Here is a 72,089-nt window from a genome sequence, read left to right as displayed (position 1 = left end):
ACTTCATCCCTGGCCACAGAAATCAGCCAGGTAACTGGGGGACCGTAATGGCCCAGGGTTATGGAGAAAGGCCAAGGGAGCTTCAACCGTGGATCCCTCAAACATGAGACAGGAGTTGGCCACCTCCTCCCTCCCGACCTGGCACCATAAAGCTGCCTCCCCCACCATCAACCCTTGCAGGAATGTATCACCCTGACAGTTATCAGGCTTCACTCCTTGTTTGACCTGATAAGGGTTTCTCCCCAAGACCCTACAGTCCCTGAGCATGGAGATGAGGCATTGTCCAACACCCTGCTCTGGCCAATGGTATCCAGCCACATAAACCTGGTCCCAGAGACCCTGGCCACCTCCCGATGGGCATAAATACCCCTTTCTCCCCACCAAGAAATGAGCCAGTTCTCCAAAGCTGTTCCTGGGTTTGTTAATTGACCTCTCACTGCCTACCAAGACTCTGCACCGCCCTCTTAAAACATATGCAGACCAGGCTGGCCTTCTGCCTCCTGAGTGCTGTGGGGTTATAGGTGAAGAACACCATGCAGAACTTAAAAAGAATCTTTATGGAAAACACCATACAGCAAAATCTGTTTTTCCTTCCTGCATACAAGCCTATGCATTTCACTCACACACACACACACACACACACACACACACACACACAGAGAGAGAGAGAGAGAGAGAGAGAGAGAGAGAGAGAGAGAGAGAGCACAAATACAGTCAGTGGGGATACATGTGTGTACAGAATATGTGTGGAGACCAGAGGATGATTCTGTGGAGTCAGTTCCAGGAATGGCACTCCAGTCAACGGCTGGTGCAGCGATCACTTTGGCCACTGAGCCGTCTAATTGACTCCCCCAGCACTGAGCCTTGACATGGAGCACTGCTTCATCATGGATGGTTAGTGTCTCAGCACCAGTGATGTCTACTGTGGAGATGCCTTCAGAGCAAGAAGGAGTGACTCCAGCCTGCAGTCCTAGGACCTTGGCTACATGTGGCGCTCTAGACCAGACCGGTCTACAAGGGATAAGGAAACATCTCTTCCCCCCCTAATAACTGTCAATTCATGCACCACCACCACCCCAAATTATCTTTTTTCTGACTCTTCTTGGAGAAATTTTTTTCATCACATGTAAATGTATGTGTGTGTGTGTGTGTGTGTGAGTGAATGTGTATTTGCATGTGAGAGTATATGTGTGAGTGTGTGTGGGTATGTGAGCATATGTGTGTAAAAGAGGTTGTGCTTGTGAGAGTAGTGTGTGTTTACACGTGTCTACATGGTACATATGTATGTGTATGGTGTATGTGGTGCATGTGTGGTGCGAATGTTTGTGGTGTGTGGGGGGGCATATACAGTACACATGTATGTGCATGGCACCTGCGTGTGTGGCTGCATGTGTGTGTGTGTGTGGTATGTGTGTATAGCTGGTCTTTGCTACTTTGTGGGTTCTTCTTTTTCGAACCCTTTATCCCCTTGGTTTTAGCCCCTACCACTAGATAGGAGAGAAAGAAAGATAGAGGAGGGAGAGAGAGAGATCTGAATCTAATTTCCTTCTTCTTGTTTCATCTTTGAGCATAACTACTAACAAACTGCAAAGAACTGCCCTGAATGACCACCAACCACCAACCCTGCCTACCAGGGCTCTAGTATTTATATACCCTCTGAAATTTCCCAGAATTCCAAACATCACACAGCCGCAGAAACTGTCTACAGCTGGCAAAACCATGCCTCTGCTAGAGCGCGAGGCAAATTGTAGTCAGCTGCTGTGGACAGTTCAAAGAACCCCACATCCGCACACTTGGAATGAAAAACATATTCTTATTTCTGTATTTTTAAAGAAACTGAAATTCTAAAATTGTCACTGGATTTCCCCCTCCTGTTTCAAGCCATTAATTGTGATGTATGTAGCAAGAAATTATAAACAGGGATGGAGAGATGGCTCAGCAGTTAAGAGAAGGTCCTTCCGAAGGTCCTGAGTTCAAATCCCAGCAACCACATGTTGGCTTACAACCATCCATAATGACATCTGACTCCCTCTCCTGGTGTGTCTGAAGACAGCAACAGTGTACTTACATATAAAATAAATAATAAATAAAATCTTTTTTTTTTAAAAAAAGGCCCATTGGACATGCAAACTTTAAAAAAAAAGAAATTATAAACAAAGACATTTTCAGTGAACTAAGTGCTTTTCAGGTCAGTGACCAAGGTTTTCAGGAGACCTCCCCTGTTCAGTTCTAATCTTTATAAGCTTTCATTCCTGTGGAAATATAAATAGATCCACAGCTGCAACACATTCCCATATTAACACATCCTTATACTATATAGGTTGATTTAATTCTATAGTTTTTTTCTATAATTTGGTGTCTCTTGGTTTCAGTCCCTTGACTGAAATGGTTCATAATTTTTGCTGTGGGGCACAAGAGGTGTTTCCCAATGATAACCTTGAATATGTTTTCTTTGGACCTACACCCATTGGTCCAATGGCAACCGTATCGCCTGCAAACCCCTGGAAGCCTAGGCCTTCTTTCTGGTTTATATTTAGAGAAACCATTGCCCTTAAAGATGCTTGTTCAATTTTGTTGCAAATAGCCATATTTCCCTCAATTAAGCACCGGGCATTTTGAAACCTGAGACCTTTAGTGTCTGGGTCACAGTCCCTTTGCAAATGATTATTTCCTGCAGTTGAAGCACCAGGCACTTTGACACTGGAGGCCTCTATTTATAGCTTGGGCTATGGTATTAGCATGTCTCTATCAACACCTGCCTTGAGTAGGGTCTGATATGGCTTTGTTCACAGCTGAGACTAATCTTTGTAAAAAGAAAAAAAAGGAAGAAAGAAAGAAAGAAAGAAGGAGAAAGAAAGAAAGAAAAAGTAAGAAAGGAGAAAAGAAAAAAAGAAAAAATCAGCCGGGCAGTGATGTTTTACGCCTTTAATCCCAGCACTTGGGAGGCAGAGGCAGGTGGATTTCTGAGTTTGAGGCCAGCCTGGTCTACAGAGTGAGTTCCAGGACAGCCAAGGCTATACAGAGACCAGTCGGCAGTTGCAGTGGTATGTGGAGTGAGGAAGTTGCCATCACCAATCCCTTCCTGTCTGGGGAATAACTATATTTTAGTAGCCCAGTTATTAAGCATTTGTTTCAGACAAGGCTAATGTATCCCATATGAAATCATGGCCTCTTTAAAACTCCTTAGATCTATCATTGCTATAGGACACCATCCTCTCTAGTTCCACGCCATTAGCAGGCGGCATATGCTGTAAAACTAGTGGGAAAGCCGATGGTGATGTCATAGCCCCTCGCTGCCCATCCTCCCACTCTGGTCCTGCAATTAGTTCGAGATTAATCCCTCCTTTTGAATAGGGCTGTTTTGTCAAATTGTCCTCCCACCCTTTCAGTTTTTCTCTAACCCAACAGCCCTCCTGCGCAGTTCCTTTCCCTCTTCCCTCCTGTGGGGAACTCCCGCAGTCTTGTTTAGTCACCCGGACTGAGCGTTTTTTTTTTTTTTTTTTTTAATTTTTTTGTTCTCTTCCTTTCTAGAGCTCCTCAAGTCCCCTGAGCTTCCACCCCTGCCACAGCTTCTGCAGTTACACAGCCCCGCGCTGTATCCTTTCATACAAGAGAGCAGAGTGTCCCCTGCTGTTTTCTCATTCCAGCCTTCTCTATTTCTTTATTTATTTATTGTTTCTCGGATCCCTCCAATTCCACCTGCACGTTTTTTCAACTGTTCAGCCATTCTTCCAACCTTTTTAGAAACAGAATAGGAAGAAGAAAAAAAAGAAGAAGAAAAAGAAAAAGAAAAAGCAGAAAAATCTCCTCTGGGACCAAAGCCAGGGATATATCAACAGTAGTAGCTACAATAAACTATTTTAACTTATTGCTACTTTGTGGGTTCTTCTTTTTCCCACATTTAGTTCCCCTGGTTTTAGCCCCATTATTAGATAAGAGAGAAAGAAGGAGAGAGGGAGAAAAAGGAGAGAGGGAGAAAAAGGAAAGAGAGAGAGGGAGATCTCTAAATCTAGTTTCTTTCTTCTCGTTTCTTCTTTGAGCACAACTACTAACAAACTGTAACCAATCCCCCCTGAACAACAAACAACCACCAATCTCACCTATTAGGACTGTAACATTTATGTAGCCTCTGGAAATTCCCAGAATTCCAAACGTCACACAGTCATACAAACGATCTGCAGCTGGTGAAACCACGCCTCTGCTAGAGCACAAGACAAATCACAGTCAGCTGCTGTGGACGGTCCAAAGCAGCTCCATATCCCACACCTGGGACTAAAATGAAAATATATTCTCATAATATTTTTGTGTTTTTAAAGAAACCAAAAGTTCCAAAATTGTCATTACCAGTGTGTATGTATAGCGTGTGTGTGTGTGTGTGTGTGTGTGTGTGTGTGTGTGTGTGTGTGTGTGTGTGTGTGTGATGTGTGTGGTGCATGTATGTTTGTGGTGTTTGTGTGTGGAGTACATATGGGGGTGTTTGTGTGTGTATTGTGTGTGGTGTAGGTGTATGATTGGTGTGTTCGGTGTGTGTGTGTTTATGAAGTGCATGTATGTATGCTGCCACCTCCAGCTGTTTTTAGGATTTAGATAGTTTTCTTTTGTCTTTGAGGATGGCTCTGAGGCAAGAAATACCTTAACCCTTAGAATTTTAAGAGTTCTGAACAGAGTGTGGTGCCACAACCTGTAATTCCAGCACTTGAGAAGGGCAGACAGTAGGATCAAAAGGAGTTTACATAGAAAGTCATCTACAGCTACAGAATGAGTTTAAGGCCAGCCTGGGCTTATAGAAGACCCTGTCTCGAAACAGCAAAAAGACCTCTAAAGCTTTCAGTGTAGCCTAATGGTCTTAGAGTCTCCCTGGTCCTAAACACCCAGGAGAAGTCTCCTTCCCAGCTGGCCCTCAATTGGCTCATACTCCCTTGTCCCTTAGGCTCCATTGACAGGGTGATTCTTAGCCTCTAGGAAGCCCTTTCTGAGCAAATAGAACAGATGTGGGGCCTTCCCCCAAAATACACACCATCCTTTGGCATCTGTCTTCCCACACATGTCCTGACACATGCTCCTGAGACTAGAAGACTCAGTAAGTAGTCACAAAGGGGAACCCACAGTCAGAGGTAATTTTCTTTACGTCATGGCTGAGGTTATCCCAACCAGCCTTCCGGGATGAACAGGGTCTCCCACCAGGCCCCTTGTAGACATGGTGTGGAATGGCACCAAGATGAAAGTCTGCGTCTCAGCCTACAAGATGAGACTATAGAAGGTAGAAGGGCTGACTAGAACTCCAGAGTCACCCAGAGGTCATAAGCACTGTGGTACTTATTTCTAAAGTGGCAATGTCAAGGCGCTGGAGAACAGGGGACCCTAACTGGGACAGGAAGTGGTCACTGTGATTCAACTATGGAACCGTTCCTGCAGTGTCACTAGTGAGAGTGACTCAGTCTTTGGGGAAAGTCACTGTGTGGACACTGGAGAGCAGAGGGAAGACCGGGGGGGCGGGGGGGGCACTTACCAACAAATTTAGGAAGGAGTGCAGCCTCCTGCTGTGTGGCCATCTCCAAGACCATGAGGCCAGCCTAGGTCAGCCATAGTCATGGAAAACAGTCCCTATAAGGCAGACTCTCACTGCTTTCCTGAACTGGGGCACACCTTACAGACAGAGAGCTGCTGCTGGAACACGTCACTCGGCTTCTCCAGGCTTCTATTTTCAGCATGAGGAATACCAAGTCTGTAGCTACTAATAGGGTTGTCGTGAAAATCAAATAACACACATAGTCATGCACGCACGCGCACCCCAAAATAAAGATCTGGGGGTAGGCGGAAGTAGTACACTGTGGCAGTCACTACGTTACAATCAGGCGAGGAGACCTCAGTCTACATCACCTGCTTTCAGATGAAACACAATCTGAAGTATTAAAAGGTTCACAATGTCCCCCAGATGTTGTAGAAATTTTTAATCCCAATCCGGGGTTTCTACCCCATCTTTGACCATTTGGTTCCTAGATGAAAGACACACAACTTTTAGGCACAAGAGCTGGGCAGATATCTACCCTATATGCTACTAGAATCTACTTTCCTATCAATGACCCGGAGTTATTCCCTACGGTGTTTCATCTGGGCTGCTCTAAACTCCAATTGGCCAGCCTTTTCGGGGCCATGTTTTCTTGACTTCTAACCCATGGCATCTCTCTCTTCCTCCTTCACCTTCTTCTCCCCCTCGTGGTTCTCCTCCGACTCCCAAGCCCAGGAATTCTAAACCCTGCCTATGTCTCTTCTGCCCAGCTATTGGATGTCAACATTTTTATTCACCAATCAGAAATAACTTGGGGGCAGGGTCACAAAGTATCACTTGGGTCTACATGGGGCAACCAAGTCTTGGGGGCCTGCACTTAGCATTGAAATACATAGCAAAGATGAAACCTTAACAGACAGGTGTAGGGAAACAGAGGCACAGTTGTACCCAGTGAAGCTCTGGCCCTTCCTGTCTTTTCCTTCCTGTATTGTGGAAGGCGTCCACCACCCAGATGCCATGTCTGCTCAGCCCCTTGGCACAGTCTTTCCTAGCAAGCTCAATGGTCAGCAACCAATAAACACTTGAGGAAGAGGATGATATCTTTCTACTCATAATCCCATGAGGATCTTTCAAATCATAACCCTCTCAAAAATTATAAAAAGGAATTTAACTTTAAGCTGCCATGTTTTCCTCTATGGTTTATGCTTTCCACGAAACATCTTTAAATCACATTCTCAGCAAGCAAGGAGATTTCTCCTCAGCTCTAATCCCCCCTGGATTTTTTTCCCCTGACTTCAAGTTGATCAGCCAAGGCACCTGCAGCTTGGGACAGGATCCCAGGCATAGGTGAAGTAAGGGTCTGAACGCAGCAACACCACGGAAGAGCCAAAATCTCAAACAGAGTCATTGGGGCTTTAAGCATATTTTTAGGGAAGGATCTGCTGCCTGATTCATATGTGCATCCTGCAGTTTCAGGGTCAGCCCGTGAGCAGTCAGCCCCGTCACCTCCACAGTACATCTTGAGAGGCCTGTTGCTAAGTCAGCATAGCCTTCCACTAGCGTCATCAGCACCAATCACTTCCTCTGTTGGCTCCTGACTCCAGCCACCTCCTCTCTCCTAGCTGCCCTCTGAACTGGCTGTCACATGATTAAGCTTCTGGGCAGCTCTTCTGTTCGCCTGCACCCCTGCCTGCCCAGATTAAAGCTCTTACAGCAGGGGATGAGATTCTGTTCTCAGTGGTCATGAGGATTGACCCAGGGCCTTGCTCCATCTCTGCCCTGTACCACCATGTTGTGCCCCAGCTAGCTTTTCTTTGTTTGGAGGCAGGTTCTCACGATGTAGCCCTGCTCGTCCTGGAATTTGATATATAAGACCAGACTGGCTGCAAAATCAGAGAGATCTGTCTCTGCCTCCCCAGTACTAGGAGTTAAGGTATATCAACACACACAGCTCTTTACTTTTTCTTTTCCTTTTTAAAAGTAATTTAGTTAATTTTATTTTATGTGCATTGGTGTGAGTTCCCTGGAATTGGAGTTACAGACAGTTGTGCTCTGTGGGTGCTGGGAATTGAACCCTGGTCTTCAGGAAGGGCAGCCAGTCCATCTCTCAAGCCCTGCTCTTTTTTACTGTTTCTTAGTCTCCTTAAATTGCCCAGGTTGACTTTGAACTAACTCTTAGTCCAGACAGGCTTTGAACGTCAGCTCTTTGATAGCTGGGACTACAGGCCTGTGCCACCAAACTTTTTGTTCCTTCTGAGATTTTTGTTGTTGTTACTGTTTTGCTTTTCTGTCTTTGTTTTTTTTGTTGTTTTTGTTTTTTAAAGACAGTGTTTCTCTGTGTAACAAGCTCTGGCTGTCCTGGACTTGCTTTATAGACCAAGCTGACCTTGAACTCACAGAGATCCACCAGTCTCTGCAGGGATTAAAGCCATGCATCACCACAGCCAGGTAAGATTCATTTTTATGTGTATAAATGTTTTGCTTGCATGTATGTGCAATGCATGTGTGCCTAGTGCTCACAAAGGCCAGAAGAGGGCATTGGGTCCCTTGGAACTGGAGTTACAGGCAATTGCTAGCAACCATTCGGTGCTAGGAACCAAACTGGGGTCCTCTGCAAGAGCAGCAAGTGCTCTTGGCTAATGAGTCATCTCTCCACACTCAGAATTTCAGAATTTAGTTTTTAAAAACAGCAACAAAGCAAAGCAAAGCAAAACAAACCCAAAACCAAAAAAAACCTTGGACCAATTTGTACTTTATGTGTATAGGTATTTTGCCTACATGTATGCCTATGCATGCAGTCCCCACAGAAGCCCCTGGGACTGAAGTGACAGATGGTGGTGAACCACCTTGTGGGTGTTAGGAACTGAAACCTGGTCCTCTGGAAGAGCAACTAGTGCTCTTAAATGCTGAGCGACCTCCCCAGTTTGGTCTCCATCCAACTTTATGCAGGGAGCTGGGGAGCTGGCTAAGTTAACACCGTGCTTGAACACCGACAGGCATGAAGACCTGGGCTTCATTCCTGACACCTGTAGTGGTACCTGCACCTCACACTGGAGAAGCTGGGGAAGGAAGAATCCTTGTGGGCTTCCTGGGCAGCCGCTCTTGCAGAATCAGTGAGCTTCAGGTTCAGTAAGAGACTGTATCAAAAGATAGTTCAGAAACCAATCGAAGAAGACACCTGATTGTGTTGCTTTGGCCTCCATGTGAATACACATAAACACGCAATCACATGTGCCTACATACAAGTACCTACCTACACACACACACACGACTTTATTTCGAAGCTAGGCATGATAATGCATACCTGCTATTTTAGCATTGGAGAAGTGGAGGATGAGAAGTTCAAAGTTATCTTCCGCTGCATAGGAAATACAAGGCCAGCCTGGGCTACATGAGACCACCTATCCTGGTTTGCTTTCTAATGCTACGATAAACACCAAAAGCAACTCAGAGAGGAGAGGGTTTATGTCATCATACAGGTTACAGTCCAGCATGAAGGGAAGTCAGGGAAGGAGCTGAAGTAGGGCACCCAGAGGCAGGAACTAGAGAGACCACGGCGGGATGCTGCTTACTGTCCATGGCTTGCTCAGCCTGCTTTCTATATGAAGGTGTGACACCAGCCACAGTGAGCTAGGCCCTTCCATATCAATCATTAGTCCAAAAAAAAAAAATGTGCAACAGACTGACCCATAGGTCAATCTGATGATCTTCTTAACCCTCTCTGATATCTCTAGTTTCTGTTAAGCTGACAAAAAAAAAAAAAAAAAAAAAACCCCCCAAAAAAAAAAACAGCCAACAAAACAAAACAAAACAACAACAATTAAAAAAAAAACTGGGCTGAAGAGGAGGCTCAAAAGTTTAGAGAATAGATTGCTCTTCCAGAGTGCCAGGGTTTGATTCCTAACACCCACAGGATGGCTCATAATCATCTATAAAAATAGTTCCAGGGGTTCAGATCCCATGTTTTGGACTTCACAGGCAGTGTATAGATATACTTATAGGTAAAAAACACTATACACACAAGAAATGTTTAAAAAAAAACAACCAATATAACTTTATTAAAACACAAACAGAACCAAAACAGGCTACCAGCTAGTTAGGTGCCACAGCATGCCTATAATCCCAAAACCTAGGAGACTGAGTTACAGTGGCCAGTGCTGCCTCTCTAGTCGGCTGGGGGTGTGAACCTGGGAGAGGAGAGTCGGTGTTGTGGTGGCGTGACAGCCAGGCAATAGCCAACTTTATTCAGAGCATCAGACACCTTACATTCTGAGGGTATTCTGAGGGTTACACAAGGTCACGAGCAAAGGTCACATGACTTTGGTCTGTATCCAGTCACAGGGTAACTTGTGCTTGGAAACACCGTTCTGGATACTGATGGATAATCTGACATAAAATCCACTCCTATTTACTACACCTGGGAAGCGTGCAGAAGTGCATTCCAGGAACAAATCCATATCATGGAGGAACAGAGGTTACAAGGCTCTTGTTTTGTTTGCTTGGAGTTTTCTCACAAGGTCTCAGAAATCTCCCCATACAGCTTCAATCACAGACTGTGTTCTGACAGGTGAGTAGTTTGATGCTAGCCTGGGCTACATAGCAAGACTCTTGACTCGACAACAAAAACCAACACCAGATTGTAGACCTATGGGCTCTGGTTAGCTTGTTTGATTTTTTTTTTTTAAATAATTTTACTTTAAAACACCATTTACCTTGGGCCAGAAAGATAGATCAGCAGTAAAGACACTTGCCTCCCAAGCCTGGAGGACCAAGTTTGGTCTCTAGAACCGGCAGAAGGGGTGGAAGGAGAGACCTGACTTCACAGAGTTGTCTCTGTCCTACATATGTGTGGTGTCACACATGCCCCACCCCCATAAATCATACAAACTCATGATGGTAATAAATTTTAAAGTATTAAATTACTACATAGCTGGATTACTGGGAGGTTTTCGGCACCCTCCAAGAAGACTCTGTGCCAACGCAAGTGCTTTCCTTGTCCTGTCCTGGACTGACTTGTTTGCACAACCAGACCAGCACAGTACCTAGAAGTGTGCTACGTGTTTTTGTAGTTGGATGAATAGATGGAAGGAAGGGAAAAGGACTCCAACCTGGGAATGTGAACGCTCCAATCCAGGCTCTACCACTATCTATGTGTCCAAGAATGTCCTCTAACTGCTGTCAGCCTCACTCTTCTCGTGTGCAAAACACATTGTTGACCCGTTCTTTCTACAAACATGGCAACATCCATAGACACAGTTGTGGATCAAACATGGAGAGAGGACCCCTGCTGTCTCCTTGCCCTGGCGGCAGCCTCTTACTGATGTGTAACAGTTTCCTCTGAGATTAAAACATTCCATCCTCTAGGGGTGCTCCTCAGGCAAGGAGGTAAACAATTAAAAAACAGCTTCAGGAACTCCCTGAAACTGACCAGATTGAGTAGGCTCCTCCCTCCCAGAGTAAACAAAGTGGCAAGTCCCTTTTAGAAGAAGCAAAGCCTAGCAGCACAGAAGACTCACAGTGGAAAAGAGACTGAGACCAGACCTGCTGCCTGAGAGAAGCAGAAACCAGCCTGCTTGCCTGGAAGAAATTTAAAGCGACTAAGGCACCTGGAAGGGACATTCTCCTAGCTGTTTTTACAGTGTAACGTGCTCCAGGTTTTCTGGCTTTTCTGAGCTGTCACCCACCCTGGGGTGGACTTTGGTGATGCAGCTGTCTTTGAGTCATTTCTGCTCCTTTAAGTAACCCCAATAAAACTTATTGGTTCATCAAGTTGGACTCTGGTGGTACCAGTACTTTGGTCTATCATGGGTTCCCTACTTGGGGTGATGAGACAAATGTGTTTCCTCTCCTCAGAAAAAGTTTTGTCACACGACACTTGCATTTGAGCAAATCTAGGCATTTCCCCGTGTTGCATTATGCGTTTGGGCACTGTTGTGATGTTTACAGGGGAGAGGTAAATGTCATACGCTCTTTGCCCTAAGACCCCTCCACACTCAAAGATGGAACAGCGTTCATATTTCTTATAAATAGGTCACTACAAGGATGAACTGCACATGGATGCTGGGCTATGGGTCCGGCTTTCTGCTAGGACTGCAACTGTATGGGAACACTTCCTGGCTGCATGTTGTCTGAAACTGACTTAACCTCTCCTGGATAGGAATGATAGCTAGTGGCTCCCCTCACCCCGTTGTTGGAAGGTGACAGATGGCTGTGTGATCTGAACTCAGCCTTCATGGAGAGCCCATAGGCTTCCTGACAGCGTTGGTTGTGTCTGCTTTCACTCCTTCCCTCTGTCCATCACCCCAGAAATACTTTTATTTTTTAAAAAAAGAACAAGAACAAATTGTTCTGTTGTTGTTTTTTTTTTAAAAGACTTTTTAAAAAATTATTTATATGAGTACACTGCAGCCGTCTTCAGACACACACCAGAGAGGGCATCAGATCCCATTACAGATGGTTGTGAGCCACCATGTAGTTGCTGGGAATTGAACTCAGGACCTCTGGAAGAGCTGTCAGTGCTCTGAAACACTGAGCCATCTCTCCAGCCCCAGAAACAGTTTTTTGTTTGTTTTTTTTGGGCTTTTGGTTTTGGTTTTTTGTTTTTGTTTTTTGTTTTTTGTTTTTTGTTTTTTGTTTTTTTGAGACAGAATTTCTCAGTGTAGCCCTGGCAACTCTGGAATTCACTCTGTAGACCAGGTTATCCTTGAACTCAAAATTTGCTTAAAAGCATATGCTACCACTGCCTGACTCCAGAAACAGTACTTTTAACTGGAATGTGGTCCCTGCCAGGAGAATTGGCAGCAAACTCGTGAAGTTTAGCTGAGGATGGTAGTTTAGCCTGGTCATAATAGTTCATGCCTATAATGGTCATAATGGTTCATGCCTATAATTTTAACACTAGGGAGCCTGAGGCAGGAGGATTGTGAGTTCAAAGTGAGACAGGGCTACCCAGGGAAACCTTTATTTAAAATGGGGGATGGCAGTAGCTTAAAATGAAGAGCGTGAAAAGGAATTTCAGGAGCTGGGGAAATAACAGAACTTGGATTTGGGGTGCTTTCTACATCATTGAAAACAATAACTCTTGGAAACTTCAGTCAGGGGCAGGAGAGATGGGCAGGTGCACACTTGTTCACGAAGAAGACCTGGGTTCTATTCCAAGCATCCACATGGTGGTTTACAGCCATCCATAACTCCAGTTCCAGGGCATTCGAAGTTCTCTTCTGACAGTATGTATGACAGCACACTCACATACACGCCAGCAAAACATTCATGAATAATAATAACAATAACAACAACAGCAATAATAATAATAAATGCCAGCTTGATGGTGGTGTCACATGGCTTTAATCCTAGCATTTTGAGTCAGAGGTAGACAGATCTCTGTGAGTTCGAGCCCAGGTCTACAGAGCAAGTTCCAGGACAGCCAAGGCTACATAGAGAAACCCTGTCTAGAAAAAAACAAACAAACAAAAAAAAACCAAAACCCAGCTTCCAGTTCACTGTCCTTATTTAGTCGTTTTTCTTATAATTCCACGTAGAACAATCAATCCACTTTCGGGAGCCGTGGTACCCACTATAAAAGGAGGAAGATGGAGATTAGGGTCCCAGAGCCCTTTGAGTTTCTGACTCCTATGAATTTGGAAGGTGTGTATGGGAAAGACTGATACCCCAACTCCGACCCCAACTTGTTAGCATTCTGTCTAAACTCCATCTCACAGTCATCTGGCAACAGCCAGGTATGCTCCTCCCCACAGTTACCTGGCAACAGCGGGGGGTAGGCGACCCACTATAAAAGGCGCTGCCCCCCTCCTCTTTCCCTTGCTCTCATGCTCCCCCCTCTCTCCCCATTCCCTTCCCCCCTCTCTCTCCACGTGCTCATGGCCGACCTCTGTTTTTCTCCTCTACGCCCCCCACCCCTGCCTTTCTCTGCCTCCACTACCCTCTTAACTCTCCTCCCCACGCCCTAAATAAACTCTATTCTGTACTATACCGTGTGGCTGGTCCCACGGGGGGAAGAGTTGACTCCGCATGGGCCCGCTGAGACATCCCCTTCCCCATACCTCACCACACCCCTATAGAACATATCTTATATCGCTTTATCCTTTTATAAACACGCCACAACTCCCGTGCCCTCTCAACCATAGCCACCAGGACTTCTACTCTAGGAGCTACAGGGACAAGTCCACGTGGATTAGGAGGGGACTCCTTGAGAGTGCCTGCCTGGAGACTGGGGGTGCTAGGATGGGGGTGGAATGCTCCTTCCTGCAGCATCTGAACCCCGGGGCAAGGCTAGGGACGTCCCCTGCATGGAACCCAGGAGGAGCATGTGGCACAATCACCAGCCCGGGAATGCAGCTCAGGCAGTTCCCACGGGCTCCCTGCTCAGGGTGGGACCCCTTGCTTTGGCGGGGCCATTGGAATCACACCTGGCAAAATATTAATTACTGTTGCTTCCAAGGTCCCACCAGTCACAGCGGTGGCAGGCCCTGCCCAGGAAGTCCAAATAATCGGCATCGCTGGTATTTTAGTCACCCCTGTGGGGAGTTGGGTCACCTGACTCCACAGCTGCTCCTAGGCAGTCTCTGGCAGAACCACTTCCCGGAACCCTGCGGAAAGCAGGGGGCCTAGGCGGGGCGCGTTGGATTGGGGACGTGGAAGACTTGGGGGAAAACTTGCCATCTAGACGCCCCCTCTTTAATCCTAGCAGCCATACTTTATTTTACCAAAACAGGTTGAGAAATCTAAGAAAATTGCCCGAAGTCCCAAGCTGGCAAGAGACAAGGCTGGGACACTTTCCACTAATGGCAGGTAATTTCACAGGCCGGAAAAACCACTCCAGCCTAATCAGCGGTTGAGCATATTGAGAACGTGAGAAAGCAGTGGGCAGAAGAGTGGAATAGGGATGACACTAGACCTGTGTACACGCCCTCTTCTGGTGGCATGGAAAGGACCCCTGGAAGAGAGAGGGTGGGGGAAGAAGGGAAAGGAGGTGGGGAGGGTCACCTTACATTCCCCTCCTACCCTCTCTGAATTGTGGGAATTGAAGCAGACAGCTTCCCCAAAGCCCATTGAGATAAACTTCATTAGCAGCGTTAAAATGTCAATGAGTTAACCATTAGCATTCCAAATAATAATTCCAGATTCCGAAGTGGTTTTTGTTAAAGGATGTTCATAATTTATAAACACACGCCACTCTGTGAGCCTCCTAAATCCAGCTGTTAAGAAGGGTGATTGTCGGGCTGGTGAGATGGCTCAGTGGGTAAGAGCACCCGACTGCTCTTCCGAAGGTACGGAGTTCAAATCCCCGCAACCACATGGTGGCTCACAACCATCTGTAACAAGATCTGATGCCCTCTTCTGGAGTGTCTGAAGACAGCTACAGTGTACTTACATATAATAAATAAATCTTTAAAAAAAAAAAAAAAAAAAAAAGAAGGGTGATTGTCGATTGTTAATAACAGCACAAGGTAGGGCACACAGCTATGTACACAGACCCTAACAGCTGTTCACAGGAACTTAAAAGAAAGGGGAGAGAATGAGGGAGGAGGGGAAGGAGGAGGAGAGAGAAGAGGGGAGGGGGGAAGGTGAGAGGGAGGAGGAATCAAGGAAGGGCTACATCTAATGCATAGAAACCAGACTGACTGGAAACATTCAATACTGACAGTGGGTGTCTGTGGGTAGAAATTGTTTTTTTTTTTGTTTTTTTCTTTTTTTCCTTTCGTTTTCTGGGACAGGATTTCTCTGTGCAGCCCTGACAGTTCTGGAACACTCTCTGTAGACTAGCTCCTTGAGTGCTAGGCTGGTATCAAAGGCAGGCACTGCCACCATTTAGAATGAAAACTACCTGTACCTTATTTGAAAGAGAAGCGTGTCACACTCGTGTCATACACCAGTGGCCAAGAGCCCCTTGCCGGCATCTACTGACCATCTGGCACTGTGCAAACCTCTCTCCTTAGATTTCTTTTACATCTCCACAGCATCACTGAGGTGCCATGGTAGAGGACCCAAAGCCCCATCCAACAGGCAGGACTTTGTTCTGGATAACAGGTTCCCCTCCCCCAGCCCTACCCCCAGACCCCTACCCTCCAAGGCCAAGGGCAACGCAGCAGCCTTCAAGCCTAGTGCAGCAGATCTGGGTGCAGACCAAAGATAAGCAAGCCTGCTTTTCTAGCCCATGGCCTGGCTCCTAGACTCTAAGGGCCCTCTGCTGCCACCGCCTTCGCTGTACCACCTGGCCTCAGTGGTAAACCATTCTGAGCCTTCACTTAGGTGAAATGTCCATTTCACCTACTTGCTGCTCTAGGCCTGTGTATTTTTAAATTTTTTTGCTTATTTTTTTCAATAAGCTGTCACATCTCAGATCCCCCTATGTTGTGAACCCTTCTGCTGTTTAAGATCGCCAGGGTGTGTTCCTATGGCTTTGTCAACTTAAGTCTCGATTCCCAGTCAGTCACTTTCCAGTATTCCAGACCAGCATTCCAGTCAGACTGCTCATCGGGCCCTGTGCCTCCCACTCCTTTCCTAAGTGTGATGGAAATGTCCTGAATTTCTAGAAAATAAACCACAATAGCATTCTTGAAAACATTCTCAGAAGCCGGAGACCTACCACCCACTCTGCTGCCCTGGGAACCTGGAAAGCCATGTTGTGAAGGGCAGGAAGCCAGGAACAGACCAGAAAATGGGGTGTGGGGGGGAGCTGATGCAGAGGGGAGAGGAGAGTGCAGGGGTGGGTCAGCCTCCCTGGCACTTCCTGCCAGGCACCAGACTCCTGACTCAGGGCCTGCTACCTGCCTTCCTTGACCTTGGTCTCAGACTTGATTGTCTGAGAGAGGAAGCTGTGGTGGGTTGGACCCCCAACGCTCCTTGCTGGTCCCTTTCCTATGGTGGGTAGTGACAGCTTGTTGACACATCCATTTGCATGAAACTGTTAACTGCCATAAAGGAAGACTATGCCCTCTGCACCCTGAATCCCTGATGCCTGGAAGGATGGGATGGGAGATGACTGGGAGACAGACTGGATGAGGGGTCATGCTGTCTCTAGCTAAGCAGCGTGTACCATAAAACCTAGGATCTTCCCAGTAAGTCTTGGTGAAGTCCAATGGCCATGGCCTTCACTGATAAATTGTACTTGGAACTCTGGCTACTAACCCACAAGCAGACTCCTCTTTTCTCTCTCCTGTGCCTCATTCTCCTCATCTGGAGGGTAGGGTAGAAAAACTAGGGAAGTACCCGGGCCATGGCTGGTGGACCTCAGGACAGTCTGGCAAGCTTCCTCCTCCCACACTTCGTTCTGACTCAATCCTTCCTGTTCCTCACCTGGGTAAAAGTCCAGAAATGGGCAAAAGGTTAAGTACACTGAAATCTCCCAGCCGGATGAAAAACATTAGCAGTCAATACCAGGTTTGCCTGGTGCTCTTTTTTAATGGCATAAAAAAAAATGTGGAGTCATGTGACGTGGAAAAGGGCAAAGTATACACGTGATGCTGTGCATACTTGTGCTTATGTATGCAACAGACGACGTCGGAAGGCGTCTACAAGAAAAGGATTTCCTCCGGGCAGTGGTGGCGCATGCCTTTAATCCCAGCACTCAGGAGGCAGAGGCAGGCAGATTTCTGAGTTCGAGGCCAGCCTGGTCTACAGAGTGAGTTCCAGGACAGCCAGGGCTACACAGAGAAACCCTGTCTCGAAAAACCAAAAAAAAAAAAAATTTCCTCCTGTGGGTAAAATTTGACTTTTCACTTTAAATAGCCTGCTGTTCTGTTTGGATTTGGGTGTGCAGAGATCCTGGGCTTTACTGTGTGTGTGTACACACATACATGTCTTTGCTTTACTATAAGTGTGTGTGCACATCTATGTATACACACGTCTGTTTTATTATGTGTGTGCACACACACATTTGTGTGACATATGCATGTGTACACATGTGTAGGCATGTTTGTGTGGAGGCTGGGGTCACTTTGGGTGTCATCTTCATCACTCTCCTTTTTTTTTTTTATGTGTATGAATATTTTCCTTGAATGTATGTATGTGCACTACGTGCATGCCTGGAGCCTAGAGAGGGCAGAAGAGGGCATCAGATCCCCCAGGACTAGAGTCACAGTTATGATTTGCCCTGTGGGTGCTGGAACTCAAACCTGGATTCTCTAGGAGAGGAGCCAGCGCTCTCAGCTGCTGAGCCATCTCTCTAGCTCCACCCACCTTGTTTCTTTGAGACAAGGTTTCTCAGTGAACCTGGAGCTCATTGATGTCATCAAGACTAGCTGGCCAGCAAGCAGTCTGCAGGCAGCTCCTGCTTCTGCCTCCTCAAAGCTGAGCTAACAAGATGCCACAATGCCTGGTAAGAGCTGGGGATCCAAGCGTGCCTCGTGCTTGATCAGCAAAGGTTTTACTGATGGAGCCATTTGCCCAACTCCACTATGTGTATAAGTTAGTATTTCCAGGAGCACCAGATAAATAGCTAGTGGATAGCTAGGTATGACAGTGCACACTGTAATCCCTGCACTCCAGAGGCAAAGACAGGTGGAGCTGTGAGGTTGAGGCCGACTGGTCTACACAGAGAGTTCCTAGACAGCTAGGGCTACATAGAGAAACCTAGTCTCAAACAAAACAAAACAAGACAAGACAAAAATAGCAATGGCAACAAAGAGGCAGGAAAAAAAAAAGTATCAAGATCTCATCAGGGGTTCTACTGGCAATAGTGGAATTATTGAAATATTGTTTCTATTTCTCCTGCCTCCTAATATTTTTCAGTATTTTCTAGGCTTCACACAACTACCTTATACTTTCCCTACAATGTGCATTAAGGTCTAAAATCATTTCCGGATTGGGGGAAGAGAGGTGGCTGTGTGCCCTGGATGGGCACACAGATGCAGCAGGCTGTCTTAGTTTTAGAGCCTGAGGTTTCTGCCGAGTCAGCTAACTCAATGTTTAGCTTCAGCCAGCGGCCAGTGGAGGCGAGAAATGTTCCCACTCTTGCCTGGGTCATTCTGAGTCATCCTCTGGGAGATCAGAGCAGGGGGCAGTAGCAGGAAGCCTGCTGAAAAGAACTTCATTCTGCCCTGGAGCCTTCTTGGCTGAAGGAGTCTAACTAAGATCTAGGCCTCCTACCCATGTGTCTCCCTAGGGCTGCCCGCCCACTGGTAGTAAGTAGAAGGAGTGGGAAAAGATGCGGGAAAATGCCTGCTGGCCTTCGGCTGGCACCCATCCTCTTGTGGAATCTGTTGTGAAAATTAATTACCATTTGTCTGGAACTTTGAGATTCCCCAGATGAAAGACTCAGTAGAAGAGGACTCACGATGAATACGTGTTTATGGGGCTGACTTTCAACCCAAACATCCGTCATGACAGCCACGTGTCCCTTCCCTAGCCTCCCACTGCCCCGGACATCCTGCCTCAAAGGGTCAGAGGTCGAGCTTCAGGCCTGAATCAGCACCAAAGGTGGGGGAGGAGGGAGGAGGACGGGAGACAGGTGGCATCCTGGGTTGCAGAGAGTTAAATCTTTCTCCCAGGTTACAAGGAGGGGACTGCATGCAGCAAGGCTAGGGAACTGAGGGGAGGCCTGGAGAGAGGGATTATGGGACATTCTGGGATAGCCCTCTGTTCTAGCGCCTGAACCATTACCTCTTTGTAGAATTGAGGGATGGGAGGAATTTGAGAATAGTCTAGCCCCACCCTGCCAGTGCTAGCAGCTAGCTCCTACTTGCTGAAATTCACCGCAGTGCCTTTTCCTCCAGCAAACTGCATTGCCTGTTTACCGCTCCTGAGTACTTTAGACCACGGCTGAGTTCCGTTTGCTCCCATCTTCTGGAGAACTCTGGTATTCTCGGTGTTCTCGCTTCTTCTCTTGCTTTTCCACTTTTGTTTCATACAAAAATGACAGATGAGCTTTAAAACCACGTGAAATTTCTAGCCAGGTAGACAGAGTGAATCCAATGGGGGGAGAGGTCTTTGGTTTATTTATTAATCTAAACAGGGTCTCATTGTCTAGTACTGGTTGGCCTGAAACTCAATTTTATAGCAGGCTGGCTTTGAACTTACGAAGATCCTGCTTCTGCCTCTCCAGTGCAGGCATTAAAGGTATTCAACACCATGCCTGGCTGCGTTTAAATTTTGTTTTAGTTTGGGTTTTGGTTTAAAATAAAGTCTCATGAAGCCCCCTGAGTATCCTTGAATTTGATTGGTTGCTGCCACTGCCCCTGTGTTCCTGAATTTGCCCCCTCCTCAAAGGCCTGGGATTGTGGATATGTAACACCAGACAAGATTTTTATTTACTTATTTTTTAAAATGTATTTAAATTAATTTTTTTTCTTTTCTTCCTTTTTAGACAGGGTCTTGTATTATAGCTCAGGCTGACCTAAACTTTCAGTCCTCTTGGCTCTTCTTCCTGAGTGCTGGAATTCCAGGCATGATCTACCATAGTAAGAGAGCATCTTGAAGGCTCCAGCTTCTTCCTCAATAAGACTGAATTCTCCACTGGCTTTTCCATGGCTCCTACACTTACGGTATCTAAACCACCTCAGACGGTGGAGAGGTGGAGAAAGGCCTGTGCTCTGGACTGGGGAAGTCAGGAAACTGTCCCAGGCTCCAGGGGTGGAAGCACAGAGGCACGAAGCTAAAGTGGACATTGTGAAGAGAGCCCGTGACTGTCAGAATGGGAGGTGCCCGAGAGGATGGCGCTGGCACACAGGCAGGCTGGGCAAGACGACGGAGGCCCCTGCAGTGCCAGGTTTAAAATCTGAGATTTTGCCCAGAAGACTCTAGAGGCCCTTGCAAAGTATTTGACTCAGCCTTGGGAGGATTTGATGCAAACTTGAGAGGAAGGTGTGATATTCCAGGAGAGGAGCCCACTGCCTTCCCTCTCAGACCAGCCCCTGACTTCTATTTTAGTTAAGGACACGCCAGCACTGGTGTCACCTCCCCCGGTGCTCTCCGGCACACTAGCCAGTTTTATTTTCCCGGCACTAACGCCCCCGGCAAGGATCATTTATACACTTGCTTACTTCCTCTGCTCCCATGTCCCACAGAACATAAACAAAATCGGGTAGGTGGGGGATCATTATCTTGTTTCATTCACTATAGCCTCTCTGGCACCTGTGACGGGCTAATGGCAGATGCTCCGAGTGTATTTGCGGGATGCGTAGATAGATTGATAAATGGAATCATGGCACCACTATTTCTGTCCCTGGGCTCTCGGCCCCATGGTGATGCTTGACTAGATGCTTCACCGTCCTGTCTAGATGTGTAGTTTCTGATTCCCTCCCAGCCCTTCCCCTGTGCATATAGCTTCTACCTCCCCAGCAACTACAAGGTCCTTGGGGTAGAGGTTTTTCATGGTTTTTCCATGGGACCCTGGAGCCTTGGCTATGACAATTCCCGCTGATCCAGTCTCCCGATAAATAGATGAATGCTGGTGTACAAGATTGACTACAGGGGAGAGACTGGAGGTAGGAAGGGCAGCTGAGGATACTGCTGGTCTCCATTGAGCCCAAAAGACAAAAACCTAGGAGGCAGGTGAATGGAGATGGGGAAGGGGGCAGTGGCTAGAAAACTGAGGCTGATGGTCCAGGGAGGACACTGCTCTGTCCTGTGCTCTCTGGACCCTCTTCCAAAGCACATGGGTAACCTGAGAGAAAGCATCAGGGACAAAGTTGAGGGGTCACCAAGGTTCTGGGTGCAATGGAAATAGTATTTACTGGTTTATGTGACTTTAGTATATCTAAGAAAATAAACAGTTCCCCTGAGCAAAAATTATTGTATAAAGGATATATATACACATATACATATATATATACATATACATATACATACATACATACATATACATATACATACACATACACATACACATACACATACACATACATATACATACATACATATATACATACAAACAAACAAAGCTGGGTATGATGGTATACTTTAATTCCAGCTACTTAGGAGGCTGAGATGGGTCCGTCATTTTAACTGAGTTCAGAACCAACCTTGCTGGGCTGCAGAGACGGTCCAGCCGTTAGGCACATGTTCTGATTCTGCAGAGGACCCCAGTTCCACCCCGCAGAATCCATCCGGGCTCACAACCCCCTGTAAGTTCTCAGCTACAATGCTAGCTGAACCCTCTGGTCTCAGACACTGGCACTGATGAGAACATACTCATACATGCATACACATTAATAATAAAATAAAACTTTTAAGTTCAACCTTGGAAATACGTTGAGACTAGCTCACACAAAGAGTGACAAAAGAGCTGGGCCTGGTACCCCAGCCCCACAATTCCAGCTCCCTGGCAGGGGCAAGAGGGGCAGAGGGGCAAGATGGGCAAGATGGGCAGAGGGAGGATGGTTAAAAGTTCAAAGCCTGCCTGGGCCATAGACTACTGAGTGAATTCAAGGCTAGCTTAGACAACTTAGTGAGACCCTGTCTCAAACAAACAAACAAACAAAACAGACTAGGGAACATATTTCCATGATACAGTACTTACCCAGTACATGAGGCTCTAGGACCAATCCCCAGCACCCAGGGTAGTTGGGGTGTGGAGGGGAGTACGCAGCTATGTCACCATTCAGCCATAGGAACTGGGGCTCCAGTTGGTTGGCAGGGTGTTTGCCCAGCATGCAGGAAGTCCTGGGTTCTGACTCCAGCACTCCCTAAAGCCAGAGAGATGTTGCTCACCTGGAATCCCAGTATTGGGAGTAGAAGCAGGAGGATCCAGAGTTCAGAGTTATCCTTGGCCTCACAGTAAGTGTGAGGTTGACCTGGGCTTAATGAGGGAAGTGAGGGCGGCTGGGAAGTTGAGGTTGACTTCCCAGGGATTAGATTGCACTGTCCATGTGCTACGGTGTCCTTTACATAAGAAGAAAGAAGAAAGGAAAGGCAATGTGATATTATACTAGGAACCTTTCAGGTTATATAAACACAATCACAAATACTTATATTTATAAACTGTATCCACATGAAAATATTTAAAATATTCTACATTCGTACATGAAGTCAAAATTTAAAAATGCATACGGCACAAATTTGTAGGCACTGTCGGTGAGATGGTGAGATGGGAGTCACAGTTTTACAGCTTGCTTTTCGCTCACTTAAGCATATGCGGTGAGCACAGGGGTGCTTTTATAAACCCAAAGGGCCGTTTGCAAAGATAACCTTTGGGATAAACAGGAAGGCAGGGATGATATATGAGTGTGAAGTGAGCTCTGTGGTTTTGATAAATATTATTAAAGTAAATAAACCTTAGCTGTGCTGCCAGGGTAGGTGCTCATTAGCTGTGAGCAAGGCCACTAACACAGAGTCCTGGAAGGCTGCTGTTTGACGGAGCCACTGAAGTCATCCAACTCAATCCCCTTACTTTCCTGCCAAGAAGCTACAAGCCCAAAGTCATTACAGAACCTACCTAAGGAGGTGCCACAGGAGGGGCAGCCCAGGCCTAATAACCTGCTATCCCTGCAAAACTCACAAGGCTGTGGCAGGAGATTCCCAAACTCAGGACCTGAATAGGCTACAGAGTGAATTCAAGGCCAGTTGGGGGCATTCAGCGAGACCCTGTCTCAAAAGAAGCAAAAGGAAGGAAGGCTCGGGGTAGAGTACAGTGAAAGCATTCGCCTAGGAAGCGCGAGGCTCTGGATTCAACCCTCAGCACTAAAAACAGAAAGAGGAGGGGGAGGGGGAGGAGGAAGAGGAGAAGGAAGAGGAGGAGGAAGAATAGGAGGAGGAGGAAGGGGAAGAGAAAGAAGGAGAGAGGGAAGAGGAGGTAGAGGAGAAAGAGGAAAAGAAGGAAGACAAAGAAAAGACAAAATAAGAAAAGGAAGGAAGAAATGGGTGCTGGATAGATGGCTCAGAGCACACAAGGCTATCCTAGAGGACCCGAGTTCAGTTCCCACCACCCGTGTTAGAAAGGCTCACAACAGCATATAACTCCAGCTCTAAGGGAATCTGTCGTCTCTGGCCACCACAGGCAGCTACACTCATGTACACAGACACAGGCACACACATACCTAATTAGAAATCAGAAAAGCTGGACGGAGAAGCCAAGCCCCTGACCCCAGCCTATGCTCTCGACCCTGACTGACTGCCTTGATTGATTGACGTGATGTAGTCAAAGCAAACTCACATGAAACACAGAGCAGAGGGTCACGTGGCCTGTTCTGTGAGAAAGGACAAAGCAGCTATAGCTCCCTTGTGGGTCACAGCAGGCTTAAGAGAAAACACACAGAAGCCGCGGTCATGTGTCTGCATATAGAAAGGGCAGAGGAAGCGCGAGCCACCAAGCTCTTCCACAGCAGGAAGGCCCTGCCCAGTAACCTTTAAAAGGAGCTTGAGGTTGCAGCAGGCATGGGTAAGGGAAGAAGACTAAGAGGAAAGCCATGGAGGCTAGGCCAGCCTTGTCTACTCGATGGGCAGTGACCAACAGACCAAAGACAGCCTGGTGAAGCTGTGGCCTCTTGGGACTTGAGGACTGTATGGCACTTTCAATAGAAGTACCCCCACCCCAAAATGTAGCAGTAAGATCATACCCATATTCCCTGGACCACCCACTTAGCCACTGAAGGTCTAGGAACGCTTCTCTTCTACATTAAAAATCCATCTTAATTATTATCAGCTGTTTATAGCAATGTGGGTTTATAATATATCAAGGCGAATTAAAATTAATTACAACAATCGCACGTACTTTTAAAGAAGGGAGTCACATGGGGGACTGCTATGTCTTTCATTCTCACAGAGTACAGAGGTGGCATTGTTTGAAATTAATGATAAGGAGTGTATTGTAAATCTTAGCTAAACTATATTATATTATGATTCATCTTATATAATATATAACCAGGTTGGGTAGTACAGATCTTAATCTCAGTGCTTGTGAGTTCAAGGCCAGCCTGATCTGCATAGAGAGATCAGACCAACCAGGGCTGATGCATAAAGAAAATATGAAATCATGTAAATAGTCAATGTATGTAAAAGAAGGTAAATAGACAAGACATAAACAGAAGACAAATAGCACGTGGAAGATTTAACATAAGTAGTTCAGAAGAGGAAAGAAAGTCATACTATTTGTTACAGAATAACTCTGAGGGCCAAGGACCAATCTCAGCGGTGAGATCCCCTGCCTGGTGCACAGCAGCGGTGAGATCCCCTGCCTGGCGCACACCAGCGGTGAGATCCCCTGCCTGGTAGGTACACACCAGGACCAACATTTGCTTTCCTGTAAAACAACAGTGACCAGGAACAGCAAAACAAAACAAAACAAAACAAACACCCCCAGAAACCCTCCAAATATAAATACACAAGTTAAAAGTAAAGGGGCTGACCTGGGCATGGCGGCACGTGACTTTAATCCCAGCATCTGGAGGGAGGCAAGTGCATGCAGTTCTCTAGGTTCAAGACTAGCTTGGTCTATACAGCAAGCTCCAGCACAGACAGGTCTACATAGACTCTTTCTCAAAACAAAACCAACATAAAAGCAACAGGGTTGGGGAGACAGCTCAGCAATTAAAGAGCACAGCTGCTCTGCAGAGAACTGGGGTTCCATTCCTAGCAACCACATGGAGGCTAACAACCATTTGTAACTCCAGTTCCAGGGTGTCTGACACCCACTTTTGGCTTCAGAGGGCACGGCATGAGTGTGGTGCACGTATGTACATACATAGAAGCAAAACACCTATACGCATGAAATGAAAGTATCTTAAAAGAATGTTAAATGTTAATGCCTAAAGTCAAATGTTCATGTCATGCCAGGCATGTGAGACCTGCCTGTGCTCTAACTACTCAGGAGGCTGAGAACAGAAGGATTACAAGTTTATCCAGTTTGAGTAACATGGCAAGATTCTCCCTATGACACACAGGCATCTAGGCACATACATAGGTACAATATGTGTGTGTTTGTGTGTACCATGAAAACACGAATGTAATATCGACCATGATCTAAACATTTTAAGGAATATTACAGGGGCATTTCCTAATAATAATGAAGGGGTGAATTTATCCAGAAGACACATCAAGCAAAACTTCAGCATTCATGAAGCCAACACCAACAGAACCAGAAAGAGAAGTATTCAAATTCCAGGGTTAGTTGGACATGTGTACTTCTCAGTAACTGATGCTGTATCAGACAGAAAGCCAGGAAAGAGGAGAGAGGAGGAGGAGGAGGAGGAGGAGGAGCTAAGTATGCCCAGTTTTCCTTGTATGATTTTCTGTTAATAGTCCCTGCTTCCATGTCTCATAAGAAAACCCAGGAAATGTCCATATAACATCTATGTCTAAACTGGCTAGTTTTATGCCAACTTGACATAAGTTAGAATTATCTGAAAGTATGTGTGTGAGGAGGGAGGGGGACCTCAATTGAGAAAAACGTACCTCTATGAGATCTAGGGTGTTTTCTTAACTAGTGATTAATGGGGAAACATCCAGCCCATCGTGGGTGGAGCCATCCCTGGACTGGTGGTCCTGGGTTCTATGAGAAATCAGGCTGAGCAAGCCATGATGAGCAAGCCAGTAAGCAGCACCCCACCACCACCACCACCACCACCACACACACACACATACACACACACCATGGCCTGTGCATCAACTCCTGCCTCCAGGTTCCTGCCCTGCTTGACTTCCTGTCCTGACTTCCTTCAGTGATGGGGTGTGTCATGGCAGCAATAGAAACCCTGAGACAGCCAGTGTTGAACTAACTACTCAGCCATGTCACATAAGCCACCTAATAAGCACCTTTTAAATAATATGTTCATGTTATTTTGATCTCACTCCAAGAGCCTTGTCTAATATTACTGAGAACTTGGCCAAATCTACAAGTAACCCATCACGTCAATGAATCAGAGAGAGAGAGAGAGAGAGAGAGAGAGAGAGAGAGAGAGAGAGAGAGAGAGAGAGAATCAGTTATTTCTGCTTTCTGAAACCTCCGTACCCGACAGAGACTTAAGGGAGGAAATGCTTATGTTGTCCTTCATGGCAGGAGGCCTTGCTAGAAGGTAGCATGGTGCATTAACTCAGTCCCGGGGAAGAAGGGAGAATGACCAGGAAGCAGAGAATAGATGGGAACCAGAGGCCAGTATAGCTAAAAGCCCACCCCTAGGATCCATTTCAGCCAATTAGGCCCCACCTTTTAAAGGTTCCATAGCATTCTGAAATATATCCACCATCTGGGGAATATGCATTTGGAACATGAGCCGGTGTGTGTGTGTGTGTGTGTGTGTGTGTTGGGGGGGCATTTCAGGTTCAAATGACAAAGAGCAACACACAGGCTGCTCTTTAGGTATTTATTCCACACCTCATTTCATAAGTGGTCTCTTTAGTCTTTAAGTGGAATTTAAAGGTTTTGTGGTTGCTTTAAGTCTCTGAGAGGACGAAAGTAAAAGAGAAAGGGACTTGGGAGCCACCTGTGGAAACAAGGTGGGATGGATGACAGCACACTCCCCATGCTGAGCGTGGCGGCATGCTCCCTCATCTTTGCACTCAGAAGGCCCAGGCAGGTGGACTGAGTCTGAGGCCAGCCTGGGCTACGTAGCAAGACCTTGTCACAAAACAAAAATAAACGGCAAGGCAAAAGCGTGCCATCGGCTCCTGTGAAACTAACTACCAGAGGTAGGTTCAGAGTTAAGGTCTGATCTGCCACACAGCCTAAGCAAGAGGGAAACAGGCAGTCCTGAGCTTCAGGAGGTTTAGAAGATAAACCATCAGAAGTTCAGAAGGTACCTGCTCAGGCTGCTGGAAGCTGGGGAGACATTTCCTTCTCTCTCTTCTCTCTCTCTCTCTCTCTTCCCCCACCCCCAAAATCAGGCCCAGATCAGCAATTAAGGATGAGCCTGAGAGGACTTAACATACATGTATTTAACATACATGTAGTTCAGAAATCACCATGCTATTCTCTCAGACTCGGTGAGTGATGCAGTTTCAAACCAGAGACTACTGGAGACCAATCCTGGAGATTTATAACTGACAGCAACCCTAGCCTGAATTCTCACACCAGTGTGAAGTTGATCCCAGCAGAAATGAAGGTGTGATTGACAGAGAGTCTACTAGCAAATGGAGTTAGAGTCCCAGAGCTATCCCCAGCTGTGGGGCTTTATTTGGTCTGCCCTCCCTCCCCACCCCCTACCCCCCCCCCACCCCCGTCCCCGTCCCACCGTGACTCACGGAGGCTCATGAGCAATCCTCATATGCCTGATTTAGAGGACTTACTCACCCTTCAGAGACAAGACTTTAATGCAATAAAGCAAATGGAACGGCAAGGGTGGCTGCAGCTTAGCACACCAGTCCAGCTTACAGCTGGCTCCCTATTCACTAGCTCTCCCTACACTGTCCTCTAGACAAATCTGCACAGGAGGTTTCCAGGTGATATTCCAGGGCTGGGCAGAGGCTTAGGGGGGTGTGGAACTTAGGGGATGGGGGTGAGGGTCATGAGTCAGGTAAGCGGAGCCCAAAATCTGAAGCACGGGAGTTAGGGGGTCGGTGAGTCTCTTCCTCCCTGTCCGTTGCTCTACACAGAGGAAGGCTTGGATGTAGTAAGGGGTGAGCAAGTGACTGGATGTGATTCTTTGACCTGCGTGGCCTTCTCACCTGTGGGCTTTCCCAGGAGCCTGTGGAGCTCGATTTTCAGAAAGAGAAGGAAGCTAACAAGGAAGATAGCTCACGCAGTCTTAGGGTGATGCTCAGAGAGAGGTGGGCTTCTCTGCTGTTCCCTTGCAAAGCACAGGTGGGATGCTGTAAAACCCAGTCACCTTCCTGTTGGCCCGGGGTTAGGGACCATGCCTAGTCTGTACCAGCAAGGAATTGATTCTGCTTCCTCCACCAACATGGAGGAAATTACTCAAGGGCAAGCCAAGCCAAGCTTCACTTGGGTTGAAACTCACTCACTGAGGGAGGGATTTACCTAGGCACTCTGGAGGGAGTTATCTGGAAGAATTAGATACAAGGATAAAAAGAGTTGGGTTGGTCGTTCAGAAGAACCCCTCAACTATCTCTAGTCAGCCTTTCCTCGGTCTACCATATGCCAGGCAGGGCACAGAGAGAGGCTGGCTACACGCCTGGCACCGGGGCTTCTGGGAAGGAAGGACTTTGGGCTTCCAGGAACTTTGCGTAACATCTACCTCCTTCCCGTCCACTTCAGGAATGATAAACTTCAGGAACGTTAAAGTGGGCTGTTAAGGGGAGAGGCTAGGTGGGAGGTCTGGCTCCCACAAGGAATATTCTAGCAACATGACTACATCCGTATTAAAATCAGACTGGAGCAAATGCATAGAGCTTCCTATCCAGCATGCTCACCCCCCACCGTGCATTTGGAAATAAGATGGAGCTGGAGAGATGGCTCGGCACTAGAGCACACACACTGGATGCTCTTCCAAAGGACCTGATTTTGATTCCTAGCATCCACATAGCAGCTGACAAGTTATCTGTAACTCTAGTTAAGGGTGGGTGTGACACTCTGGCCTCTGCAGGTACTGGGTGTGCATGTGGTATTCTTAAAGGCCACACAAAAGGCAGACTTCAGTTCCTCTCCCAAAGGTGTGCCTGCCTATCCCAAGCCACCACTAACAGGATCAAGCACTTGGATTTTTTTTTTTTTGTTATTTTTATTTTGTACTATGTAAAAAAAAAAAACCAAAAAACCAAAAACAAACCAACCAAGCAACACTGCTTCTCTTCACATTCACATGGGTTTACGGGAACTTATTGCCTTTCCCCCTGGAAAAACAATCTACCGAGGAACTTAAGTAGTACCACATTGCAAAAGATGCAGATCCCAGAATCAGTAGTTTGAAAACAACTCCCCAGGGGGTAGGGAGGGAAACATTGTCACAATGGATGACAAAAAGAACACAGGACACTAAACTGACAAGTGTCAGTCACGACCCAGGACCCAGGCAGCTACTGCCACCTCCTCAGAGGGGTGATTTTTGGTCTAGGGTCTGACAACTTTCTGAACGACACCAGAGGTGCTTTAGAGAGATACCATGGGACAGGCTCAAGTATTTTTTTTTTTAAATCACACCAAAGTCCAAGGTCACCGAGGAACCTTTGGTGAGCAAGAAACCCCGACGAGGCGACAGCTTCTCCTTCCACCAACAGTTTTCGTGGACCCTGGACAGAATCTCAGACGCACTCTTGAGTTCAGAGTGGCAGGTACCTTTTGTCCTGACAAATCTAGCAGAATCAACTTTTCTGACTGGGCGGTGACCAGTTCTCTTCCCTGAAGCGACAGAGACAGACAAGGTTTACCGAAGTTCAAAAAAACAGTGAAAATTGTGCTTCCTCCTAGGTGAATTGGCTTCTCCCGTCCTGGTCCAGCGAAGCTCGCTCTCACTTTGCTGCAAGGATTTATTTATTGCCTTATGCTTGAAATGAAAAGGCGAACTTTTGAGGTGCAAGGACTAGGTGGTCCTGAGTGGGCAGGGGTTCCGGAAGTACAGCAGTCAGCACGTACTGTGCTTGGGGCATGGCTTGGCCTTCCATACAGTCCCGAGAGCCCATCCTTGGGGATGGTCTGAAGTGCATCTGCAAGCCTTGCTGACCACTCAGCATCTCACTGGGGCAGCGGGCAGCAGTCTTCAGTATTGCATGGGTATGAAATGTCCACAAGTTTTAAAACAAAACAAAACAAAACAAAAATCACAGTTGCTCTTGGGGACTCGCTGGTAGCCACCGACCACGGTCTCAGCAGGATGTGGCTGTGGCCACGGGGCTCCTGTGGAGCTCTGGGACTGTGGAGTGGGTGGGCACCGGTGCCAGCACTGAGGTACGGAATGTGCAGTAGGTGCCCTGCATATCAGGGCTCAGTGTCTGTAAATGGCCTATAAACGTGGAGCTGGCTGCCTCCCCTTGGCAGGAGGGCGGCTGGAGGGTGGGTGTGGAGGGCAGGATCTCAGATTCATACTGAAGGAGCTGTCCCATGAAGCCAAAGTTGGGAGAGACCACGCTCCTCCTCTGCTTGACGTAATCGAAGGCCTCCTTCAGCCGGAACTGCTTGGTCTTCATGAGGTAAGCCATGCAGATGGTGGGCGACCGGGAAACCCCAGCTTCGCAGTGGACCAGGACCTTGCCTCCTTCTTCCCTGACACAGTCTGGAAAGAGGCAAAAAGATAAGTCAGTAAGTCAGACTCGAGTCCAGAGGCAAAACCAAATGCGGGCCTGCAGAGCACACAGCCTGTACAACCTCGCTGTCCTTCCCTGGGCCAGTGTAAGGTCCTTAAGCTGAGCATGGGGGTCCATCCTCTAGTGTACAAACCCAGTGTCTGCAACATGGATGGGAGGGCAACAGGCTCAGGGCAAGCCTGGGCTCGTAATGTGCTCCTGAATCCCAGCCACACATGTCCCAGTGAGGATATTTATACTCCATGACGCTGTTTCCGGGGACACCTGCACGGATCTTTTCGCTGTACGCGCCAGATCTGTTAACATCCTCGCTGGGAATAGCCACCTTAACCTGCGTTCCAGGGTCAGGTTCAAACACCATTGGAAAATCCTCGAAACCACATGCAGGTTTCATTACTGGGTGTGTGTAATCTTCTGAGAGCATCCTAGGCTCAAACCTGGACCGACTTGGAAAAACAACTTGGTCTCTCCAGTTCCGACCTAATGGTGATGACATAGGCCCCATTCTGAAGAGGTCTTCTGCATTCCCTGGGCTTCCTGTCTTGCTACGCCAGGGCAGGATGCTTGGTGAGGTTTCAGGGTTCTCACCACCAAACATATAACAAACAGTGCCCGGCCACTAATTATAGTCCTGCCTAAGTGACGCTTACGAGATGGAGAATATTAATGGCTTTTGCAAACTCCATCTTGCTCAACAATGGGAGTCATTGCTCAAGTCACCACCATCAGTTAGCATTCTTTCGATTACCATAACAAAGTGTGTGTGTGTGTGTTGTGTGTGTGTGTGTTGTGTATGTGTGTTGTGTGTGTGTGTTGTGTGTGTGTGTATGTGTGTGTGTGTGTGTATGTGTGTGTGTGTGTGTATGTGTGTGTGTGTGTATGTGTGTGTGTGTTGTGTGTGTGTGGTGTGTGTGTGTGTGTGTGTATGTGTGTGTGTGTGTATGTGTGTGTGTGTTGTGTGTGTGTGGTGTGTGTGTGTGTGTGTGTGTGTGTTGTGTGTGTGTGTGTGTATGTGTTGTGTGTGTGTGTTGTGTGTGTGTGTGTTGTGTGTGTGTGTGTGTGTATGTGTGTGTGTGTGTATGTGTGTGTGTGTGTGTTGTGTGTGTGTGGTGTGTGTGTGTGTGTGTGTGTGTGTGTGTGTGTGTGTGAAGGATCTCTCTGCTCCTGTTCTACCCTTCCCAGTCAAACTGCTAAAAATAGGAAAGGCTAAAGGTGAGTACATATCAAATCAAAACCATACAAAAAGGTCTCCACAATTCCCTCTCTTGAGAGAGGAAATGATTACTCACAGGAAGTTAAATGTAGCTGTAAATGCTACTGTATAAGACCAAAGTATTCAAACAAACAAACAAAAAGACGAAGGTGGAAATGCCCTCTTACCACAAGGGTGGAGACCCATGCTCTTAAAAAGTTCAAGAGGTTTGAAAATGGATCTGTATCCAAAAGATCAAATATCTAAGAGGTCAGGGAGGAGCCTCTGAGATTTCCAATCAGAACGACAAAACTCCAGCGCATGCCCATGGTCTCTCACTGCTGACAACTCATCAATCCAGAAGTAGTTTTAATAAGGAACCTGTGCCCCAACAAGAATGGTAAGCCAGTTCTGAGGAGAGACCCCAAGTCCCTGGTATTATGGGGTTGAGACAATTACAGAGTCTTGTCCCCTCTCCCCTCCTCCCCTACTGGCTGTGAGCACGTATGGGCCACTGTCTTGTTCAAGAACAGAAAGGATTCAAAAGGCATTGCTTCTGGACCTTTCTAAACCTTAGGCTCTTGCCACCCTCAGTCTCCAACTTCCTTAGAAGCTAATTTGAGTCCAAGGCCACTGGGGAGGCCCCTCCTTCCATTATCAGGGCACGTGTCTGGGTTTAAAAAACATACCAAGTGCTTTTGAAACACTGTGGGTCTGAGTGACTGTGTCCACAAACAGACGCAACACACAGGATGCAGAGGGAGGTTTCTCAGAGCTGGATGGGGGCAGGTCCCGTGACTTCATTTAGTAGCCATCCAGGTAATTAAGTAACACACTGAGAAGGGCAGAGCCCTCGCCAGGGCATGAAGGAAAGTCAAGAGTTCCCACCAACTGCCCAGCATGGCTGCTTCTGAGCCTAGAGACTCGGCTGACTGGGAGAGCCTCAGTCTGTGCCTCTGGTAAGTTTGTCAAGACTTCTTATGATACCGGTGTGTGGTGAGCACAGGCCCTTCCTTCCACGTGGCTCAAGGGGGCCCTTTAATTGCTACCTGTGCTAAGTAATTACCCTTGTGCCTAACACCTGCCTTTAACCAGATCTAGGAAAATGATGTCTCAATCCCAACGAGTATGCATGTGAAGAGAAAGAAGGAAGAGAAGAGGGAGGCAGGATCATAATGCTGAGGAGTGTTTCTCCACATCTGAAGCAGACAGGTCAGGCTAAACACAATGCGGGGAAGAAAGAGATCCGGACTGTGAGTAGCAGGACACCTGAGAGCCCACGCTGCATCCAACTAGAGGCCAGGCCTCAGGCTTGACAGATGACAACTGCCTCAGAGGAACGCCGGAATGATGCAAAAAGGTGCCGGATATTCTGTGTACGAGGCATGGGGCTTGACTCAGTGCTATCTTTAATCCGGAGTTAGCTGAAAATACTGCCTCCAAATCTGTTTCCCAGAACTGCGGAAAGCTGCCGGGCCCTCGAGGACTGGTGCATAAGGAGTGCTCCCTCCATCCTGTCTGCTTTAAAAATAGCCTAACCTACGTAGCAGGAGGCTCTCCCTCTGCCTTCCTCCTAGAACATCACACAGGGATGCACCCTGCTCCTGCCCAAAAACAAGAGCTCCAAAGTATTGCTATAAAGCAAAATGAATTCATTTATCGGTACACTAGAACTCCTAATAACAGGAACGCAGACCTCTCATGGCCACTCCTGTTTGTGGCCCCAACTCTACAGGCTGCACATAGAAGACACTTTCCCTAAGCTGGGCATGGTGGTAGATTCCTGGTCCCACCACTTGAGAGGCGGACGAAGATCAGGTCTCAAAGTCACTCTTGATTGCAGAGCAAACCTGAGGCTACCTAGGGCTGCAGAAGTTGCTGTCCACCAAAACAACAGGTTCCTTCCTTTCCAAGAAGGTAACCAAACTAAGATACCAAAAGGTAAAAATATATATTCCACTCCAAGGAGGTTCTCAAAACAATGGAGGTGGGGCTGGGGGAGGTTGCTGAACCTACCAATAAAATCTATTGCTTCTTGAAAGTGGGAGCTAATGTCAGCAGTGTGGCTGTCCTCCACGGGGATCCACTTGTAGTGTAGGTGGGTGGTGCAGGCCTCGGAGGTCCGGCGGGAAACATTCAGCAGGGCTGTGATGTGCAGGTTGGCGAGGAACTCGCACTTGGATGCGTGGTAGGCACTTCCAAGGTAGAGGAAGGGAAGGATTTCAACCGGGCCACCCTAGAGCAGGGACAAAGGACAACCAGGAAAGATCCGATTAGCTTGCTCATTCGGAAGAAGAAAAACAACCACCCTGACCTATTTGTTTCTTAAGGTGGGAGGTTCCCTTTCTGGTTTCCAGGTAGAGAGTTTGGAGCCAGGGAAATTCAGCCAAGGGTGTGGGTGGTACCTGCACCCTGGCACTCTCTACCCTCATGACTCAGTGACAGCAAAACTCACAAGGACCAGAGTTCCATTTTTTGCACACACAGGGGAGGTTAGAATTTCTAGCAGCCTTCTGATGCTAACATGGATGGGAAGACGTGTGGACCGAAAGGGCCCTTGTTTAAATCCATACTCCCCTGAGAGAGAGAACCAGCTCAAACCACTGAACCTCCACGGCAGCTTCTTAAGTAATCCACTCATCAAACAGACAAGGCTTGGACAGAGTATCCTCTTTTACAGCGTTCTAACTTGTGTACTCTCCCCCACAAAAGTATGATTCTTAGAACTGAAAATAACCACTACCTACCCAGAATTCAGTCTCAGAAAAGCGGTTAGACCACAGGCAGAGGGGCTTCCCCACCCCCGACCTTCACATGGAGTGTAGGAGTTAGAGGGCTGAGGTCATCACCCTCACCCAGATGCCTGAAGCTCCAGACAGAGGGCCCAAGACCATCTACCTGAGACCTGAGACTAACAGGAGCCCTGGCTAATGAGACGGAATCTGCATATCTAAGGGCTCTAAGGTGCCAAGAGGAGGCCACTGACTTGTTGGAACCCCCCATTTCCTGTCCCCCAAAAAGAGTGCAATGGAAATTCTCAGCCAGACTGGTAGTAAGGAAAAGGTCAGGGATGAAGCGAGGGAGGGCGGCAGCAGGCCACCTAACCAGCACTGGAAGTGTTCACGCAAAAGCAACTTGAACCACACAGACAAAAGTAACAGAGACTGTGTGTAAGGTTAATAAGAACTTGCACGGACACACACACACAGACACACAACGCACATACTTCTGCTCTCCCCCTCCCTGAGACATGTCCTCTGTGTGGAGCCAGGCTGTCTTTGAACTTGCAGCTGGTATCATGGGTGTGTACCAGGCTTAGCTATCCAGTCTGTCAGTAAGAACAGGAAGAAAATATTTTCCTTTTTTTTTTTCTTGCCTTTCTCTAGATGTAAGTTCACGTGCACCCTTCCCCTTTCAAATCACACAGGGCAGGCCTTCCAGAGGCAGTGTGGGGCAAAGGTTAGGAACCAACGTCTGAGAGAGAAGCTCTGGGTGAAGTCCTAGCTTCTCAGCCAATAGGAGCGTGGGCAGCTTTGATAGCCCCTAAACTGCGAACAATGTCTGTCCTCTTAGGATAACTGCTAAGACACAACTGAGATCCTGGCTGCACTATTAACTTGTGTATTGTGCAGCTGTTCTGTTCATTCAGGTGAAGAATGGATAAATAGAACACAGCGTCTCTCCTGGGGAAGGAGGACACCGGGCGGATACTGAAGTCTAGGAATCCCCACAGGTCTGGTCTTGGCCGGAGGGCAGGCTATCCCCTGGGCCCGCCTGGTCCAGCCTAGCCTAGCCTAGCCTAGCCCAAGTTCCCTACTGCTTAGAAACTGGAAAAAAATGGTTCTTATTGGGAAAGAGCTCAGAGACTCAAGTCCAAGCCTTTCATCGGCTATAGCCCCACCCGACACCCACCCCCCATGCCCCGTGGCACCAACAGCTACCAAAGAAGCAGGCTGGACACTCCTTTGAGCTCCCGGAAAAGGCTGATGCACCAGCCTGGGCTGCCTTCCAACTTCCCCTGCAGCTTGGCCCATCACAGTCCTGAAGTTCTAGGTCTTTCCTTTTCTGAGTCTTCTGTTCAACTCAAGAGGAAGACACCAAAGACTGTCAGAAAACCCAGAGGATGTGACAGCTTCGTCTGGCCTCTCTTGATGTACTGGGGTTCCCGTGGTGAGGGCTGAAGACATTATCAGAGCACCCCACCCTCAGTGGGTTAAAGGTCTACAGAGTTTTCACAACCTGCTGCTAGGCCTACTCCTCTGTCAGTTTCTGAGAAAGGGGTCAAACACAACCCAAATTAAAACAACAACAACAACAACAAAACAAACACACGCAGGCATCCAGCCGGGACGAATGCTGTGGCTTCAGGCTCATCCCGCAAGCTGATCTTTCATAAAAGAAAACAAATAGAACCCCATGACTCTGGCAGCTGGCCAGGCTAAGAGGCTTCCAATGACCGAGGATCCCACCAGAAACAAGGCCACCTGTTTTTATTTAGAACTCTGTCCCCAGGGGCTGGGTTCTGCCCATGGCAGGGAGCTGCTGTTTTCAGCCATGTCTAGAAGGCTCTTTGTCAGGCTTTACTGTGTATGTTCTTTGTTTTTGGGGAAAGCCTGTCAACCTCCTACCAAGTCAGATGTCTAAGCCAACGGGAATGGAATAAGAAGAGAGAGTTGAAGAACAGCCATGAGCCCAGGGTGGCCTTGAACCAGCAGCTGGAGTCTTTGCACACTGGCCTTATACTGACAGTCATCCCCTAATTAATACTTTGCCCTCAGTGAGATGGCAGGGGGTTGGAGGGCTGCCCAAGCTCTGGTTTCTATCAGGCCTGGATGTTCACCTGTCTTCCCCTCCCCTCCCCTCATTTTACAGGCATCTAAGTTCCTAACGGTCAGTGAGTTGTACAAAGTACAACTTTTGGTTTTTTAGAGGAAAAACCAAAAGACCTCGTATGCTTACAGAAACATCCAGGCCTCTTAGTATCTCCGCTTCCTCTGGTACCAGAATCTACGGAAAGTACTGGAAAGCTGCAGGAGGCAGCCAGGTATGGTGGCACAAGCCTAGAACCCTAGACTTTGGAAGGAGAATCTTTTAAGTCAAGGGTAGCCTGGGCTATGTAGCAAGCCTATCTCCACCTCCACCCCCCCACCCCTAAAAAAAAAAACCATTGAGAATGGGGCTGGAGGGATGGCAGCTAGGGGCACTTGTTCTTCCAGAGGACCTGGGCCTAGGTTGGATTCCCGGTATCACACAGCAAATCACAACCCCCTGTAACTCTCGTTTCTGACTTCCGCAGGCAGGCACGTGATGCACATATATACATGCAGGCAAATACTCATGTGCATAAAATAAAACTCATCTTAAAACAAAAATAAAACAAAACAACCACAGGAAACCTGAAAGTCAGCTCTGAATGTCTTCAGGGAAACCCAAACCGATATTTCCCAGTTTCCCCGAACCTCCCAAGCCAGCGAATAATAATAATAATGCTATCTCTTACTTCCTCTTTTCTCCAGAAGCTACCCAGCATCCTGGGGCCCAGGGACTTTAGTTAGCTGTGTATGTGCAGGAAGAATGCCCACTTACTCTTGGATGAGCACCCCTGTTGGCAAGCGACAGCAGCACTCTGAAGAGCAGTGTTAGCCCCCTTATCGCACAGAGCCAGCCTGAGTGGGGATGCTGCGGGAGGGACAGAGGCAGCAGCTGGCAAGCACATACCTGGTCATAGGCTGGTCTGTAGGCGACGCTGAGAACGGGCTTTCCACACTGGCTGAGGAGGCTTCTCTCGCCTTCGATCTTCTCTTGTGAGGTGGGCTTCACATCCACACAGCACTCAGGATACTGTGAGTAGAAGGTCTCATACCCCCCTTCAGAAATAAAGGGATAAACAAAGTGTGAGCCAGGCAAAAGCACTAGATTCTCAGACTGTCAGGAAATATTCCCCCACCCCGCTGCATGAGATAAAAAACAGTGACAAACGCCCTAAAGTAATAATATGACTTAATAATAATAATACCAGGGCAGGTGAGATGGCTCAGAGGGCAAAGGCCCAAGGCCTGACGACCTGACTCCTCCCGAGAACCACATGAGGGAGGGAGAGACCAGAGAGACCAATCCTGCAGATTATCTGTGACACACGCACAGTCAATAAATAAGTGTAATTTTAAGAAAACTGAACAAAACCACTACTTTCAGAATTAAAAAATATACTTTACTCACATACCCCCTACCCCAACACACAGTTCTAAAAGTCTGTCATTAGGGGCTAGAGAGATGGCTCAGCCGTTGAGGACACTTACATCTCTTGCACAGAACCCAGGTTCCGTTCAAAGCACCTAGAAGGCATCTCACACGTGGAATTCAGGCTGGGGTGTGCGTGTGTTCAACACCTATTCTGACCTTTTCTGGGGTTCCTGTGCATTCATGGTGCACATACCCCTCAATCAATCAATCAATCATCAATCAATCAATCAATCATCAATCAATCAATCAATCAATCAGTTTTTAAAGGTCTCTCAAAGAGAGGCAATGATTAATGTTTTGTGTCTATCAGAAGTGGCTTATCTGGCATCTGGTAAATATTAACCATATCCTTTCAAAAAACAAAAGCTGTTTTTTTCCTCTCTTGTTTATGTAAACAAAAGTGTGATTATGCAAATTTTCTTTGATTTCTAAGACTCCATAACTGGCTTTTCCCCTAGCCTGTTTGCTCTAAGCAAAACTGCAGCTGTATCCTCTCCCACTCGTGACAGCGCTTGCCCTCTCTCACTGGAAAGGTCCTAAAGTCACTGACATATTCTTCTACAGTTCCGATGTGGTCATAAATCAAGTTAGTACATTCGAAACCAAATGGGAAATGCAGACTTCTGGACATGCAAGGATGCCGGTATTGTATTTCAACTCCCCCAATGGACGGCTCACTTAAGGGTTAAGGGGATGGGAGCATATGCCTATCATTTTAGCAGCTGGAGGTTGCTGCAGAGGTGGAAGAGGAGGAGGAAGAAGAGGAGTTGAAGATTGCCTCAAGAAAAAGAAAAAGAAAATGACTAGGTAACAGAAATGTATCCACATCAGAGTCCCAGGACCAGCAGGGAAAAGACAACAACTCTGCCCCAGAGGCCTTAGAAAGCCAAGGCCTTAGAGGTGGACTGGACATCCTTGCTTAGGAACCTTCTGTTCTTATAGAGAGCAACCTGAGGTACTTCAGAGAGGCCCCAGAAAACCTACTTGTCTTTCACTGGCCCCAAGGACTCACTTGCTGTCATGTTACTAGTTAAGCACACATCCTGAGACAAAGTCCTTTCTAAAACCTTCATTTCTCGTTTCCATCTTTTGGTACTGACTGCCCAACAGTGGAGGGCTTACTCCTGCAGTCAGCAAACGGTTACGGGATTACATGGCAGCCTCCAGCTCCCTCCCCGGAGCTGCAGCCAATTCCTGGGATGAGTCACCTTGTCATTCTGGCTTCTTTTCAGCTTCTGCCGCCCCTGTCCCCACTTAGTACTCCCCAATGGCCTCTGTGGTCACCAGACAGACAGCTCCCTGGCTCCCTGGAGAAATTTCTGGTCTTCCACACACGGTCATGTTCTCTGCCATGAAGACAGGGAGCCTGGCTAGAAGGGGTCTGGGAGTAGAGGTGAGGCCAAATGCAGCCCCTTACAGACTGATGCTAATCCACATATCCTTGGGGGGAATGGACTATTTCCTAGTCAATAAATCATAGGGTTAGACCTGTGTTCAACAGTTTGGGTTCCAGGAAACAAAATAAGAGGTTTGTAGGCATTTGGAGAAAAACTAGCCCAAGCACTACCAAACTAAAGGAAGAGAGGCCTTATAGGGCTGCCTCGTCTCTGGGCTTTAAACAGACCATTTAGAGATGGCGGGCAGGAGGGGCAGAAAGAGGTGTTGCTTACAACCTAACACGAAACGGGCAGAGCACACAGGGCTTGCCTCTTCAGGCTGGGGTCAGGAGATTAGGTCTCTGCCTTCCGCCCACTCCCATCGGAGGTGTGGAGACAGAGCATTCCTCTCTGCTGGCTCACTTGTGCCTCACTCGGATTGCAAGAGTGCTAGCAATTCCTCAGGCCGCTTCAACCTTCTCCAGAGTGAGTCTACTTTCAATCATCACTGTGTTGCCAAAGGAACAGAGAGCCAGCGCACAGGCACTCTATAGAAGCAAGCCCCAGCCACCTAACTGGTCTTCAGCATCTCCTTTCAGTGGGAGACGGAACTGTAGGAAGTATAAGGGGCCTGGCACCAACACCCAGCGCCACTAAATCAGAGCCGAATGCACATCTGGGGTGCTCTATTTAAGAGAAAGGGACTCTTTGTCACAGTTTGAACTTCAGTGGTGTCATAAGGGCAGCAATATCTATCAAATACCATAGGCATATCTCTTTCACGCTTAAGCTTTCACGGTCTGAATGAAGGACAAGACCCCACAATGCCAGAGCAACCGGCAAGGACATCTACCCTCTCCGTAACGGCTTTTCACACAGCCAGACTGGAAGCAGCCTAGTGGTTATGACGAAGGCACTACCATGCAGCAACACGGATGTCTCCAAGATCTCCAAGAAAAGAGGCAGGATCTGGTATGACATGGGCTCAATCTGTTTTTAAAAGCCATCCATGGGAGACACTATCCAAGAAGAATTCATTGGTGTTGCTTCTGGGGAGGAACTAGGTTTTAGGGTGGGCTGAAGACACACATCTCCTTAAACACCCTTGGGGCTATTCAGATTGTCACCTGGACACATGTTACCTCATTTTTTTAACAGTGAGAGAGAGACCGCTGCAGAGCTTAGAAAAGGCCACCCACCCTTGCAGATTCTGCAGCTGGGCTGCAGCAACATCCACCTGTTATCTCCCAATGGGATCAACAAGGAACAGTTAGCAAGAGGTGTTAATTAGCTGGGAAGCTACCCACTTGCCTTGGGATCTTCCTGGCCTACAGTGTGTGAAATTCCAACTTGCATGGCTTTGACACTGGGTCTTCAGCTCACTGCACCTGAATTCTGAACCGTAACAGAGTTCCTGGACAAGTCATCAGAGTTTTGGGGCCCTATCTGAGAGCTCTCTCCCCTGCACCCAGGCCAGTGTTCCCATACTTTTGAGGTTAGAAGGCAGGAGCAGTCACAGGAAATGACCCAGAAATCAATGATGTGGGGTTTGAGAGTAATCACACACCCACAACCGGAAGCCAAAGTTATCTCGACAGCAGGTGAAATAAGTCGGGCCTGCAGGCAGCTCTCGGAGGCCTAAAATCAAAGGCCTCAGAATCTCCTCTGAATCTTTGCAGCCTCTGCAGCACCTCTCTTAACTAGGTTGGCCGGTTGGTAGTCTCTGAGGATAATCCCCTGCTGGGGATGACAGGATGAAAGGGGTGGGAAAGCTGTCAGTTCCCAAATTAAGCTTGAGAACGGCCTATTTGGGGAGAGGAGGAGGAGGAGGCTGGAGGATAACAATAAAAAGCAATAAAGGGAGAGGAAGGGGAGGGACTTGCCAGGGTCAAAAAGGCAAGAGGCCCACCAAGACACAGCCTAACGTGCTCTAATTGTCTAGGCGGGAAGAAAGGGGACACCGCGGCGCCACTCTCCTGGGGGAGGGTCTCAACTTGTTTGATCGCGCTGATCTGTACAGAAAGGTTCCGACCCCCGTGGCCTGCCAACGGCGCCAATGACCAGCATGAGCTCTGGGCCCCCGGAACTATTAGGGAGCACCGCCCGCAGCACCTTCCCAGCCCACCCAACCCAGAGGACAGACAGGATGCCAGACGCTTTCGAGGAAAGGCGGGTGGGGAGAAGGAAGCCCTGGGCGCTGACGTGTTGCAAGGACCTCCCAAGCGCACGTCAAACCCCGGGGTGCATACTCCCGCAAGTGGTGACTTTCTCCGGTCCAGAGTTCCCATGCAGGGAGGTAACCCTGGGGCCTGGTAACACAGGGTGCAGGGGAGCAAGGGAGGGTGGCAAAGGGCAGTCTGCTCCCGGACGAACTCACCTTTAAGGAAGTAGACCCGCGGGCCGGCGGGCAGGCAGGCCAGCAGCGAGGTGAGCACGACGCGCGCGGCGCTCTCCTCCCGCAGCTTCTGCCAGTGGCGGCTACCCTGGTCCAGCACGACCACCGCCGCCACACCGCCGCCGCCCTCCTGCAGCAGCCGAGCGCGGGCCGCCTCGTCGGGCAGCACGTAGCGCGCCGACACCGCGCCGCCCCGGGCCCGCCGCAGCACCACCGAGTTGAGGTTGACGTTGAGCGAGCCGCGCACGCTCGACGCGGCGAAGGCCAGGTAGGGCCGGCAGTCGAGCACCACGCAGCGCGCCTCCGCCTCCTTGCGGAGCATCTTGCGCAGCTGGCGCCCGTCGAGCGACGTGACCTTCATGCCGCTGCCACCCAGCGGCCCGACGCTGCGCGCCCCACAGCTGCCAGAGGACGGGCGGGCCACCTCGCGGGGGCTGTGGCCTGCAAACGGAGCCCGGCGCGAGGGGCCGCGCGACGCTCTCCACGCCCCGCTCGCTGGGCTCCCGGCCCCGCCGCTCGCTGCCCCAGAAAGCTGGGGATTCCGCCGGCAGCGCAGCGTTTTATGTGAATGAGTGCGCGTCCTGTGACGTGAGTGCCCATATAAGGCCAAATATGGGTATTTCCCCGCCCCCTGGCTGACCACGCCCATGGGTGGAGCTTGCGGGCACCCGCCTCCACCCAAGGAGCAGGCTGGAGAGAGGGCGTCTTAGAGCGAGAAAGAGGAAGTGGCGGGCGATCGCTCCCTCTCTCGGGGGGCCCGGCGCCGAGAGACTCACTCACGCATCACCCCGGACTACCGGTGGAGTGTCAGGAACGCCACCAGGCCGAGGTGACCCACGCCGTGCGGGAAGAGGAGGTGACCGTGGCCGCGCTACGGAGCCCCTGGGGCCTCCCGGTGAATCCCGGATTCCGGTCGCTCCCGGTTGTGTCTGCGTTTGCAAGGAGATTTAGCCTCTGAGATGAGCCGAGATGCGGCGTGGCTTGGTCATCTTGATACTGGGGGCTTCTTTCTAACACGTTACCCCCACTTTTGTTACCTTTTAATTTTCCGTAATAAAAGTTCCTGAGAGTAAAAAGGAGGAGTTGTGAATGGGTGAGCCGGAGACGTCAAGTGGATTCTACTTCGGATGATTGACAGTCCCCTTTTGGCTCTCTCCAAAGATTGCTCTCTCCAATGTACCACCCGAGCTTCATAGTGAGACCCTGCCTCAAAGAACAAAACAAAACAAAAAGCCCCACCCCCACCCCCGAACAATACACCGACTCGGGAGCTCTGTGGTTCTGGGCAGCTTGTGGGGAGCTGTAAGGCTCAGTCCAGTTAAACTGTTGTCCGGGTGGCTTCTGGATTTGTGGGATTATGGTGGATAAAATGTAATCCCAGGCTGTCTGCCCCCGCTATTCTCTCGGGAGCTTCATGCTGCCTGCCCCCATTCCCGGAAAATTAAGTGTGATTTGTCCCCTCTGCAAGTATTTACTGAGGGCTCTGCTAGCTGTCAGGGCACGTGGGATGCAAATGCGTTCTGCCTACAAATCCTTTGCCAACTATTTCACTGTTATCTTTTCATGGAAAACAAAACAAACCAAACCCTTGCATCCATTTACAGCCCCCATAAGTGGATGAGATTTTTTTTTTTAAGGAGAAAGCAGAAATCACATTCTGCTATCCAATCAATCAGCCCAGCAACAATAATGGCTGGCATTGCTTCTGGGTCATATCTTCATTCAAGCAATCGATTCAATCACTGTATACTCTGTCCTGAGTATTCAGTGGCTGGCCTGTAATTTTAGCATCTTTGAGACTGAGAAAAAAATATCAAAAACCCGAGGCCAATCTAAGCAATATAGACGCCCGCACCCACCCCACCCCCCACACAAAACAAACAAACAAACAAAAAAACACCAAAGCTGTAGCTAGCAGGCTCCACCCACGTCTTTCATCTCAAGCCTCACGAAGAATACCCAGCACCGGCACCAGCCAGTCTTGTGTTAGACGCTTGGTAACACGGCTGGAAGCAGGACTCCAATCCATCAGCCCCAGCCCAGGGAGGAGGCCTGGTCCCATCTCGGGCCTCTGTAAGTGTCTGTGTCTGCACACCCATGGTGTGTGGGCTGTGGTGGAAGTGGAGAAAGTTTCTCAGCCGATGAGAGCTGAGACAAACTTCCAAGAATGAGTAGAAACCACTTGCTGTGAAGGAAACAACCCAGCCTGTTATGCCTGGAGGTGTTTGAAAGACTCCCCCTCAGAAGAGAGAAATTAACACTTCTGCAAACCCATGGTTTTGTCTTCACTTCATTGTGCTTCTGTTTATTTACTTTGTCAGTTTGCATGTGTGTGTGTGTGGGGGGGGGGGGGTCAGAGGTCAGTTTACAAGGGACCCTTTCTTTCCTTCCACCATGAGGGACCTACAGATCAAACTCAGCGTCTGAGGCTTCACCCACCATCCCCACAGCCCATGAAACATTCTGGGTGGCACCTTCTTCCTAGAGAGCTGCAGGCTGCCCTGAAATCATGATGCAGGTTAGGCCAGGTTGGAATGGTACCATAGAGGCACAGCCTAGTAACCCTGAGACCCTCACCTAGGACCAGACTGCCCCAATCTACACAGCAGAGATTGCTCCCCTGAAAGTTCAGCTCACGGTGGCTCACACTAAGGTCCTAGAATTGCACACCAGCCAATCTGGATTGCCCTCCTTCAAGAGGCATGAATTACATACCTGGAAGCTACAACAAAGAAAATATCCTGTCACCTTGTCCCACGAGGCCTGATGTCTCAGGCTACACACTGCCCAACCCATTTGTCTTTTCCCACTGGAGCCAATGAAAATGTGTCCCATTCTTAAAAACTAAAGAGAATTTGAGACATTTGGACCTTATGCACTGGGTCCTAGTGACCTGGTTGAATTACCATTTGAGGTCATCAGGGAAGTGGCTCTGTGGAGGATGGAGGCTTTATCTGAGAGTGGGAGTGGGATCCAGACTGAGGTCAGGGACAGGGACAGCAAGTTTTCATGGATAATCCAGGCCTGAGCCGGTAAAGACTTGCTTGAACTTGGCAGGCAGTGGTTACAGCTGGAAAGAAGTCACGTGAATGGGAGAAGATTTAGAAAGAAAAGGTCCAAGGGGATGTGATGGAGACACAGGGATGTGATGGAGACACAGGGATGTGATGGAGACACAGGGATGTGATGGAGACACATGGATGTGATGGAGACAAAGGGATGTGATGGAGACACAGGGATGTGATGGAGACACAGGGATGTGATGGAGACACAGGGATGTGATGGAGACACAGGGATGTGATGGAGACACAGGGATGTGATGGAGACACAGGGATGTGATGGAGACACAGGGATGTGATGGAGACACAGGGATGTGATGGAGACACAGGGATGTGATGGAGACACAGGGATGTGATGGAGACACAGGGATGTGATGGAGACACAGGGATGTGATGGAGACACAGGGATGTGATGGAGACACACGGATGTGATGGAGACACACGGATGTGATGGAGACACAGGGATGTGATGGAGACACAGGGATGTGATGGAGACACACAGGGATGTGATGGAGACACAGGGATGTGATGGAGACACACAGGGATGTGATGGAGACACACAGGGATGTGATGGAGACACAGGGACGTGATGGAGACACACAGGGATGTGATGGAGACACACAGGGATGTGATGGAGACACACAGGGATGTGATGGAGACACAGGGACGTGATGGAGACACAGGGATGTGATGGAGACACACAGGGATGTGATGGAGACACAGAGATGTGATGGAGACACAAGGATGTGATGGAGACACAGGGATGTGATGGAGACACACAAGGATGTGATGGAGACACACAGGGATGTGATGGAGACACAGGGATGTGATGGAGACACACAGGGATGTGATGGAGACACACAGGGATGTGATGGAGACACAGGGATGTGATGGAGACACAGGGATGTGATGGAAACACAGGGATGTGATGGAGACACACAGGGATGTGATGGAGACACACAAGGATGTGATGGAGACACAGGGATGTGATGGAGACACACAGGGATGTGATGGAGACACACAAGGATGTGATGGAGACACAGGGATGTGATGGAGACACACAGGGGTGTGATGGAGACACACAGGGATGTGATGGAGACACGAGGGATGTGATGGAGACACAGGGATGTGATGGAGACACAGGGATGTGATGGAGACACACGGATGTGATGGAGACACACGAGGGATGTGATGGAGACACACAGGGATGTGATGGAGACACAAGGATGTGATGGAGACACAGGGATGTGATGGAGACACACAAGGATGTGATGGAAACACAGGGATGTGATGGAGACACACAGGGATGTGATGGAGACACACAGGGATGTGATGGAGACACACAGGGATGTGATGGAGACACACAGGGATGTGATGGAGACACAGGGATGTGATGGAGACACAGGGATGTGATGGAGACACACAAGGATGTGATGGAAACACAGGGATGTGATGGAGACACACAAGGATGTGATGGAGACACAGGGATGTGATGGAGACACACAGGGGTGTGATGGAGACACACAGGGATGTGATGGAGACACGAGGGATGTGATGGAGACACAGGGATGTGATGGAGACACAGGGATGTGATGGAGACACACGGATGTGATGGAGACACACGAGGGATGTGATGGAGACACACAGGGATGTGATGGAGACACAAGGATGTGATGGAGACACAGGGATGTGATGGAGACACACAAGGATGTGATGGAAACACAGGGATGTGATGGAGACACACAGGGATGTGATGGAGACACACAGGGATGTGATGGAGACACACAGGGATGTGATGGAGACACACAGGGATGTGATGGAGACACAGGGATGTGATGGAGACACAGGGATGTGATGGAGACACACAAGGATGTGATGGAAACACAGGGATGTGATGGAGACACACAAGGATGTGATGGAGACACAGGGATGTGATGGAGACACACAGGGGTGTGATGGAGACACACAGGGATGTGATGGAGACACACAGGGATGTGATGGAGACACAGGGATGTGATGGAGACACACAAGGATGTGATGGAAACACAGGGATGTGATGGAGACACACAAGGATGTGATGGAGACACAGGGATGTGATGGAGACACACGGATGTGATGGAGACACACGAGGGATGTGATGGAGACACACAGGGATGTGATGGAGACACACAAGGATGTGATGGAGACACAGGGATGTGATGGAGACACACAAGGATGTGATGGAAACACAGGGATGTGATGGAGACACACAGGGATGTGATGGAGACACACAGGGATGTGATGGAGACACACAGGGATGTGATGGAGACACAGGGATGTGATGGAGACACAGGGATGTGATGGAGACACACAAGGATGTGATGGAAACACAGGGATGTGATGGAGACACACAAGGATGTGATGGAGACACAGGGATGTGATGGAGACACACGGATGTGATGGAGACACACGAGGGATGTGATGGAGACACACAGGGATGTGATGGAGACACACAAGGATGTGATGGAGACACAGGGATGTGATGGAGACACACAAGGATGTGATGGAAACACAGGGATGTGATGGAGACACACAGGGATGTGATGGAGACACACAGGGATGTGATGGAGACACACAGGGATGTGATGGAGACACAGGGATGTGATGGAGACACAGGGATGTGATGGAGACACACAAGGATGTGATGGAAACACAGGGATGTGATGGAGACACACAAGGATGTGATGGAGACACAGGGATGTGATGGAGACACACAGGGGTGTGATGGAGACACACAGGGATGTGATGGAGACACACAAGGATGTGATGGAGACACAGGGATGTGATGGAGACACACAAGGATGTGATGGAAACACAGGGATGTGATGGAGACACAGGGATGTGATGGAGACACAGGGATGTGATGGAGACACGAGGGATGTGATGGAGACACAGGGATGTGATGGAGACACAGGGATGTGATGGAGACACACGGATGTGATGGAGACACACGAGGGATGTGATGGAGACACACGGATGTGATGGAGACACACGAGGGATGTGATGGAGACACAGGAATGTGATGGAAACACAGGGATGTGATGGAGACACACAGGGATGTGATGGAGACACACAGGGATGTGATGGAGACACAGGGATGTGATGGAGACACAGGGATGTGATGGAGACACAGGGATGTGATGGAGACACAGGGATGTGATGGAGACACAGGGATGTGATGGAGACACAGGGATGTGATGGAGACACAGGGATGTGATGGAGACACAGGGATGTGATGGAGACACACGAGGGATGTGATGGAGACACACAGGGATGTGATGGAGACACACAGGGATGTGATGGAGACACAGGGATGTGATGGAGACACAGGGATGTGATGGAGACACAGGGATGTGATGGAGACACAGAGATGTGATGGAGACACACAGGGATGTGATGGAGACACAGAGATGTGATGGAGACACAAGGATGTGATGGAGACACACAGGGGTGTGATGGAGACACACAGGGATGTGATGGAGACACAGAGATGTGATGGAGACACAGGGATGTGATGGAGACACAAGGATGTGATGGAGACACAGGGATGTGATGGAGACACAGGGATGTGATGGAGACACACAGGGGTGTGATGGAGACACACAGGGATGTGATGGAGACACACAAGGATGTGATGGAGACACAAGGATGTGATGGAGACACAAGGATGTGATGGAGACACAAGGATGTGATGGAGACACAAGGATGTGATGGAGACACAGGGATGTGATGGAGACACAGGGACGTGATGGAGACACACAGGGATGTGATGGAGACACAAGGGGAGCAGGACCTCATGGGAGGGTGACATCCAAGTTTTTAATCAATAATCGAGTGAATGGTAGTGCCACTGCAGATCCTGCAGCTTCAGGGTTAGGGAAGGACGGAAGGTCGGGAATGAGGGAGGCATAGACACACTAACAAGTTAGAGCTTGTCGTGGCCCCCTCCTGTGAGGGGTGTCTGGTAAGCAGAGGGTGGCCTAGGAAGCAAGGCACTAAGTTCTTGGTACATTATTTCTTTTCTTCCCAGGACCTGCGGCTGCTTTGTAGGTCTGTCTTCTGACCTGCCCTCCTCTGTCATGCCACAAGGACTGGCTGCACCAGCATAGCTTGTTGCTCCATACAGCCCTGTATTTAAAGGCACGCTCCAGGATTTTAATCCTATGCACTAATCTGGAAAGGCTTAAGACCCTACATTTTAAATTTACAATCGGATCCCATCAATTACATAGCCGATGCTGCTCACAGTCGGAATTAAAGAGCTCTGCTACCCTTTCCCGACCCCACAAGTCTAGTATTCTGTGTGACCATTTCCAAGCCTTTTGGGTTTCTTATCCTCGGTGGCTGTAGTTTTAAGAATGAATTTGAACAGAGGGCCCACCGGCTTTGTCTCAAAAACCTCGATGGCCTGCAGATAGAGAAAAAAAAAAATCCAAATTCCACTGGGCATGGTGGCGTGCACCTTTAATCCTAGTACTTGGGAAGAGGCAGGCAGTCTCTGTGAGTTTGGGAGGAATCTGGTCTTACACAGGGAATTCCAGGCCAGCCAGAACTTCAAAGGGAGACCCTGTCTCAAGCAAACAACAAATCGATTTGCCATCTGAGCTTCTTTTCTCCTCCTGTCCCTGAATAATCATCCTTCAGCCCTGCACAGCTCTGACCACTGTTGCACCTCTAAGAAACCACAGCTTAGGGGGCTGGGGAGATGGCTCAGTGGGTAAGAGTACCCGACTGCTCTTCCGAAGGTCAGGAGTTCAAATCCCAGCAACCACATGGTGGCTCACAACCATCTCATAACGAGATCTGACTCTCTCTTCTGAAGTGTCTGAGGACAGCTACAGTGTACTTACATATAATAAATAAATAAATCTTAAAAAAAAAAGAAAGAAACCACAGCTTAGTTCTCCCCTCCCCCAGCCCGATGGACTCTTATCACTCCTGCCACACTCAGAGCCTATCTGACGTCCTGAGTCTCCCTCCCATGGTGCCTGTCAGGTCAGGCTGTCTCTAAGGCACTCAGAGAGCAAGTTGGTAGCAACAAAAAACAAAAGCCTGGGACACTGGGAAGGTGGAGAATCCCTAGCCCACAGCCACAGGTCTCAGTGGAAGGGGAGGAGGCGTCTTGTACAGGAGGGGCTTAATGGTGTAAAAACCATGACTGTCCACTGTGGCTTCGGAATGGGATGAGGGTGTACTGAAGGCAAAAAAAAAGTTTACCACGAGGCTGGATCTTGTCCCGTTTATTATTTTCTTCCTCGTGCCAGTTATCTGCAGAGTAAGCTTGTATTTTCTGAGGGCTTCCAGCCTTTGTCGGAGCCTCATTCTGTGTAGCTCAGTGTCCTGGACTTGGAAGACCTTTGGCAACATCGTGGCTCTCTCACATCCCTAGGTGGGCCAGGCAGATGGGGGGAATGGATTAAAAGGTGTGTCCACGGTGCAGAGCTCGGAGCAATCCCGAGGTGAGCCCCAGTCCTGGGAAGATTCATTTGCCTTGGCTATCAGCTAATTCACTTGTTTGATTCTCCTTGGAAGAGCAGTGTGTGCTCACCGAGGAAGTAAAAAAAGTCAAAGGCAAAATGTGTGGGGTTTTGTTTTCAACTTTTTATCACATGTATTTATTTACCGGTGTGGGGGACAGCATGTGTGTGGAGGTCTCTCCTTCTATCGTCTGGCTCTTGGGGATTGAACTCAGGTTGTCAGGGTTGGTGGCAAGCACCTTTACCCACTGAGCATCACTGCCTTTCCTTTGTCTTTATGATGCAGCTTCTTCAAGCTGGCAGATCCGGACCTGATACTCGCTTCGATCTCAGAAGGAACAGGAACTGCACTAAGAACCAAAGATCTGGATTGTTGTGGGGTCCCTGTTGCCCCTTGTTTCATTTTTACTCTACTGAGTCTATTTACAGTGTCTGTTTTTTCCCTCCCTGTGACAGTCCCACCTGTCTTGTCCCCTGGATCTTAGAACTGAACAAGGACAACTCACTCCAGGATAGAGAAGGCAGCTGTATCGCTTTGTGAAGTGGCTTGTTTCCTTAGAACCATACTGACTTACTCGCTGTACACGAGACTTTCAACAATTGTAGCTCCGCAATCCTAACACCTTCACCTTGACCTTCTCTCTCCTGTTAGGAAATTGTGCCAAAGGTCCTGTCTTACATCGGTACAGGTATGCTTCATCGTATCCCACTGCCCAAGGAGTAAGGCTTCTTAGTGGCATCTTCTAGCATAGTCCACATTGGCCCTTAGTAAGACCGTTTGCCCATGAACAGCGCAGAGTGGGGACTAGGTCTTAGCTGAGTGAGGAGGAAGAAATGCAGAGACGTTGGTCTTGCCCTGGGAAGCCTGGGAGAAAGGTGGAAACTCAAGGGGGACTTGCTGCTGCACAGAGAGGGGGAAGGGGACAATTGGAGGAGACACTATCTCACAGAGAGTGGGAGGAAGGAAGCAGGCCTGTGTCACTTCCTGGGAGGATGAAGCCTCCTTGGTGGGGGCAGGGAGGTTCTAGAATGCTGAGAAGGTAAGCGGGTGGGGGGATGGGGGGGAGAATAGAAGAAACGACACCTGCTGCGTGCTACCAAGCGTCGTGCGCACGAAATCTAAAAATGTTTATCCTCCTTAACCTAGTCATTTCGCTTCTGGGAAATAATCTTAAAACCTAAATACGAGGGAGGCAAAAGTATATCTACAACAGTGTTTATCACGGAGCTATTTATAAGAAGGTAAAATTGGAAGCAGCCAACACATTTAAAAGAATGTCAAAGAAAATGGCATACTCAGCAGCCATTAAATGTGACACTCTCAAAAACTCGATAACACTCCCAATCAATTACGGTTACACCTTAAGGGAAGTGACAGTTTATGATAACAATAGCCGTCCTTTATTGCGTGATGTTGGATGTCGCCTACTTAACTTGGGGGTGGGGGTGGCTTTTCACACATCGTGACATTCATGTCACAGACTTGGAGGGTGGGGTCATCTGTCTGTAACAGATTTAGAGACTGAGGCTCACCCAGGTAAGGGACACATGCAGTGGGATTTGAGCCTGAGCTTCCAATGTTCTGAGTGTTGCATTCTACTACGGTGGGACCACAGGCAGCAAGGAGCCCAGAGAAAAGCCTCAACTAGAAAAAAGGCTCTTTCTTAGGCGCAGGAGGGGTCGTTTCCCCACCTAGATCCATTTTTTCATTTTCTAAGCTAAAAAAAAAAAATCTTTTTTAAAAGTTTTGTTTCTTACCGGGGCAGTGGTGGCGCACAACTTTAATCCCAGTACTCATGAGGCAGAGTCAGGGAGATCTCTGAGTTCATGGCCAACCTGATCTACGGAGTGAGTTCTACGACAGCCAGGGCTGCGCAGGGAAACCCTGTCTCAAAAAACCAAAGCCAACTAACAAACAACAACCACCCCCCCTGTGTTTCTGATTTTTCTGGGAGGAGGGCGTATGGTGCAGGGTGTGTGTAGAGGTCAGGAGACAGCTCAGTGGAATGGCTTCCCTCCTTCTACCTTTAGCTAGGTTCAAGGGACTCAGAGTCATGACCTCAGGATTGCACAGTCGCTGCTTTGACCCCTAAGCCATCTCGCTGGCTCAATTTTCTAAGAATTTCCTAACGAAATTGTGATCTCTTTCGTGTCCTTTTCTGATTTTTAGTTGCCCATCATGCCTATGGGTCTGCAGCTAACTTGGCTCTCCTGTCTTATTTCCTAGACTGGCATCACCATCTTCTGATGCTTTGCGGCTTTTTTTGGGCAGAGTTGAGGGGAAGACTCGGACTGGTTCCAGTTTGGATTTGACAGAGTTTATTTCCCTGGAAGGGCATTCAGAAGGTTTCTGAATTTTAGTGGATTCACGTTGGGTTTTGAAGCAAGATTTCCAGTAGTGCAGGCTAGCCTCGAGTTCTCTGTGTAGCCATGAAGCTTCAGCTCCTGATCTGTCTCCATTTCCCAAGTGCTGGACAGTTACAAGCACATAAGCTCGCATCCCCCTTAGAACCTTCCTCTTCTTTCATTGATACAGACAACTGAACAAAGAGCATGCTTGGATCCCTATGGGCAGAAGGTACCGCTTGCTTTTCACAGAACAGGTGGGCTTTCACAGATTAAGGGTTTGGGAATTGGGTTGCTGGATCCACATGGGAAGAAATGGTGGTCTGGGGTGCATCGGTGGTCCAGTGGTCCAGTCCATCACCAGGTCTAACAAAGCAGTTTTTCTAGCAGTATCCCTCCAACACCCTCAGAGCAGCCTACTGGCAAACTCACCAGGGCAGATCTGGAGCTTCTCTTTGAGGGAAGTTATAGATTAGAGCCCCCCTTGGATGGGAAATCTTTGCCAGCCACCCTACGACAGCTATTAGCATGTGGGGTGTGTGTGTATGTGTGTGTGTGTGTGTGTGTACACTCTAGGGCACATGCACGCATGCATATGACAACACAAGGCATCAAACAACCTTGTGCGTGGTAGACAAACTACTGCTAAGCTACATTTCCAGGCCTTTTTTTTTTTTTTCTTGACAGAGCCTAGCCGTCCAACCGTTAAAGCCTTGGTCCTGCATACACAGTCGAAGCTGGCTGGAAGTCCTGGCTGGCAGTCCTCCTCAGCCTCCCCAGTGCTGGGATTACTGGTCTGTACCTTTGTGCTTGGCTAAACAGCTTGATTCTGTTTAGCTTTGGGCAAATCCTCTCCAGAAAGACAGTTACTCTGCTGCCCACGGGGCACCAGGATGCACACGTGATTCGACTCCATTCACGTCCATGCTCCCTGGAGGTGTTTCAAAAGCAAATGTCATTTGAAAATCCGGGAACCTCAGCCAATTCCCGACACCTGCTGTGTGGCCTGCAGCCAGCTTTGGGGAGGAGTGGGGGGGGGGGGGAGGAGCTGTACGACCGTGTTTCAGTTATGTGAAGTAAAAGGGCTGGAGTTAGAAGACTTAAAACAACTTAGGCCTTTAGCTATGACTCGTTATGCCCTGTAAGGAAGGCATTGCTCCACCCTTCACTGGCTGTATGATCTTGGGCACGTCAGTTTCTCATCTATAAGTAGGGATCATGGAGACGGTCACCTGATATGGTAGCATGGAGTAAATGCACTGCCATCCGGAGTTCTGCAGCCAGCACGTGTGGAGAATAAACAGTGAGTCATAGGGCCAGTTCACGAGGATCCTAGGAAGGGAGGCCCTCCTGGATCTCCACTGAGAACTTTGCTTAAGAACCTACGATCCAGGATGGAAAGCCCATTCATTTCTCAGCCTACGAGAGGGTAGCTTGAAGCCACCTAAGCAAAATCAACTGTAAGCAAACACTTTTTCCGATGGCAGCTCCCAAACAAACCTGTCTTGCTACTCCGTGGGCCAGCACACTGTGTCCCATCTGTGTCCTGCCTCCCTTCACTTTTATCTCCCTTAAATCTCTTCCTCTTCGTTAGCATCAGCAGCCAGAACGTCAGTCTACACTGTAAGAGGAAAGACGTCAACTCAGTGAACTTTAAAGACTTGTGTTCAAAATGTGTAGTTAGACATTGAAAGCTGGGCGTCAGGGTTGTGGTGTATACCTGTATGGAAGGCTGAGGCAGGAGGATTACCTGGAGTTCAGCTGAGTTTCATGTTGAAAATTTATCTTAAGAACAATAACAAGGGGCTGGAGAGATGGCTCAATGGATAAGAGCACTGGCTACTTCTTGGAAGACCCAGGTTCAATTCCCACCTGGCAGCTCACAGTTACCTGCATCTCCAGTCCCCAGGAATCTGACACCTCTGGCCTCTGACAGCACCTATACGCATGTGCACACACCACCATCTGTACACATGAACATAACTAAAGATAAAAGTAAGTCTTTAACAGCCACAACAACAAAAAAGAAATTCAAAACTACATTGCATTTTTTTTTTTTTCAAGACAGGGTTTCTCTGTGTAGCCCTGGCTGTCCTGGAACTCATGCTGTAGACCAGGCTGGCCTCAAACTCAGAAATCCGCCTGCCTCTGCCTCCCGAGTGCTGGGATTGAAGGCGTGCACCACCACACCCGGCTCTACACTGCATTCTTGAAAAACAGCTAGAAGGCAAGTTTTTTTTTCCCAGCAGATATAAATTTTGTTTATCACATGATATAAAAATGTCTGTAACAAGAACGAGAAGGGAAGAGAAGCCAGAAGTTCTGCCAGAGGAAGCTGAGGCACGGAGAGCAAGCTTATTTGGGAAGTCCAGCAGATTGACTCAGCTTCCCCAGTCAGTTCCTGCTGGGTGTTGTGAGTTCCCAAGCTGACGATGTCATCTCTGTCTGCCCTGTTTGTTCTTATACCTGGAGACCTCACCAGTGGACAAGTCCCTCTGTCCTGGGTTCTCCTTATTGGCAACTCCTGTTGGCAACCTTATTAGCGGCTTTCCCATTAGATTTCTGCTGGGTGTTTTGAGGTCCCAGTTTGGTGATGTTTTGCTATCTGTCCATCCATCCATCCATCCATCCATCCATCCCCTGTTCTTTATTCTTTACTTTGGCTTGTCATATACTTAATAAACTCACTCATTCCCAACCTTTAGCATAGATGTTATAGACCGTTCCCAGGCCTGTACAGAACAAAGCAAGATGGCAGCAATAATATAACTGGCCTCATGAGGTTGCTAGGCATGCTGAAGAAGCAGATCTGTACACCTAGCACAACATGTGTCGTTCAATAAAGACTCAGAAATGGGCTGGGTATTACTCATATCACCCAAAAGAAAAATAATCTATGTCTATCTCTATAGATATCTAGATGGATAAGAATGCATATCTATAACTATCTATATAAGTATATATAGATATATATTACATGTATATGTATATACACATATACACTTACATGGTAGCATATGCCTATAATCCTAGCATGTAGAAGGCAGAGACAGAAAGACAAATAGTTAGACCACGTAGTGAGACCAGATTTCAAAAACACAAAACTGCAGGACTAGGAAGATGGCCTAATGAGCAGAGTGTTTGCCGTATAAGCCCAAGGACTGCATGCAGTAAGGCTTGCAGGACCCAGGTAGATGTTGGCAGATAGAGTGCCTGCCTGAAAACCTAACTTCCAGGAGGCAGGCAGAGATAGGGACTCCCCACGGCAATCTGACTAGTTAGACTAACATAATCAGTGAGCTACAGGTTCATGGAGAGACTCTAACTCAGTACATGAGGTGAAGAGCCATTGAGGAAGACACCGGGCATTGACTTCTGGTGTGTGCAAACCTGTGTTTATATGTGGTAACATGAATGTATACCTGCACATACATACAAATGCAAATGTGTATGCATGTGTGTGTGCGCGCGCGCTCGTGTGCATGAGTGAGTGTGTGTGTGTGTGTGTGTGTGTCTGTCTGTCTGTCTGTCTGTCTGTCTGTCTGTCTGCTGCCTGAGAAGCAGGATGTAAAACTCTCCTGCTCCAGTACCCCATCCATGTGTTTCCTGCGGTGACGATCATAGACTGGTCCTCCAAAACTGTAATCAAGACCCCAATTCAATGCTTTCCCTTTAAAGAGTTGCCTTGGTCATGGTGTCTCCTCACAACAAGACAACAGTGACTAAGACCAGCTCACATGCCCCCAGCCAGCTCGAACAAACCCATGAACTCTAGGTTCAGTGAGAATCTGTCTCGAAAAATAAAGATTGAGCGCAGTCGAGGAAGGCAGCCTTCATCGACGTTTGACCTCCACAGGCACTCATGCACAGCATGTATGTTTCCTCCCTCATACAGTGCACACACAGAAAAACAGACAAGGAGTGGGATGCAGTCTGGCGGCGGCGGAGCATCTACCTAGTGTGCCCAAGGCCCCAGCTCTGCTCCCTCGTACTACATGGAAGAGATGGAGAAAAGAAAGCATTGGGAGAAGGAAAGGGGGAATGGATGGGTGCTTGTGAATACCAGCTGTGAAAGCCCTCCCCATATGAAGTTCTGTTCTAGTCTCCAGAAAGACGCCTCAAGAGAACATGGATGCTGGAGGAAAAGAAGAACCAGCAGACAGTCTTCACTCCCAGTGTGATTAGCCTGTAGAAGACAAAGAAGATATATCTTCTCTCTTGCCCCCGAGTATCAAAGTCAGGCAGGGGTGGGGGAGGGGGTTGTCTCGTCCATCTACCCATCCAGGGATGGGCTGTACTGTGTATCAGCACCGTGTAAGCTGGGTGTGCATGCCTATAATCCCAAGGCTTAGGAGGTATCGGGAAGCAGAAGGACTACAGGAGACCTTGCCTCAAACAAACAAACAAGAACAAAACAAAGCAAAATTGTTTTGTTAGGAAATTGTCAGGCTTATTCAGAAGGCCTGGATCTGGTGCTGACATGACATTTTACACAGCCTCAGGACTTGCACAGCAAGGGGCTCTGTCACTATTGCAAAGCCCAGGCCCAGGAGATGGCAGGTGGGTGGAGTCATGAACCCAGGCTTGCATGGTGCTTCCGAGAGAAAGAAATCCAGTGCTGAAAGGCGAAGCTGAGAAGGAACACACACACACACACACACACACACACACACACACACACACACACACGCACATCTGAATCCCACCACTCCCCTCCCACTCACAGCCTCCTAGATGGGGGCGGGGGATGCTGTTTGGTGGACTGCACCGGGCCTTCCAGTAGCCTGTGATGAAGACATGCACCTTTGGCCACACCGCGCTAGCTCCCAGGCCCTAGAATTTCAAAGATACTAACTAGGGGTTCAGCCTAGTGTCACATCTATTTGTCTTAACCATAACAGCTGTCTTCATGACGAACTGTTCCAGGTTGGTAAGTTTACATTTGTTGTTTTTAAGCTTCAAAGCAGGCTGATGAGGAAATTAAAATTCATATAAGGAAATTAGGCCTGTGGCGTGAGGATAGATGTAGGTTCACCTGACCCCAGACCTACCCTTTCTGGCTGTTGCCTGAACTGCTTTACTCTGAACTATCTATTGGACCCTCTGAGGGACCGTCTGTTGCATGTCCTCCACATTATATTGCAAACCACTTTGGCAAAAGTCGGGTTCATGGCTGTTTTTTGTTTGTTTGTTTGTTGTTTGTTTGTTTTCAGATCAAAGCTTCCTGAATGAGCTGGGATCGTCTCCCAGAAAGAGGACTGGATTGAGGCCCCAAGTCCTATGCTCTCTGCCCCATGAAGCTTCTGCGGAACTTTCCAGAAGGCCCTTGCATGTGAACACTCCGTTCTCCCTTCCTCTTGAAGGACTAGTGAGGCCTGTTTCCTACAGCTGACTCTCCCAAAGCAACACACAGTAGGCTCAAGTTGATAAACATTAAGATTTTGGAAGCTAGAGAGGTGGCTCTCTGCACCAACGTGGGAACGGAGTTCCGATTCCACATAAAAAGTCAGGCGTGGTCACACATGACTGTGATCCCAGTCCTGAAAGAGGAAAGCAGATTCTTTGAGCACGCTAGTCAGGCTAGTCAAGTTTGTGAGCTCCAGGCTCAGCAAGGGACACAAACTAAGGTGGGACGCAGTGGGAGAAGATGTCTAACTTCGACCCATGTGTACATATGCACACACTTTTGCATACACCCATATGACCTCCCCCAAAAAGAGATTCCAGACTTCTTTAAACATAGACCAAGGGCTCTGTGTAATTTTTTTTTTTGCTCTGACTCACATTCATTTGCATTTAATTTATGCAACTGGGTGTCAGGCTCAGGTGCTGGGGATTCAGGCACACACAAGGCAACTCAGTTTGCTGGTGTCACAGAGCTTCTGAGTGGCGGGAAAGACAGGAGGAGCATACTCAGCAAAGCCAGACGCTGGGTCTGGGTCTGTGGGAGGAGGCCCGGTAGAACCAGAGGCCACAGAGACCTTTCTGAAGAATAAGCTTCTGAATGGCCATGGATTGACCGGTGAGCTAGCAGTCCTCAGGCCTGGACCAGTGTGGCCTATTTAGAACTCATGGATGCTAGCATGACTGCAGCTCAGTGGGAGGTAAGGGATGGAAAGGATGAACCAGAAGATGCCGGGCTGCATTGTCTAGGGTCTTCCTTGTGGATCATAATAAAGAGATGAGACTTGATTCTAACCAAGCTAGGAAGCCGTGAGATAGGTTTAAAAGGTAGAACAATAAGCTAGGGGTGCTGCCAGCTAGTGGGACACTTGCCCAGCATGCATGAAGGCCAGGGCTCAATCTCAGTACAGCCTAAGACTGGCATGGCTGTACAGGTTTGTAATCCCAGCACTTGGGAAGTAGGGGCAGGAACATGAGCCTGAGGTCATTCTTTTGGCCCTACAGAGAGTTGGAGGCCAGCTTGGGCCACATGAAAACAAGCAGACCAACCAAAGCAAACCAACCAAGCAAGTCAGAGAGAGAAGATGGGAGCACAGGGGCCTCTTGGGATATAGACAGTAGACGGGACGGTGTGCAAGTAGAGATCAGTTAGCAGGCTGGCCAATGGTGGCTGGGACAAGCATGGAGGAGCTTGAGAAAAGTGGGCTGCAAGCCTATCAGACACAGTAATGATGGCAGAGGCACTAGGGAAGGGACCAGATCCTCAAGACTCCGGGGATGGATACTCGTGAGTCGAATTTCTGAAACACAGAAAGCAAAACAAGCACAGAATGGGGAGGGGGGGCAGAGGGAGGGGGAACCAAGAGATCCAGTGTGTGCCCGCTGTCATTGACAGGCTGAGTAATGGCCCCAGCGATGGCTTTTGAGAACTCCGTGACCTTACCTAGAGAAAGGGACTTCACAGATGTGATTAAGTCACAAATTTGGAGAACAGGAAATTATCCTGGATTATCTCAGTGAGTCACTGTAAACACAAGGGACTTTAAAAAAAACCAAAGGGGGAGGGACGGTGTCAGAGAGATCTGAGGAGGGAAGGCTTGCCCTTGGCTTTGCTGTGAGTTTACTTAAGATAGAGGGAGGAAAGCCAGGTGTGGTGGAGCGTGGTGGCTGTAATCTTGGCACTCAGGCCATTCGGGTGACAGGATGCGTAGTGTGAGCTTAGGTGAGCCCATGTTTGAAAGCAAGGATGTGGGGAAAGGACCTCATGGCTGAGAATGTAGACATACGGGAGCCAGCAAGAACACTTTTCTTCCTGAAACCCGCACAAGGATACTCCTTCTGGCCCCTTGCTTTAGCCCAATAAAACCCATCCGGATTTACGACCTCCCGGACTGTAAGATAATGTGTTTGTGTTGTTCTAGGCCATTAAGTTCATAGCCTTTTTACAACAGCAGTAGGAAACAGTGTCCACCGAGCCCAGGAGACAGCATGAGGGTGAACTCTAGAATCACCAGCATACAGTGGGGATTTGCTTGACAAGGGCTGCCAATCACTCACAGATGGGAAGCCGAAGGTTTCTAAGGGGAGAACCCTCCGCCTAGGGGACTACTGTGGCGTCTGAGCTGGTTAGCCTTTTTCCGGGGTCAGGTACCAGGGCAAAAAGTAAGAGAGCAGTGTCAAGTTAGTGTCAGTTTTTGTGGCATAGGAGACCCCCACCTTGTGATCTTAGTTGTCCCATTGGGGGAAGGTGACATACCAGAGAGGTGGAAATGTTTATTTAGTATCTGCTAAGTGCCAAGAATTCTGGCCTGACAAGACTGGACTCACTAAGAATATGAACTTTTGCAAATGTCTTAGAGCTACTTGCAGAAGGTCTACAGACCAGGCATTGGAAAACAGTGTCCACCAGAGAGACACGCTAATCAGTCAACTGGATTATCCCAATGTCCGTGAAGTCAGACGGTGTTAATGAAGGCATCTTAGTTACTTTTCTATTGCTGTGGCAAAGCACCACGCCCTACCTATACAAGTAGGCACTTAATTTGGAGCTCATGGTTCCAGAGGGTAGTAGAGCCCATGACCAGCATGGTAAGGGATCATGGCAGCAGGCAGGCAGGGAGGCAGGCGGGCAGGCAAGCATGGTGCTGGAGCGGTAGCTGAGAGCTTATATTTTGAGACAACAGCCATGAAGCAGAGAGAGACAGAGACAGACACAGAGAGACAGAGACAAAGACAGAGAGAGACAGAGCTAACTGGAAATGGCATAAGCTTTTGAAACCTACAAGCCAGCCCCCAATGACACACCTCCTCTAACAAGGCCACACCTCTGAATCCTTCCCAAACAGTTATACCAACCAGGCACCAAGCCTTCAAATGGATGAGTCTATGGGAAGCAGTCTCTTTCTAACCCCAGGAAGTTAGATACTGAGACATCAAACCACTCTATAAGTGCCATGTGAGAAGACGTGTGAGAAGAAGTAACAAGGACAAGGAGGGCATCCTATAGGCCATGTCTCCACCAGGTCACACCAGATACTCTCCTGTGACAGATGTCTTCATCTTCTGGCCTGGGGTGACCCTGCAGGAGGCTCCCTGTAATAAACACAATGATAGACAGGGGGATTTTTCTAGCCAGACCCCAGCTGGCTTATCCCAACTCTATAGTGAGGATCTAAATGGTGCACATGAACCCAGAGGACTGGGGTAGAGGTGTGTGTGTGTGTGGGGGGGGGCATCTAGGAAGTTCTGGTGTCTCCATGACTTGACTGGAACAAGGACTTCAGAGCCAGGAGCCTGAAGGATTCAGATACAAACAAGGCCAGGGGAGATGGGAGTAGGGGCAGGGTGGGGGTTCTGCAGACTAAACAGATTTCCCCTCTGATCCTGCCTTGTACTGCAAGGCCTGCCCTTACAGGTAATTTTGCTATTTACCCAGTATGAATTTACATATGCCCAGACAGCAAAGAGTTTCAGCTTTGTGGCCACAGGATCATAGATACTTGAATTTGTGCTGTGTACTAATAAAACTTTATGTAGAGACAAACAAAGAGAATATTTAAGCACATATACCATTGGCCTAGCGAGGCAAGTAATATAATAATAAGGGATATACATCCTTGGGGAGGTCAGACAATAAGACAAAATACAGAATTAATATTAGAGGTGAGGGAAAAAATATCAGCGAGTAACAAGGCAGGGTGCAGGGAGTTCCTTTAGTAGGGATCACAGAGCAAAGATTCCTTTTATTTTTATTTATTTATTTTTGTTTTTGTTTGTTTGTTTGTTTGTTTTTTCAAGACAAGGTTTCTCTCTATAGCTCTGACTGTCCTGAAACTCACGAAGACTACTCACTGCTGTGTAGACCAGGCTGGCCTCAAACTCACAGAGATCCTCCTGCCTCTGCTTCCCGAGTGCTGGGATTAAAGGTGTGGGTTACCACACCTGGCTTTAGATTTTTTTCTTTTTCTTTTCTTTTCTTTTCTTTTTTTCTTTTCTCTTCTTTTCTTTCTTCCTTTCTTCCTTCCTTCCTTCCTTCCTTCCTTTCTTTCTTTCTTTCTTTCTTTCTTTCTTTCTTTCTTTCTTTCTTTCTTTCTTTCTTTTTTCTGAGACAGGGTTTCTCTGTATAGCCCTGGCTATCCTGGAACTCACTCTGTAGACCAGGCTGGCCTTGAACTCAGAAATCCGCCTGCCTCTGCCTCCTGAATGCTGGGATTAGAGGTGTGTGCCACCACGCCCGGCTTTTTTCTCCTTAAATAATGCTTTTTTGAGTTTATTTTATTAATAGGTTATATGTATTCTTCCTTTTCTTTTGACACAATAGCTAAGCATCCCAGACTTGCTTTGAACTCATTACAGGGCTGAAGATAACTCCCAACCTCAGATCTTCCCTTTAACCTCCCACCCCTACCCCAGTACACACCACTCTGCTCAGTGTGCTATTAGCATACACTATGCATATGGGATTAAGGGTCTTGACACACCCATAGACATCACATGTGTATAAAACATACTCTGATGAAATCACCCCTCCCATTTTCCATCCCTTGGGTTCCTTTTCGTCTCTGTAGTCTACTTTTCTTGTCTCTCCTCTTTCATCTCTCCATGCTAAACCTGCGTCTGAAGGGCCAGCACCAGAAGCGCTGAAGCAGGAAGATGCTCCTGCGCAAGAGGTAATTGTGTCCCGGGATCTGCCTGCATCATCTGAGGACTCACAGTATATTTCTGGATCTGTAATCATGAAATAGTGGCTGTGACTCTGGCAAACTTCAGTGGAGAACCACTTGCCAACATAAGTCCATCTCACTTGAGCCTTATGGTGTTTTTTTCTTCTCTATTATTTTTTCTCTTCTCCCCCCTCCCCCGATTTTCTTTGTTTTTCTCCCTCCTCTTCCTCTTCTTCCTCCTCCTCGTTTTCTTCTTCTACTACAACATGTAGCCTAGGCTAGCCCCAAGCTTTCTATGGCTGTGTGGACAAGAGTAACCTGAACAGCCTCCTGCCTGTGTCTACCTCTTTAAGTGCTGATATTGCTGATGTGTGCAGTGTTAGGAGGCACTGGGGATCCAACCCACTGCCTTGTGCACGCCTCGTAAGCACTGTACCGGCTGATTGACAACCCTCACACACACACACACACCCCACATACTTCCTCCCTTTTATTCAGGCTGGGACCCCAGCCCTAGGGTAGAGCTGTTCATGTTCAGGACAGTTCTCCTCATCTCTGCTAAGCCTTTCTGAAAAACACCCTCTCAGACACCCGAGAGGTTTGTCTCCTTGGGGATTCTCAATCTTGTCAGATTGACAGTGAGGATTGATCCTCACAGAATCTCACTGACTGGCAGGCTGAGACTCTGAGTAAAGCGAATTGTTGGGGCCACTTACTTGTCAAGTGGCAGCACTTGGATTTGAACACAATCCAGTTGGTTCGCTCTATTTTACCACCCCTCACCCATCTCCCAATGTTAACTTTTCTCTGGAGCAGGAACTGACGGACCTGGAGTTTGCCGACTACCCTTAGGCCATGTGAGTGACAGCCAGGCCTCTGGCTGCAGGTTCTCAGACTGAAGGCCGCCACCCCCACTGACTATCTGCTGAGTGTGAAGTGCTGAGGGCTATGGCTTGGGGGTGGTGAGCCGCAGCAGCTCAGCTGGGCAATTTGTGCTAGAAGGAAGAGTTCCTGGCCCAGAGCTGTGTTCTGTTCCCATCCTGCCTCCAATCTGCCCCCTCCACAGCCCCAGACTTCCGCTTGAGTCAGCCCAAGGCCTGCGTGGGGGCGTCCTCTGGTCTTCGGCAACATCCTGTGCTGCTCTGACTCCTGCATACCTACTTTCCATTCCCAGGGAATTCCTCCCATCAGGGTTCAGGGTTTTTTTTTTTTCTTTACACACCCAGGAGCCAAACAGCCCACAGAACAATTAAAAGTGACTCCCTTGAGGTACCCCAGAGCCATCCCTGCATTGTACAGTCTCCTGCCTCCAGGGTCTGGCAGGGCCTCCTGCCTTTATCCCCAAAGGTTCCAAGCTCTCCTTTAGCCTAACTCATAAGAGCTTCTCTTCCAAAGAGTCTCTGTCTGACTCTACAGAGCTGTCTAAACTACTAGGGCACACATCTGCCATTTTGTTTGCCCAGCCTCCCTCCCATCCTGTCTAATCGTTCTTTTGTAGTTGTTTTTACAGGCCCATTTTAAATTTCTTTTTTTGTTGTTTGTGAGACCGATCTTACTTTGTAGGATCTTACTTCCTGTCTCTACCATCCTTAGATAGGCATTACAGGTGTCTGCCACTATGCTCAGAAATTGTGCCTCTGGCCATGAAAGAATATAGGTAATTTAAACAATTCTGGCATGATTGTCCACACCTATAATTTCAGTAGTTGGACAGTTAAGGCTGGAGAATTCCCAAAATTTGGGGCCAGCCTCAGCTACAAAGTCTGGGGTGGGAGTCAGTTCTGTAACTCAGTTTGTGGCCCAAGATCTAGAATGTACTAGATTATTAACGAAGTGTTTTGCATATCATTTCTTGCTGTAAAAAGTTTTAAAACAGTGATTTTCTTAGAAACTGTCCCGATTACCTTGTCCCCACCCTGCCTCTCTTGTCCAGGTTGGCCTCCAACTCTTGACCCTCCAGCTTCACCTTCCTGGGCACTATGAGTATTCATATATGACAACAAACCATCCTGGAAGCAGTGTTTTAAAGGAGTATCTCTTAGTAATACGGTGTGAGTTTCTCACTGTTAAGACTCCATGCCTGATATAGCTGTCTCTTGTGAGGCTATGCCAGTGTCTGGCAAACACAGAAGTGGATGCTCATAGTCAGCTATTGGATGGATCACAGGGCCCCCAATGGAGGAGCTAGAGAAAGTACCCAAGGAGCTAAAGGGGTCTGCAACCCTATAGGTGGAACAACAATATGAACTAACCAGTAACCCCAGAGCTCGTTCGTGTCTCTAGCTGCATAGGTATCAGAAGATGGCCTAGTCAGCCATCATTGGGAAGAGAGGCCCCTTGTTCTTGCAAACTTTATATGCCCCAGTACAGGGGAGACCACCAGGGCCAAGAAGTGGGAGTGGGTGGGTAGGGGAGTGGGGGGTTATGGGGGACTTTTGGGATAGCATTAGAAATGTAAATGAAGAAAATACCTAATTTTAAAAAAAGACTCCATGCCTGATATATATACACGCATGCATATGCGAGTGCGTGTGCACACACATACTTCCATGGACACACATGAACGCACACACACATACATGCATACATGCATGGACATGCACACATACATGCACACACACACATGCACACGCACAGGGGAGGATAGAGAACAAGCATATGGCTTGCCTCTCTCACTCTCTCAAGGCTGACATTCCCCCCATCTTTGTACTCCAAGGCCTGTAAGGAGAACTGTCTGCGGAAGGTCAGTAGCTTTGACTGAGTGTCTTTATTTAGAACATTCTTTTTGCTGACGCTCATCCCATTACCTTTGAGTGTGCGGAAATGGAGCCCATTAGAAGCACGGGCAGGCAGGAGACTTCCAAACGGACTCGGACTGCTGCTGAACCTAGGCTCACCAAGCCACTGCGGTTTATTTTATCGACAGGCTTCTCTCTCTCTCTCTCTCTCTCTCTCTCTCTCTCTCTCTCTCAATGGCTCCTGCATTCTCTTGCTTTACCAGCGCCAACCAGTTTATGGTGAAAGGCAACTTAGCTCTCAGTGATAACTTCGGCACCCACTCTTATCTCTGCTCCTCTCATCTGGGATGTGTGGCCTACTTTCCGAGGCCCCCATCTGACTTTTGGACATCTACATCCAGAGCTCTGGCTGGCCCAGGCAGTAGTGTAAACATTCGGCACTCACTCCTGGTGGGGTGCTGTTACAGACCCGCCTTGACTCTTGGCTTAATGACCTGTGTGTCCTTCCATAATCTGGATGGCTAGGGTCCGAGAGTCTTTAAGAAAGCCATTTCTTCCAGCATTGCCTGCTTTTCTGTCCCATTTTGTCCTGTGGTCTTCCAGCGTGTGGCTTCTGTTTAAAGCCCTACTGGGGTGTTGCTCTTGTGTCTCCAGCTTTCTTGGTTGCAGAATTGAGGTGATAATGCTCACAGCATCAATGCTGGTGTCTTTACATTAAAAAGTACGTGTTGTAAGGTTTTGGGAGTGACACACATAGACGAAGCATCTGTTCAGGGCTCCCACTGACACAGTGAGGGCCTCTGTCAGCAAGGAGAGGGTGGGAACAGGCTCTGGGTCAGCATTTATCAAAGCAGAAAACACATATGTAATTATCCCGAGCAAGGAATTCTGCTTCTAGGAGGTAAGCCAAGCAGGAGAACAAAGACCCACATATGTTTATTGCAACAATGTCTATGACATAGCAGAAACCAGAAACCATCCACACGTTCATCCTTTGGCAGGGTAGGCGACTGCTGCCCCAGCCGTGAGCACAGCTCTCTGTAGTGATCTACTGGATAACTGTAGGCTTGATGACAAGTGAGTTTTCAGAGAATATATATATATATATATATATATATATATATATATATATATATATATATGCATGAGTGTGTGTGTTTGTGTATATCAGGCATAGGTGTTAACAGTGAGAAACGCATGGCATAGTACTACGTGATGCTCCTTTCTGGAAACAACTAAAAAGCAAACAGAGAGCAGAGAATGTTTTCCAGGGAGGGGACACAGAGGTGGAAAGAGGGTTTTAAGCAGTGTGTCCTAGTACACTTAAACTCTTATCATGCGGATATATGCAATGTTAACAAAATTTAGAAATGGAAAAAGAGGGTAAGCTGGCTTGGTGTCCTGGAGTGTGCCTGTAATATCAATTTCCATGAGGTGGAGGCCAGAGGATAGAGAGTTCAGGGCCAGCTTAGCTATGTTATGGAGACTCTGTCTCACAAACAGACCAATATTTTTAAAAAGGAAGGAGGGGCAGATAAGTTATTTCTGTCCTGACCACTCCCTGTGTATTTCTAGAACATTCGTGTGATGCAGATATCGGCTCTGACCGTGACCTATGAAGAATGGAAATCTGCCACACACTTTTGGGAACCAACGAAGGATGTGTAAGCACAGATCTTGCCCGTATGTGTGCCTCCAAAAGACCCATGCGTCGTCTGTAAGGAAAGCCAGTCACCCAAACCCTGTATGGTCACTTGTAGCCTCCAGCAGCCCTCCTCAGGCTCCCTAGTGTGCTGCCTGTTTCTTCAGGCCTGTTCTGTGTCTGCAGTGTTTTCATACATCGTCTCTGCCTTTGCCTTCCTCTGTCTCCACAGCCCATGAGGTAGCCAGGCCACAGACGCATCCTAACAAACATTTGTTCTTCACATGGCTGCCAGAGTGAGCTGTCCAAACCCTAAGTAGTAAGGTTCAGTGCTTACGTCCTGACTAAACTGGGCATTGCTGTGCCTATATACCTATGATCCTAGAACTGGAGAGATGGAGGCAGGCTCACCTTCAGGTCTGAGGCTAGCCTGGGCTACTTAAGAAAGGCAATTCAGGTGGGGAATACCTGTAATATCAAGGCTTGCTTGAGAGGTGAAGACAGGAGGATCAAGAATCCAAAGTCACCTTTAGGAGTTAGAAGACAGCCTGGACTGCATGAGCAACTATTAGGAAGGAAGGAAGGAAGGAAGGAAGGAAGGGAGGGAGGGAGGGAGGGAGGGAGGGAGGGAGGGAGGGAGGGAGGGAGGAAGGAAAAGTTAAATTCTACCTCATAGATCATAGCTTTTACAATAAAAAACAAGCCCATTACTATGACAAAGATGCATGGTGGGCCCTGACCCACTTCTCTGTTATTACCCCACTGCCTAACATGTCTCTGCTCCAACCATCTTTGCCCTTTTCCTGCCCCAAAGTGTCTACATTCCTTATTCCTAGTAGTCGATTGGATCTTCCTGGTTCCTCTCATAACTGTACCTCACCATTCAGTTCTCCACCAAATGTCTCCTTTTCAGAGAGGCTTCCTTGGCTACACTGGTACAGAGGATGCCCCTCCCCTAAACCCAGCTGCCACTCCACCCCACCCCCACTGCCCAGACTTATTTTCTTCATGGTAGCTGTCACCTTCAATAGTTGCTTGGCTGACTTGGGCTCTGACCGCTTCCTACAGACCGTCAGTCTTGGAGGCACGGGGGCATTCCTGGTGTTCATCGCTCCTGTGCCTGACCTGTGCCTGGAGAGGGCCACTGCCAGGGTGGTAACCCCGTGTGGAGCACTCAGCAGGTGCTCCACGTTGGCAGACTCTCTGCTGTTTACTTGTGTGCCTCTGGGGAGAAGCCACGTGCTCTGCAGCTGGGAAGCAGGGCAAGCTGTGGGTAGCAACAGCAGCTTTGCTAGAAGTCTGTTGTTCCAAATTGTGCAGAAGCACACCCAGCGGGGGCTGTCTCCTGCCCACCTTCCGGTTCTGGGAAGCAACACATGTTCTTGAGAGAGACTCTCTCTAGAGAGAGGTTTGGCCAGGAGAATAGCCTAGTGCCTGGAAGGGCAGGGGAGATAGAGAAGAGGGGAGGGGAAGGGATGTTTTTGGGAGAGATGACCGTCTCGGAGAAAAGCTGAAAGACTGGACCAGAGGAGATGGGCATCAGGGAAGTAGTTACAGGCGGAATCCTCACCCCTGTGCCCAAACTCACTGTGTGCACCCAGAGGACAGAAATGGACGCTCATCATGATCATGGCATAGAGGGGATGAATGGGCTGTGTCCATTTCCAAACAAACCAGACTGCCTCAGACTGCCTTCTCTGACTTATTTACCTTCTAATGCAATCCCCCAGGTTTCCATTTCCCCACCTTCTCCCTCTTCCCTGCCCGTGACGAGGTCTAGCTATGTTACTAAGGTGGTCTTGAACCCCTGGGCTCAAGCAATCCTCTCAGCTCAGCTTCCCAGCTAGCTGAGACTGTAGGTATGTGCTGGCTTGCCCAGCTCGGGCAACTGCTCTTGGCACGTTCTTCTGGTTGAGGAACCTGGGTCCAGGGAGAGATCCCCCCAAGACCTCACTGTCAGCTAACAGGGCTTGGATGCAGAGTCTAATTTTTCTGCCACAATTTTGAGGCTCTTAAGACCTTCCCAGGATTTATTATTTTGGTTATCTCTGCCTTGTTTCCTTGTGGTTACCAGAAATAAACAACCACGAAGAAAAGAGTTGGTGCTGTGGGTTGGTTTGGGGACAATGGGGTTAGGAAGAAATAGGACCACTAAGGCCTGTGAAGGAATCTATAAGGACCACCCAGGAGAGGACAGAACCAGGCCTGATCTCAAACTGCTCTGTAGCCAGGCCTTGGCATGACTGGATCTCTACCCAGCTTGCGAGGCCTCAGCTCTAGAGAAGGACTTAGCAGGAACTGAATGGGGCTGTCCTTGGCACGGACTGTCCTCACCCTGGATTTGGGGCCTGGCCTGACTTCCCAGGGTCCAAACTGCAGGACAGTCCCAGCCTGTGGGTTTTGTTTGTTTGTTTGTTTTCTGGAAAGTCAAATACCCTGGGAGAAGCATCTGATTCAGGACAGACTTGGAGCCACTTCTCCAAGATGCCAGGCTGGGGGACCAGACTGGTAGTGTTGGCAGTCTTAACCTTTGTTCTCTTCTTTTCCTGACCCGCATGTGCGCAGCCTCCACATTCTCTCTAATCCTTTGACTGGAGATGGGCGTGGTGGGGTGGGGGTGGTGTGGCTTTTCTCCTAGAATCTGCAGAGAGGCCATGTGGCAATCTCTATGTCCCACTAAAAAAAAATGTATGGGTGCACTGGGAGGTGTGGTGCACACCTTTAATCCCAGCACTTGGTAGGCAGAGGCAGGTAGATCTCTGTAAGTTCAAGGCCAGCCAGAGCTACACAGCGAGCCACCCCCTCCAAAAAAAGCTACTGACTACGCCTCAGGAGCTGAGACAGACACAGGAAGCAACACGAATTGAAGGAGGGGAGAAACACACCATCTAGGCTGGAGGCTGGGCCTGGCAGAGGCTGGCTGGGGTAGAGAGGTTAAGAACTGGGTGTCAGCCGGGCGGTGGTGGCGCACCCCTTTAATCCCAGCACTTGGGAGGCAGAGGCAGGTAGATTTTTGAGTTCGAGGCCAGCCTGGTCTACAGAGTGAGTTCCAGGACAGCCAGGGCTATACAGAGAAGCCCTGTCTCAACAAAAACAAAGAAAGAAACAAAGGAATGAACGAGCGAACGAACGAAAGAAAGAAAGGAAAAAGAACTGGGTGTCCTCGGTTAGGCTCTGTCATTTGAGGCTACACCTCTGCTGGAGAGTTGGTTGGCTTAGAACTGGGTGAAGACAGTTCTGTCAGGGCCTGGTGCTCTGGCAAAGGCCATCTGGGGTCTGTAGGTGTCTTCTCCCTTGCCCACTCCCAGATCAAGCCCCTTCCCAACCCTCCTCCCATGCTGTTCCAGAGTGGAACAGTGCCACCCACAGCGCAGCTCAGGCTGGGTGCTGAGTCATAAGACCACAGAGCCTGCCAGAGGGTGAGAGTGACAGATGGCTCTATGAGGGTATGGGGGCGGGAGGCAGATGGAGGGGGCAGTGGCCTTGGACCCAGCAGGGATTCAAAGAGGTGACCTGGGAGGTTATACGGAGTCCTACTACAACCAGCTCTTCCTTTCCGCGTTCCGTGCCCCTATCAAGGAAGTTCGTCACTGCTACAGCAACCAGCCTGGCTGGGGATTAGAGTGGAAAGTGATGGAAAGGACACGGGGCCTCCAACCTGAGGCCCGGAGCTTCCGCCCGCCAGGCTGGGTCGGCAGTGGGAGGCAGAACCCAGCTCTGTTTATCCAGGCCACGCTCTTCCGGAGCAGATGGGCGCCTGTCAGTGCTGCCAGCCAGGAACTGGACAGACGCCCTCTTACTGCCAAGTGGCAAGTGACTTGAGAGCTCAGAGGGGAGCATGTTTGATTTGGCTATTCACGAAGGGACGTCTTCCGGCCGGGGGCTGTCTGCACACCTGAGTGCGCACAGTCTCCAAGGACCATGGGGCACGGGACACAGTATGGACTTCGACCCAAAGAGGCCCAGTAGTGGCTGGGAGCCGACTGCTCGGAGACTTCAGACTCTCAGAAGCACTGTGGCATACTACAGTATCAAGCTGCCACCTGGCTTAACATAATAGGAATACTCTCCCAATTCTGAAGGCCAGCCTTTATAACAAGGGGCATCTTGGGTTCCTTTTGGAGGCCCTGACTTCGGGTAGCTGGCAGAAATCTGTGTTTTCTTGCTTGGAAATCTAGTCATGCCAAACTTGTGCTTTCATTATCCCTTCGCAACTCCTTTGTTTCTACTCTATCTATCTATCTATCTATCTATCTATCTATCTATCTATCTATCATCTATCTATCTATCTATCTATCTATCTATCGTCTAACTGTCTGTCTAGTGTGTACAGAGAGGATGTTGCATGCCGGAGCAGCCTGTGTGAGGAGGTCAGAGGACAACGTGCTGTAGTCAGTTCTTTCCGTCTACAGAGTGGGTTACATGGATTGAACTCAGGTTTTCAGTCTTGGAAGCAAAGCAAGCAACTTTGCCCCCTGAGTTGGCACACCAGTGCTATGGAGTCAAGGGCCCATCATGTGCCTTGCTCTAGGTAAGGGCTCTTTACTGTCTTCTGAGGTCACTTGGAATCAGAGCAGGGTCATAAATGGGAGTAAAAGCACACCCCTCTCTCCTGCTGTACATAGTTAAGTAGAGGCGTGTCTTTGGGAACCATCTGGACAAGAAGGGCGGGGCTTGCCCTACTCTTTAGCAGCAGGCAGGAGGGGTGGATTATAATACAGGGAGCTGTTGAGATAGGCTCAACTAAAAGGGACCTGGGAGCTAACCCAACTAACTCCAGGGCTTGGTGGGTCAAGGGAGGTGGTGTCTTCCAACTTCCTGTCTAGTTGTTGACCTGCCTGGGACTTGAACTCTCCTCATCCTGAGCTGAGACCAGCCAAGGCTCCCGTCTTTATCAGATGGGATGCAGCGTTGACGGTC

General features: G+C 48.5%; 1 protein-coding gene across 1 annotated transcript; it reads right to left on the bottom strand.

Moving 5' to 3' along the window:
* Positions 1-29,670: 29,670 nt before the first annotated feature.
* Positions 29,671-42,335, bottom strand: Dusp5 (dual specificity phosphatase 5). The gene is made up of 4 exons (NM_001085390.2): positions 41,784-42,335; positions 37,506-37,654; positions 33,804-34,023; positions 29,671-30,564 (listed from the first exon to the last, which is right to left on the bottom strand). Exons 1-4 carry the CDS (start codon positions 42,160-42,162, stop codon positions 30,158-30,160), a joined length of 1,155 nt encoding a protein of 384 aa, NP_001078859.1. The 5' UTR covers positions 42,163-42,335; the 3' UTR covers positions 29,671-30,157.
* Between the last annotated feature and the right edge of the window lie 29,754 nt (positions 42,336-72,089).

This window comes from Mus musculus, chromosome 19 (genome assembly GCF_000001635.26).
Source record: "Mus musculus strain C57BL/6J chromosome 19, GRCm38.p6 C57BL/6J".
Taxonomy (NCBI): Eukaryota; Metazoa; Chordata; class Mammalia; order Rodentia; family Muridae; genus Mus; species Mus musculus.
The sequence above is the reverse complement of the archived record's forward strand: the minus strand, read 5'-3'. Positions and strand labels throughout refer to the sequence as shown.

Coding starts and splice junctions, on each gene's coding strand:
- Dusp5 (NM_001085390.2), bottom strand. CDS start 42,162: ATGAAGGTCACGTCGCTCGACGGGCGCCAGCTGCGCAAGATGCTCCGC. Junction 34,024..37,505: donor ACAGACCAGCCTATGACCAG/GTATGTGCTTGC, acceptor TCCCTGCTCTAG/GGTGGCCCGGTTGAAATCCT. Junction 30,565..33,803: donor AGAAGCAATAGATTTTATTG/GTAGGTTCAGCA, acceptor GCCTCTTTCCAG/ACTGTGTCAGGGAAGAAGGA.